Source organism: Diplotaxodon limnothrissa, linkage group LG20, assembly GCF_057381915.1.
Source record: "Diplotaxodon limnothrissa isolate DT_005_m linkage group LG20, D_limnothrissa_male_GT1.1, whole genome shotgun sequence".
Taxonomy (NCBI): Eukaryota; Metazoa; Chordata; class Actinopteri; order Cichliformes; family Cichlidae; genus Diplotaxodon; species Diplotaxodon limnothrissa.
Window position 1 is genome coordinate 2,652,760 of NC_140615.1, and position 68,700 is coordinate 2,721,459.

Consider the following 68,700-nt stretch of genomic DNA (forward strand, 5'->3'; position numbering starts at 1 on the left):
AAATTCTGTTCAGTTTTATTTATATAGTGCAACAGTGCATCTTATATCATCTGTATCATGAAGAACTGACGATGTTCTGCAAGCAAAAGAGCAGTCCAAGTACTTTGTACTAGCAAGGTGTAACTAATGAAGTGGCCACCGAGTATACATGGCCTGGTGAAATTTAATCATTATAATCAGGCTCTAATAAACTGGATAAATCAAAAGACTGATATATACAAATGTTTTTTTAAAGATAGGTTATGGTTGTTATTCCCAGGTTTGATATGAACCGAGGTTTATTTTAGTTTGACATGACATAACGGGATTTTCTGTGTTATACAGACACCTTGTGGTGAGTAGGGTGAGTGAAGTCCTCGCTTACACAGGAACTGAAATGTGATGCATCTCGGTGCAAAACACCCAGCCTTACAGGAAGTCACCAGAGAGAGAAAGATTCATTCGACACGTAATAATTAAAACTGATGTGCTCGTTAAGGCTGTTTTGAATATTACATATAATGTAGTTACATGTGTGCTCTAAAAGGTGTTTTCAGTCAAAATGAAACTGTTAAGAAATTTCCTTTCTTGTTTTTCGAGAGCAACTTTCAGCTGAAGACAAAAGGAAGTCACAGTTTGTGGTTAGACGCTAGTTTCATATAAGTTTATAAAAAAAGTATAATTTAAATAACCTGCAGTTTCCGTTCATCCCCTCAAATCACGCCTCAGCTACAGTTTCCAAATGGCCTGCACCATAGTAAAAGGATAACTTTGATTTTAGGAATGCATTTGTTGATGTTGGTAGTTTTTTAAAATTATTTCTTTTGTTTAGTTTTTTTCTGCACAATGAAATATCCCAGCTACGACATGCTGGCTAAGTCATAGACGACTTTAGGTCTAAAATCGTCAAATTGAGCACAATATCGAGCTTTGTCAACAGTTTAGCATCTTGCACATTCTTTCAATTCCCTAAACCCTCCTTTTATTTCACACAAATCAGCAGTTCAACTTTGTATCAACAACAAACATCTGAGTGTGGTTCACCAACACATTTCCTGTTGCCTTAACAAAAAAAGGCAGTTGTCAGAGAGCGACAGGAAAGCTGCTGTCCTGAGGTGAGTTCAGAAATGAAGCTGTCACATACGCCCATTTATACTGCAACTGCGCTCTATTTCCTTTACTGAATGTCACAGCGAAGCAGATAAATGAGTCAACTGAGACACCCAGTCTCTACATGTGCTACACGTGCAGCTCAATGGAAAATGTGGCTGTTCAAGGTCTTCAGTGTAATATGTAAGTTTTTAAGCGTTTATGTTCAATTCTGTAGTTTATAAAGAATATTTTCACTTACATGCAAATCTTAATGCAACTGAACATTGTTTGGTTCTTTGACAGATGCGGTTGCTGTTTGTGCTTCTGAGGATAACGATGGTAGGAAAAACTGTCTTTCATGCCGAGAGCAGATTTTCACACATTTGAGCAGATTGCACTGTTTTAGAAGTTGAAGATGATTTTTGGAAAAAGATTTTTTAAAACATTTTCATGTTGAGCAAAAACACCAGATTCAGTACAGAAGTTAACTGTTAAGATCATAAAGTGTCTCTTAAACCAACATTTATGCACTGAATGCCTACATGGCTGAGTCTGAGTCGAGCAAGAGCAATGTTTAGGAAGTAGAACTTGGGTAAATTTAACAAGAGGAACATGAAGTACTTTATTGTCATGAGTCTGAAAGTTCCTACAACTAGATACACACACTTATAAACTCATGTGTCCGTATTACCTCACGCCAGCCTAATCTCAATAGTCTCCTGTCATCATGCCGTAGGTTTCACTTGACAGTATTGAGAGTGGATGTATTGTGTAATTGTTTTGTATGTAGGACACAAAGGATGTTTTCCTCCTTTTTCTACATGAGAAGTGTTTTTAAGTCATTGTTTTGTCAAACTAAAAGTTCTTAAAAGTTGTGAAAAATGTATTCATTTCAATCATTCATGTCTACTAAAAAAAGAATTAGGCATCGCAGTTTGAGATTGGAGCTCTGATTTAACTGTTACCAGTGTTTTTATGAAGTCTCACCTTTACATTGTGGATATGACTCAAACCTTGTTTTTTTAAAATCTAAACTTTGCTCTCCACATCTTTTCTCTTCTTCATCCAGCAACCACCTACAGTTATAGAGAAAGTGAATCGACAGCACCTCCTCCTTTTGGTGAGATTATGACCTCAGTTTTTTTGATCATATGTACTCGTCAAACGCCACTTGCACTGTGCCGCTAACATGTCGGGCTCGTTTTTGGCTTCAGAGCTACCTTAACTGGCATGCCGAGCATCATGCACAGCCTGCACATTAGTGGGCAGCAGTACCTGCATGATGGATTTGTTTTATTTAACCACATCCGATAGGTGACGTATTTCACTGACATCTAGTCAGATCTGAATTCAGTGAACACTTCGTTGTGTTCAAGAATACAGCGCGAGTGTTTGAGCTTTGGCATGCCGTCCTGTTGAATAGATGGGTACAATTTATCAGTAAAGGAATGGGCAGGGCCAGCAACAACGGGCTACTTGAGTAAGCTTTTTAGGTGATGTCTGATTGATGCTGTAGAGTATCTAAAGACTTCCTACTGACCCATAAAACACCCCATTCAACGCAACAATTCTGAGGTTGTGTCATTACAGAAATCTAACCAATCAAAATGTTTTTTCCGGTCTTTAATTGTCAAGTTTTGGTAACTTTGGTTTCCTGTTCTTACCTGACACGATTAGCATCTGGTGTTTTTGTGCTCACATCTACTTCAGCTTTTACTGCGTTCTACATTCACAGATGCTCCTCTGTGTACTTCGTTTGTGATTATTCTTTTAGATTTACTGATATTTTTATATTACGTCTGTAGCCATCATTAGGGGGGTTTTGCTCAGATTCTGGATATACGAATGGAATCTAAACTCCCAGTTGTTTTTCTTTTAGGAGTGTAAACCCTCATTCATTCCCATTCTTTCACTTTTTTTAATCAATTTTCAGAGCCTCCGGTACCAGTTCTGGAGCGAACTTCCTCCTGGTCAGACGTCTTCTCTTCTGAGAAAGTAGTGCTAGAATGTAAAGCCACTAGCAGCTCGGAGCTGATCTTCACATGGAAGAAAAATGGAAGTCCTCTAGGTTCTGGTCCAAATCTGTCTCCGTCCCCAGATAAGTCAGTGCTTACAATCACAGCGTCATCAACACAAGATTCTGGATATTACACCTGTGTGGTTGAGGGCAAAAAGAAGCCCAGTCAAACTAAAGAAAGTGGACCTGTCGAAATTAAAGTTTATGGTAAGGTTCGTTGCAATATTTGTGCTGTGTTTATAGAGAGAGTGTAGACTGCTGAAGCATGCCCTTTTCTTTCTGTGTCCTGAGCAGCAAGCACACCCAAGCCCACACTTGCACGAGATTCAGACTTTGGCGAGATGTTCCCCGGCGAATCCATCGCTTTGACCTGCAGTGTTGATGTGTCGTCTGGATGGGAGTACCTGTGGCACAATGATCAACACCAGATTTCAGGAGTTAATACTAAGTCGTATACCATAAATTCTGTAATGACTCAAAACAGTGGACAGTATTATTGCCAAGGCAAAAGAGATCAGTTTCTTACACATTTAAGTGAGAGCACAACTCTTAAAGTTATTGGTAAGTATCCACTGTGCCACCAGTACATAAACTACAGCATTCATGTTTATTTACATGAGGCTGTGTGTAACTTTGGATGCATGTATAGTACTTGGATGATGTACATAGCAATTTGGCTTTCTTACTGATACTCTTTTAACCTGCAGTTAAAAGTTCTCTTTTTTTGTGTTACAGACCCACCAACACCAGGTCTGCAGCTTCAGACTGCCTGGAAAGATGTGTTTGAAGGTGAGGCGGTGGAATTTCGCTGTCACGTTGTCAGCAGCACCCCTGGCTGGACGTTTACATGGCACAGAAACAAGCAGCAGCTCCAAAATAACCCAGTTGAGATCATTAATGGGGACGGATCATCATTAAAAATCAACCCGGTCCGTCAGACGCATAAAGGATCATATACCTGCAAAGCTCACCTTACATCTAGGGGAGTGAACTCTGGATTCAGCAGCGAGGTTATGATCCAAGTTAGCGGTGAGTTTTCTTGCATGTGCATGGCATTACTTTAACTTGCATTAACAGTTTAAGAAATAACAAAGTAATAAGAGTACGACAGGCTAACAGGGTGATTCTGTCACTGTGGACAGAGCCAAACAGTCTGTTTTGGCCCTTTGCGTTGCTTCATATATACCTCACAGACGAACATGAGATTCTTATCAGTTTTCTCAAACCTCACCACAACAGTAGGTGAACACAAGTAAAATTATTGTTGTAAATAAGCAGTTGGTATTGTGAATATGCAAAATGCTAATCTTGTGTATAAGCAGGTCATATTTTGCGTTGTCCATACTGTTATTAAAACCTCAAAACTTCTTTGTACTCCGTGAAACAGCATTTTGAGAGCATCTTCCTTCCGTTATTTTCTGCATCGTCTGTCGAAACAGGATGTTGTGGCGTAGCATAAAGCACAGAGGGATGCCTCAAAAGCCGTCAGGGTGTTAGAACATAGGTGGAGCTGTGAGGGAAAGAATAAGATCATTTGTGTAAAAGGACACATCCTGTTTTACACACTAAATAATAGAAATCATTGCTAGCTGCAACTGTAAAAGCATGCTATGTTAAATGGTTAATGCGTCTGCTTTCGTCAGAGATTCCAGTTCCAACTTCAACAGACACACTCAAGTGGGCACATGTGTTCCCCACCGAGAGTGTGAAGTTCAAGTGTGGGATGGGGCAGGGCGCCTGTGACTGGATGTATACATGGTAGAGAGATGGGACGCAGGTCCACGCTGATGGTACTGTGTCTTTAGATGTGAATGAGGCTCTGCTTCAGCTGGTCATATAGGAAAATATAAGTGTAGTGGAAAAATCCAGAACAGGGCTGTCACCAGCCAAACCAGTTCTGAAGTTTCTCTCCCAGTGTGGTGAGTTTTAGAAATTTACACAACATCACAAACGCTTTTGTGTATTTTTACAAGGGAATTTTTTCAAGTTCAGGTATAAAACATATCAAATATTATATTAAAATACAAGAGTAATTGTTTGAGGCACATCACTAGCTACACATTAGCTCCCACGTAATTTTTGATTGTCATGTTCATATCCCCTCAGCTGAGAAACCCACTCTCACACTGACACGAGATCCAGACTACGATGTGATGTTTGCTGGAGAAGCGGTCACCTTCAGCTGTGCCATCAGTGTCCAGTCTGCATGGACCTACCTGTGGTACATAAATGGCAGTAAGGTTACTGGATCATCAGACAAACTTGAAGTTCAAATTCGTGGAACAGCAGATCAGGGATTGTATACATGCAAAGCAACAAGAGGTCAAAATTCAGCCTTCATCACTGATTTAAGTGGAGCTAAACAACTTAAAGTGCAAGGTAAGTTTCTATTGACTCTTCTTCAGAATATCTGTTTGTAGTCCAGCAGCTTTGTTCCTGCTTTCATTTCAGAACCTTTTTCATGAACACTTCAGTTGCTTCTGTCTAAAATTAAAAAAAAAACACTACTTCCTCTTTGTCTGTTCAGAAAACAAGCCTAAGCCTACAATAACTCAACAGCCAGACGCTGAAAAGCTTTACGTTGGAGAAAACGTGTCCTTTGAATGCAAAGTTGAAAACTCAGATGGATGGAGCTATGACTGGTACAAAGATGAAGCATCAATTCCCAACAACAGCAACAGTTTAAAAAGGAAAGGACTCTCTTTGTTAAACGGGGGAGTTTATAAGTGCAAGGCCAAAAGAGACAAAACAGGATTCATCACAGAATTCAGTGACCAGCGGACCGTACAAATCTCTGGTGAGCTAAAGAAAGACACTTTGAAATCATGTGATTTGAGATACTTTGGGGCATTATTATGGTGAGAATCAAAACAGAAAATCTCTAATGATTTGTAAAATGATTAACAAGTCTCTTATATTTTATTTTTTAGAAATTCCTGTTCCAACTCTGAAGCTAGTAACCAAATGGCCAGATGTGTTCCCCACTGAGAGTGTAAATATGATCTGTGAGATGCAGACGGACAGCGCTGACTGGACATACGCGTTTTACAGAGATGTCACTGAGGTCCAGCATTATAATTCAGATAAGGGCAGAAATCTTTCCATCACCTCTGCTTCAACCTCAGACGGGGGAAGCTACAGCTGCTCAGGAAAACTGAAGAGCAGGGACGTCTACAGCACCAAAGGTTCTCCACTAAATCTTCATGTCGATGGTGAGATTTGTTTTCTTCTTCTGATTTTTGACACGGTTCTTCATTGAAACTTGTCTTTTTCAGTTTTGCTGTGTTAGCTGTAATTTTAAAGTAAAGGTTTAAAAGATTGCAAATGTAAGGCTGTTGACTCTCCTGCTAACAGTTAGAGAATGACAGTGATAACTCATTTACAAATGTGCAAGGTATGTTTATATAAACTCTTCTTCAGAATATTTATTTGTAGTCTAGCAGGTTTGTTTCTGCTTCCATTTATAAAAACTGTTCTGAAGTTTCTCTCACTGTGTGGTGAGTGTTAGAAATTTACACAACATCACAAATGCTTTTGTGTATTTTTACAAAGGAACTTTTTCAAGTTCAGGTATAAAACATATCAAATATTATATCAAAATACAAGAGTAATTGTTTGAGGCACGTCACAATGTCCACATTAAATACTGCATAATTTTTGATTGTCATGTTCATATCCCCTCAGCTAAGAAACCCACTCTCACACTGACACGAGATCCAAACTACGATGTGATGTTTGCTGGAGAAGCGGTCACCTTCAGCTGTGCCATCAGTGTCCAGTCTGAATGGACCTACCTGTGGTACATAAATGGCAGTAAGGTTACTGGATCATCAGACAAACTTAAAGTTCAAATTCGTGGAACAGCAGATCAGGGATCGTATACATGCAAAGCAACAAGAGGTCAAAATTCAGCCTTCATCATTGATTCAAGTGCAGCTAAACAACTTAAAGTGCAACGTAAGTTTCTATTGACTCTTCTTCAGAATATTTATTTTTAGATTATCAGGTTTGTTTCTGCTTTCATTTATAAAAACTGTTCTGAAGTTTCTCTCCCAGTGTGGTGAGTTTTAGAAATTTACACAACATCACAAACGCTTTTGTGTATTTTTACAAAGGAATTTTTTCAAGTTCAGGTATAAAACATATTAAATATTATATTAAAATACAAGAGTAATTGTTTGAGGCACGTCACAATGTCCACATTAAATACTGCATAATTTTTGATTGTCATGTTCATTTCCCCTCAGCTGAGAAACCCACTCTCACACTGACACGAGATCCAGAATACGATGTGATGTTTGCTGGAGAAGCGGTCAACTTCAGCTGTGCCATCAGTGTCCAGTCTGAATGGACCTACCTGTGGTACAAAGATGGCAGTAAGGTTACTGGATCATCAGACAAACTTATAGTTCAAATTAGGGGAACAGCAGATCAGGGATCGTATACATGCAAAGCAACAAGAGGTCAAAATCCAGCCTTCATCACTGATTTAAGTGGAGCTAAACAACTTGAAGTGCAACGTAAGTTTCTATTGACTCTTCTTCAGAATATCTCTTTGTAGTCCAGCAGGTTTGTTCCTGCTTTCATTTCAGAACCTTTTTCATGAACACTTCAGTTGCTTCTGTCTAAAGATAAACACTCAGACACTACTTCTTTGTTTTGCTGTTTTAAAATGTTAAAAATGTTTAAAAGATTGCAAATGTAAGGCTGTTTACTCTCCTGCTAACAGTTAGACTGTGAGAGTGTTGACCCGTTTACAAATGCAATGTTCACACCAGAGGGGGAAGGTTGGCTTGAAAATTAGAGAAGCCATAAAAACATAAACACCCATGTTAACCTCATTCAATGCAAAGGTGATAAAGTCTTCAGGAAGTCAGCGGTTAATTCACATGAAGTCTAGTAAAGTTATTATTGTATTTACACACTAAAAAATACATTAAAAATGTTGTTGTGTTTACTGTAGCATCATAGGGATGGAGCAGCATCATTGTGTAACTCTGTAACTACCTCAAATAAAAAAGTTTTTTCATCCTGGCAGAGAAGTGTTCTCGTTATGAAAATGGATATTTAAAGCAGTGCAGACTAGTTAATGGTCGTCTTACCTTTAGATCAGGTACGCCGTCTGACTTGTATTTCAGTGCTCTTGTACAACTCTCATTGTTGATTCTTATCAACCCTCAGATGCACCGACAGTCACACTGGAGCAGAATCCGGCACATAATTTGATGCACTCTGAGGACTCAGTGTCCTTTAACTGTCACGTTAATGTTTCCTCTGGATGGATGTATCTGTGGTACAAAGATGGCAGCAAGTTAGACTTATCTGGAAGCAAACACAACATCACTTCTGTGGCAACAAAAGACTCTGGTTCATATAACTGCAAAGTTAAAAGAGGAAAGGTCTTCGATTCAGACAACAAAATAAAGCTCGACGTTGAAGGTACGTTTTTTGATTTCCTCCTTTCATTCTTCTGGTTTTGAATGTTCGTTATTCACTTCTTGGTTGCGTTTATTACAGAGCGCCCAAAGGCTTCTATAGTCCTGCTAACTGGCTGGTCAGACGTCTTCTCCACTGATAGCTTGAGTCTAAAATGTGAAGTAAAGGAGAGCACGCACAACTGGATGCATTACACATGGTAATATAACAATGTTCATAATTATTAGTGCCCTGTGTAGATTCTGCTCTTTAGGAAAATTCAGCAGTAATGCAGATTTTCAATAAACTGAATTTTAATAGGTTCAAAGAGGGGGAACGAATCGATTCATTCAATGTGACACATACAGTAACTCCCAGCAATGACCCCGACCAGAGTACTTACACCTGCTGTGCACATGCTGATGAGAGACCCTTATACTCAAAATCCAGTGACTCCTTCAAGACCAAGAACCTTCGTAAGTACAACTGAGCTCTGCTAGTTATGAATCTTCTCTCAAAATAATATTCTGTCATTAATCTTGTGCTTTGTTTTGTTTTAATGTTTAGTGTTAAAGAGGCGGGTGCTTCTTTCCATCTCTGGCTGCATCGTCTTTGGTATCGCTGCGGTCTTGATAGGATGCGTGGTCCTGAGAGTCTTCCGCAAACCAAGTATGCTTTCTTATCTTTTTGACTGTGCAAATTCTAAAACTCTGTAAGAACCAACATCATAACTTTTAGAATGAATGAAAGTGGGCAAACTGAAGAGTGAAATAAAAAACCTTTAGAAAAACGATTTGCACCTAAATCTGCAGCTGCATTTGGTTGGACAGGTGCAGAAATTTTATCTATTCAGCCTGCACTTTTACCCTCGCACTGCTCTCAAAGTGTCTTTCTTGGGCATCTCTCCCACTCGACATTATTAAACAGACTACGTACCAGTAAGTTAGTGAATCATTTTGTAGCTAAAGATAAACTATTATCTTAAAGGGTTAATGGAATCCAAAATCAGCACAGTATTAAGGTGACACCCAACTTATATAAATGTCCAAATCAATACAAGTATCACAAAAACTTGAGCTGTTAATTTTCACACAGATGGTCGTGATGACAAAATGGAAGAGGTCAACCTGTTTCCGACAATGGCCGAGCTAAAGATAACTGGTAAGTTAGCACCATGTCAGTGACGTGGTTTTGGTCGCCCTTTCCAAGTATGCTGTAGATAGAGGCCGCCACAAAAAACAAAAAAAAAAAGAAAGGCTGGGAAACTACCGACTTGCACATAAAAGTTTAGGTGTGACTTCCTGTATTTAACTTCTTTATTCCTCTTACTGCAGATGTGCCGTGTCCACTGGTTGAGTACATCACTGATGCCTCTCTGAATGCACCAGCTAAAGGTAAAAATAAATAAATCTAGTAATGAGTGAGCACATAAGTCCTTTTTCGAAGAAGTCGTTATCATGATTGATTCATCTGCTGCTTTTGTAACTATGTAATATGAGGAAACTGAGAATACATCACTTCCTTGGGAGAAACAAAATACTTCCTTTAAATGTCATATTTTGCAGTAAGTCTGAAACTGAAAAGTAAGAAAATCGCTGTAAGCAGAGAAGATTTGATTGACATACTTAAATAAGCGCTCAGCTGTCGTAAAAGATGCTGATTCTTTTCTTTCTTAATCCGTCTGAACAGAAGAAGAGGAGGAGAATGGCACAGTCTGCAGTGAAACAACACCCTTACCAATAACCAAGCAGGAGGACCAAGGTAATAAAGTTTAAATCACAAATGCACTTTGCTAATGCGCTTATTTTTTTAATCTGCGGTGATGATGATGATGATCCTGTGTCAGCGTTTCTAAAACATAAAACACAATTTCTCTGTTTTTCCACAAACCTGGTCTTTAGCTGCAACGACTGACAACCAGGAAACAACAGAAACCAACGGTGGGCTGAGTTCTTTTCTAAAATGAATGACGAAGTCTTTGCATCAACAACAGGCCTATCAATGAGTCAGCAGACGTACTTCAGCTCTGTGAGGCTTTAATGGTCAGTGCACACCAGAAAACAACATCTTTGTGCGATCTAGTGATGTGGCAGTCACAGGACATCTGAAACTCAGCTGAAGATCATTACAATTGATGTGAAAGGTTTTCGTTTTAGACGTACTCTGTCATGGCCCGACAGCTGGAAACTCTTCAGGGCGAGATAGTTTTAAAAAACCAGCTACTGAAAAAAATAAACATATCATAAAATATGCATGAACAGATATTTTATACACACATTTCCAAACAGCACAAAACTGTTGAGGATTTATGCATCGTTTAATTCACATTGTTTGAATGAATTTGGATTTTAAGGCACTGTTAAATAGAAAAAACATTATTTATGAGCTGAACATCATTTATAACCACTGTTCATTTTGAGTTGCTGTATATATTTTACATGTACGATGACGTGGAGGAGAATTTATTCGTTGTTCTTCAGTTAGATCTTCAGTTCTCCGAGCAAGCAGCAGATGTCAGCAGATGTAACACAGGCTGTGGTGTTGTCCAAACTTTATTTTTACCGTAACGATGAATGTCACTTTTGTTCTTTGCTTCTTGCTTCGTTTTCTAACCACTTGGATGTTGATTAGTTGATGTATTTATGTAAAAATTCAAGCATTTTAAGTTTCCACATGAATTGTGTTAATAAAAAGTATAAAATGTTGCCAAGAGTGCATAAACTAACAACATTCTGCACCGTGTGACTGCAAGAAGCACGCATTCAGCCAGTGGGAATTTCACAAGTAGTGCGATTTGTGGATCAGTCGGTGGGGAGGTCCGTGCATCTGTAGCAGTGACAAGAAAGAGGACAGAATCCACATGGAAAACCAAGTTACCATCTATAAATAAACCTGTGATGAACCAAAAACAGCATGGTGGCTCACTGCATGCACAACACACACACTGACTCACATCTACTTGAGGATATCTGCCAGTTTTTCCATATAGTAGTTGTAGTTCTCCTGACAATCCTCCCAGGGTGTAAAGCTCTGATCCTCCTTCTCCACGTACGTTTCCCACACATGCAGGAAGTCAGACGGCTTCATCATTCGCAGTTTGCAGCCGGCTCTCACCAGGCCCTTAAGCCCTTCAACTATCTCTGGCTCCTCCCACTCGAAGAGACGGGAACAGAATATACAAAGACGCATCTTTTTGCGCTGCTGGAGGATGCTGGCCAACTTGGCTGCACAGGCCACACAGGGACTAGATGATACATACCATGTGACATCACACTCTAGAGAGGCATTAGGGAGCACCTACAGATGTGGGAGTCGAGGTTTGAGTCTAGTTTGTATTATGAAGTTAGAAATGAGAAAACTAGAGTTCACATTTGGGCACAATGGCATTACCTGTTCAAAGAAGGCCACCTCAGCGTGAGCGGTGGCATGTTCGTCCTCCATGTAACCTTTCAGAGGCTCTGCGCTGCCTCCTGCTGTATCCACTCTGAAACACAGGAGGGTTTTGTTCCTCCCTGATGAGTACTCCACATTCCTGAACTGAAACTTGAAGTAGAATGGGCTCATCTGTTCCCTGGTAGAGTAAAAGTGTGAGTTTTAACAAAGACGCCCTTTTGCCTTGTGAGTGAATCTAAAAGGAAGTGGTTTACTGGCAGAAACTGCTCTCATTATCAGGGTCAAAAGGTTTGTCCTCTGTCACCTCTCATTGTGGTTCATGACAGTGCAATGTGAGAAAAAGTCACAAATGACTTTCCAGGTGGGCAGACGTGCACTTGCTTGCCTAAGCATGGGTTGCTCATTTTGTGATGATCCAAACTAAAGTAATAAATAAAATGAAACATAAAGAGCCAACGACTGAACGTTATGGCCTAAAGAACCTATACCAGCCAACTCCACCTGCCCGGACTTAATAATCTACTGTTCTACTGCACAAGGAGAGCCAGATGGATCACACAAAATAGATCTCATATAATGTTGATGGCGCTTTGCTTTGACAGCACATAGTCATAGGACAGATACGGGAAACAGATGCTAGGCAGGGGGATATATCTGGGGCCGGCTTCAGTGTTCACTTCGTGACTCATCCCTATTCTTACCACTACGCTAATAACAGCATGTGCAAGTCACCAGTTTCCTGTCTCATTGAAATCAAGTAAAGAACATGCACTTTAGAACAATATGACTTATACATAGAAAGGACTTCATCTATAAGATAAAACATGCTTGTGTTAAAGACTAAAACAGGTTAGTGGGACACACTGTTTTGAACTCCTTTATGGCATACGCAGTAAATTTTACCCACCCTGTGACGATCTCAAACGGAGGCAGTTCTATAGGCTGAAACTCCCCATTTTCATCACTGCTTTTTGCGTCTGCGCCTGCTGCCCCCTCACTTTCCCCATTCCTCTTCTCTTCATCTGTCTTTGGCTGCTCAGGGACCTTCTCTGGTTTCTTCTGGGGTTTTTCTGGCTTTTTTGCCGTATTCTCGTTCACCTTTTCCTTTTCTTTGTCCTTCTCACTATTCGTTTTGCTTTCCGCCTTCTTTTCTTTCCTCTTGACGCTGAACCGGCTGTTTCTGTCCGCCATGATTCTGTGCAAGTAGGTGACGGTGTCGGATGAAGAGCAGGGGTGAAAAGGAGAGAGAGAGACAGATGGGGAGGGGTGGAGGGTATAAGTGGAGTCATGACCCTAGTGCATTACAGAAATAGCACCTATTGTGTGCTAAGGTTGGAGTCAAAACATGTGCATATCTGACCAGGGTAGGGGGTAGGTGGCTCAGTTAACTAAGTCCCCTGCCTACAGTGGCCTGGCTATTAAAAGGCCAAATGACCAAACATGACTGACTGCCAGTGTGTGCGTGTGGTGAAAGGGACAAGACGAGCCTTAAATTTCTTCCATAATTTAGGCAATGTCCAAAAAATGAAAGACAAACCAAACAGCGTGCACAAATGTGCCGCCTCAAGCACGAGTGCTTTTCAATCCATCAGGCTTTCTAACTGTCAGCAGGCCAGCAACAGGCAGGTTATTAATAACACTGCTTGGCTGAGTGTGCGTGTCTGTGTGTACGGGGTAACCAGGGCTTTCAAGATACTAAACACCGCTTCTGTTTGTGCCAACTCCGATGTCCTGCAGCCCATTAGGCATTAGGAAGGCCAGCTAAAGGGCACCTCAAATAGGAGAGTATTTGGAGCAGAGCAGCACAAGCAAATGCAAACTCAGTGTGTAAAAGAGGGTTTGTCTCTGTGCTGTGAATAAGAGTGCGAGAGTGTGCAGTGGCCTAGTGTGCATGTGCCCGTGAACAATCAATCTATGAAATCACCCTGCATCAATATGGTGCTTTGCTGAGGCCATCGTGCAGGGGAGAGGGAAGAATTGGTTTTGTAAGGGTGTGAGCATTTTGTGTGTCTGTGTGCGGATGGAAAATGTCCTTCTGCACTGCAGATGTAATAACTTGAGGTATAAGGACCAGGGAGGGAGTGAGGGGGCAGTTCAATTACAATTTCCTCCCCCTCCCCCGGTCTCACTGTCTGCCAAGTAATTCATTTCAGAGGCAATTACCAACAGGGCTGCATCCCAGCCCAGTCGTCTAACTCAAATGGATGAGCTGTCACAGCTGGGGAGGGGCAGGTGGGTGCCTCAAGCTGCTCCACATATACTAACAAAGAACAACAACAACACACCCATGGAAAGCTGGGAAAACACGCGCTTCAAAGATGAACACAGTGGCACGTCCACACAGATATCTAGTTCCATATCTAAATCCAGAGACGTCCCGGGGTGATAACCATTAAGATCACAGCAATCTTTGATAATTATGATCTATGAGGGGGATCTCTTTGTATCGCCCACAGATTAGCACATTGATTTTCAAAAACAAAAACTGTTACACTGGGTTTTTTTCTCTTTTTTTTGCAGGTAATAATAATAAATAGATGTAAGCCTTGTGAGAGCACTATCAGGGGTTCATCTTCAGACTGACTGATGCTGTTGTTTATGGTCACTTTATTGATCATAGCTCCTTAATTGAGGCACTGAAGCGCTTCATCCCTTTAATGTGGTATTATAGAACAAATGTACAGTAGCTGCATGCAGTCCTGACATTTATTTCTCAGGTCTTTAGAAATAAGATTTTGTGAGGCTTGTTGCCTGTGATAAGGGAAGAGGGAGGGGGTGCAGGATGTGACTGCTGCCTGCCTGCTGACTCAAATTTAACTGTAATGGAATTATTGCAATTACCCAGCCTCCCTGCAGGCCCAGCCCAGAGTAAGAAAGCAAAAAAAGGCTAACACACACTACTTTATTCCCTGTTTTCCTTCGTAAGGATGCTCTGCAAAATTATTTCAAAATATCTATGTGAAGTTCAACAAAGAAAAATCTTTGTCGTGGCACAAACAGTCATTCCTTGCTAGTCTTCTGTGACAGACACAGGGTCAAACCCATTTCACTTCCTCAAAGTTCACATGAAATTGAAAAAAGGAGGGTGGGGGGGGTGCTGATAATAAAAATGAAATGAAATTCACCTCTCCTCTGAAGGATTGACAGAGGACGATATAAATAAGGGTCAAAATGATACACATGAAGCACAATCCATGTCTTCTTCAAAATAAATACGAAGAATTTTGGCTTACGAAAGACCTTCTGGAACAAATTCATTTCATAAGTCGGGGGTCCACCGTATATAACAAACAGCGTGTCACATGAGGACATGTGCATTCACTGACATCTGCAAACTGCACACACCCGCAGCGTTAAAGTAAGTGAAACTAATTTATTATCATCTCCCAGTGATGAGGCACACACACACACACATAGTTAAAACAAAGATTGAACAGCGCATTAACATACTGTTGAGCAGTTGATGACTTCCTTTAAAAATCGAAATAATGAATCACAACCTAAAGCTAAAAAAAACACAAGTTGCTACAGTGTGCAAAACTTGACTAGCTGGTTATTGTTGGTTTGTCAGTGTTGACTGATGGATACATGAGAAAGAGGGAGATCTGTGGTTGTCTGGAGACCCTGATCAGGCAAAATAATGTCAAAGTAAATGCTTTAGTATGGATCTGCTTCCAGCAAACTCAGTCCACAGCATGTGGTGCGATAGTCTGTAGGCTACGAGGGGAAGCAGACAGCCATCCACGCCCGCTGTAGCCGGGAAAACCGATCTTGAGGATTAAAATGAGCTGCAGCTCTGAAATTCTTCTTGGTGATTCGTTCTATCTGATATGAAATCATGTGCAGTATGAGGATTATGTTATGGTGCTAGCTCAGGTTCCCTTAGAATGGTATGGAGGTTAGAATCCAAGAAGTTACTTAACTGCAAGTGTAAAGAGCTCTAAGTCCATAATAATCTGTAGTTGGCTTTGAGGTAGATGAGCGTCTCCAGGTTCTTTGGTAAGACACAGCCTCTCTCTGGCAGCAGGAAGCGTCCAGCTGTAGTGAAAATGCTCTCCACCACAGTACCACAAACAGGTATGGTAAAAGCTCTCTTGGCCACCTGGGCAAGCAGAGGGAAGTCAATAGCTTTACGTCGCCAGTAATGCAAAGCCTCCTCGTCTGTGGGTTCCTCACGTAGGTAGATAGCCAATTCCTGTTCTAGGCTCTTGGCCTGTGTCGTGGGTCTCTGCTTGATGAAAGAGAACAACTTGCAGGGCCGAGAAAGTGAGGAGATCGGTGATGGAGCTGGGGCAGGAGGAGTGTGGGACTGTGGATGAAGGTCTGTGTTGAGATTTACGGGGCTGGAGGCTGTGGAGTGTTTGGATACCTCCTCTATGATAACTTGTCTGTGCCAGTCAGGGTTACTGCTCCAAGTAAGTTTGAACTGGGGGTCCAGGGTGGTGGCAGTGATGTAGAGGGGGTTCTCCAGGATAGGCGCAAGGAGACGCTCTACAGCCTGGCTGAGGCCCACAACCAGGGAGGGGCAGTGGGGGGTGGACGTCTCGGACAGATGCTTGCGGAGGCCGAGAACACAAGGCAGAGCGAGACTGATAGACACATGTCTGTCCGTCTGTGCGTCTGCTTGTCTGTCTCCGTGCACCATATCCCAGGCCTCAGTGAAGGGCTCCAGAGTGTCCGTGAACTCCCTCAGCAGGGCTCTCTCTGTACCACCCAGCCCCAGTTCCCCTGGACCGCTCATCTCCTCCAGGAAATCCACAGAGTCCAGCAGCCGCCGAAGGACCTTTATCAAAGCAGACAAATACATAAAGATTATTAACGATGCCAACCAAGACTGTGGTCATATCTCAGTGTCATAATGTAAACCTTGAATTAATGGTATTATGCATTTATTTTGCTAGCCACACTTTCTTTGTGCACCTTCTGCTTAACATACTGCTCATGTTAAATGTTTGAAGCTGATGCAATCTGTTTATTTGGTGACATTACTAATATGTAACCCTAACGTTAACTTGCCTTAAGCTGAGCAGCCCAGTCTTGTGCTGCCTCTGGGAAATTTCCTTGTCCCCCCATCATCAACCCTGGACCATCGAACACTTGGCTGAGCTTCTCAGGTGGGACGGCAGAGGTAATGTAGTTGTAGAAACAGGCTGCCTTTGCCAGTGTGGACGAGAGCTGTGGACAAGAGCGCAGCCCTTCCCTGACACACTGTTCAAGAGAGCGAGAGAAACAGTCCACCCGAGAAACGCCCAAACCCTGCTCCCATGTGTATTCCCATTCTCCTTCTTCTCCAGCGTCGCCGTGGCCATTCCTGATCTCTTCTCGCTCCACATTGTTACTACCGTCCACCTCTTCTTCATCATTTCCATCTTGGCCGTTACCGAGAGGAGGTGAAAGCAGAAAACCGGGAAGGCAGCATGGCTTTCCGCTTGTTCTCGTCGGCAGGAGAGGGTCTGCCACAACACGAAATGCTCTGCCTGACACGCCATGAGAGTGACATACTTCATCAAATTCGGAAAGTATGCGATTCCCAGAGCTGCCACCAGTCAGTGGAAGGCACGCCAGGAGAGCTGAGCGCATTTGCCACTCAGATGTAAGAAAATGGCAGGTGACACCAAGGTACCTATAGAGAGAGAGAAGTGGAGTCTTCAGTAAAGGGATTCAAACCAAGTTCCCATTTTGTAGTTTCTGGCTTGTTTTACCTCCTTACCCTGAAGTGACTCCAGATAATCCTCCCCAGAGATCCAGGCTGAGGCTAAGGGCGTGTGCTGAGGCCAAGGCCTGACGGGTGGCCAGCTGGGCCTGGTAGGCGTAGGCTGGAAGAAGTTGGCTTTGGATGTAATGCTGGGGCTCAGGGGTGTAACGTGGCTCCAGGAGCTGAAGCAACTCTCTGAAGCCTTGATTTTCCACTATGGACACTGGCTGGAGATCACGCACGATCATCTTAGCTATAGCCTCAGAAATCAGAACCTGTAGTTTAAAAAGAAACACCACAAATTGCACTTTTTAAAAATAGCTAATGATTCTACTGCAATGTCTCAATAAATCATCTGTTACATTTGCAACATTGCAAGCTCCAGCGCTAACGGGCTACAACACACCTGACGTGGATCATGTCTGTCAAATTTGGTCACCCCTCCTCCAGAGCCTCCTCCTACTCCTCCCTCAAGAGTTCCCATTCCTCCAACAACTCCACTTGCTACTCCTCCACCCACTCCAGCACTAATAGGGAGTGTGTAGCGGGTATTCCCTCCATTGGCGTTGAAACTGTGCAGGGAAGCAGAGGAGTAGCCCTCTCTCTTCATATCCTTCCTTTTGACAAAGTCATCATACATAGCCTGGTGCTTACGCTGAATGGAGAGAGACAGAGGAGCATGAGGTTGTTATAGTTCATTTCTATACCTCTACACAGCATGCTGAGTACATTTCTGCAGGAGATGATAAGGTATAGGTAACCCCCATCCCTCCCCTCCACTCTGTTTCCCCTTGCAGAGAAGCAACAGACTGCCTGTACAGTCAGGTTTTTACAGCTAATCCTCCAGAGCTGTCGTAGAGCCAGCTGCTTCTGCTGCTCCTGACAAGAACAAGATGAGCCAGATGTTAACAGCCACATGTACAATTTTATTCGGTTACCTTAAGGTGCGTTACGAAGTTGGACGTGACGCTCCGTTTCGCCTGGATCCTGGTGCCACAAGCCTTACAGTTGGACTCGATTTTCCCATTTTCCCCTTCGAACACAATGTTAAAGTAATCCAGAATAGAGACCTTGGAAACTGACGCCATTGGAGCAGACAGTTCCTCCGCTCCGGAGTGAAATCAACTTGCAATCAAGGGCAATCTGAGTCCGAGGTATCAATCTCACCTCGCCTCTGATCATGAGCGCAGGCCTGAGTGTTTACTTCTCAGTCCCTTATCACACATCACAAATGTTGCTCCCAGTTCCCAGTTACGCAGACAAAAGAAAAATTGTATTTCGAGCAGGAGTTGCGTCGCTCGCACGTCCAAAATCGGACACGATCAGGCTGCACAGTCTGCTGCGGATGTCTGGACACATCAATAATAACACTGAGGCCACATCCGTTGTTTCTGCGCTCCCATCCGTCGTTCGGACGCAAAGCGCTGCGTTTCACGGAGGCATATAGGGAGTATTATAATTGGACCAGGAAGTACACACAATAAACGGGACTTTCGGTTCCCATTTCGGTAGTTCCCGGTAATGTTCGGCTGTCCCCAGTGAAACTGCTGGCGTCGGAGGGTGGTGGCGCTCGGTCAAATGTTTTCAATTATGCTCATGTCGGTATGATAACAGCCAGAGTTTCTCCGGATGTACAGCATCATTTCCCAAAAATGTAAATTAGGTCTGCGTCTCTGGCTTGGTAATAATATAAATAGAAAACATATAAATAGAAAACACTCATACTGACTTGCACATAGCATCGTGTCGTGTTTTACATATGAAACATGGTGGGTGTGAAAATTCTGAGCGCATTTTAAAGACAATAAATCACGGTGACTTTTACTTTCCATAATATTTAGTAAACACAACAAAACACATCTTTCAGCTTTTCGTGTGTTTTTAAACGAGGTTTTGCGGAGACGTGGGATGTAAATGTGTGTTGACTTGTTGTTAGGCTATAAATACAAGACACAAAGAGGTTCAGACATTTTTAATAGTGCATGATTGAGGTATATTTTTTAATTTAATGTGATTTCATTTTCAAAAATTGTTGGTTCATTTGTATATTTCATGTATATAATTACTCGATATATTTTTACATTTTAGTATTCAGCATTTTTGGGCTCCACGAGCAATACGTCTGGAAAGAAAATGCAGAGAATATACTATTTCTAATGTATTTCATCAAAATGAAAACAACATCTATGAAACATTTCCACAAGCTGCCAACCCTGAACTTTTTTTAATTAATGGATTGTGTTTGATAAAATAAAGTTACACTTTTATTAACAATTAATAAAGTAATTAGTTACAGCACACACACAAAAACAGGCAGCCTTATGCCAAAGCACTGCTTGCCATTTATTGAAAACATTTAAACAGGTTCTGCTAACATTTTATGATTTTACAACATGTGTAATAAGACCATTTTCACAAACACATCCATCTCAATTAAAAGGAAAAAAAGAGATGAAATAAATAAATTACCAATGATTTCCACAGAAAGCTTGAACTGCTGGGATCTGCTCGTCCAGCTCCACCAGGAAGCTCTCTTTTTAGTTAACGAGCCCCTGAAGCATCATCTACTGACTGTCCTTGGCTGAAAGCTGTTTTTTAGCCTCCTCCTGCTTTGACTCAGCAGAAGTATTATGTCTGCTACCTTGTCCAGCTGAGTTGCTGAGCCTTTCCCCTGGAGTGTGCTTGTTTTGCAAGCTGTGTTTCAGCTCCTGTCTGGCGCTCAAAACTGCAGCCTGGAGTGCTGCGATCTCAGCAGACAGTTCTATTACTGTAATGACAGAAAACAACAATTAAATTGGTGAGTGGTGGAGCAGCAGAACAGCAGGAGCTTTCTCCTACCTTCAAGAAATATCTTTGCCCATATCCAAATTTACTTATGCAACAGAAGCTGTAGCCATCGTGCTGTGAGTATACACAGGACTCTGGAAACCTCTATTCATATCTAACAAGCTGCACAAAGCAAACCTTGATTCATATGCATATGAGTTAAGGTTTGCATATCTAGAGTCTTGCATTACATGGTAATAGACACAATAATAAAAAAGGCGTTTTATGTGCTGCAGATTATATTGCACGTGTTCTCTTTATGTTTTTCAGTTTTCCTGTGTTTGATTTCTCTGTAGCATATTTTTTTTCCTAAAAGCTATTCATGCATATCGTCAGTTTTGTAGATTTGTTTATTTTTTGTGTTTGTGGCTGCGATCTCTCTAGCTGCATTGTTTTGAGATGGCAATACTGGCACATATGGATCAAATTCAAAGACTGGTTCATCTGATATATGTCCAGAAGTAGTCACATGTTACTCCACATGGTTCCTGTTATACTTCTGTGAAGTCAACCAGCTGGGACACATGTGTAGTATAAGGTAATTTCTCTGCATTCGCACGGACCCTCGTGCTCACCATCCGATCATGAAATTTCCATCTCAGATGACAGCAGACCCTAGCCTATTTGCAGACATTGAAAGTATAATCTCATCCATAGTTGAGGCAGAGTAGGTTTCACCTGAAACCATAACACTAAGATGTCCTTTGGCATGTAACATACCTTGCTTGAAAGATGATTGTGCATGTTTTAGAGACTGTGGCACCAAAACTCCAAACCACTTCAGTGGGTCTTGCTGAGGATTCTGGTCACGTTTTCCAGCTGGAGCTTTCTCGCTACCAGTGCTCTCGCTTTCCTCTTTTTCTCCAATCTCTCTTTTTGGTCTGTTTCTTCTCCTGACACCTTGTAAATCAAATAGTGTCATCAATAACAGAGTTAATAGTAGACATCAACGACACACATCTTTAATACTGCATCACCTTCTTCTTGAGGTCCTATATCCTCTATAGCTCTCTGATCTTTTCCAGACTCTTTACGACACGTTTGTGTACATCTTTCAGTGGTGAATTCCACCTCACCATTGTCCAGTGTCCTGTTACATACAAATATACGTTTTAAAAGAGCCTTTTAAACAAATTAAAGTGATCAACAGACTTTTCGTTTTTCATAAAAATTACTGCTTCCTCACCTAGTTTGAACACAGACTAGTGGCTCAATCTCACTTGCATACTGAAGTGCAGAGACTTGTTTGTTTCCCATCGTATATCGTGCCTTGCTCATAGAAAACCACCCCTGAGGGGAAAATGGTAAAGTCAAATTATACAGGCAGAATGTAAAAAAAGAGCATTTTTATTACAAACCTTTTTTGCGTAAATTTATTTTTGAAAATCCTTATATGGCTTTTTATGGAATTTAAACACAGTCAACATAGCCCTAAAGTCTGTTAATATACCACACTAAGATATTTCCCATTATATAACACCTACAGCCCAAAATGCCATATACATTTTGATTTATTTTCTATATTTTTACCTACAGATTCTTAGGGAGCAAAAATTGAACTTAAATGTCTGATGTTGGCTATTTATCAACAAGGACACTACAGGTACCTGCTCTATGAGAGAGTTGAAAGTGGCTCGCTTCTCCTCCAGTAACTCCAGCTGCTCCATGAAACGAAGCAGCTTTTCGTCCAGTAACAAAGAAGATTCCTCTGATTCTGACACACCCATACTCACTCTCTGCGCCAATTTAAGCCTCCTTCGCGGGTAGTCTTTACCGCTATTTTGATGTACAACGTTTGAGTAAACCGAACAGAATCTGTTGAGTGCTTCCGTGTACCGTCACGTGACACGTAACCACGTGGTATACATCACGTGTTCATATATCAAACGTACAGAAAATACTAATACCAAACATATCGCTAATACACTTTGTGAAGTGTGACTTTGAATCATTTATGAGTCCTGGAATCCTATGTACTGTTATGGAAATGGACTCGAAGAAACGCTGTACGAAAGCAATAATATTGAGATATTGTTAAGATTACCCTTCCCATAATTTTTTGTTGCTGTTTTACAGTCACTGACTTTCTAAGTCATTAAGTAAATTGTCGAATCTCATTAAAGTATGAATACAAAACATTTTGTTCCAAATTTGATAAAACCATAAAACCAACATAAAAAAAAAAAACGAAGTTCCCATACCGGGAGTCGAACCCGGGCCGCCTGGGTGAAAACCAGGAATCCTAACCGCTAGACCATATGGGAGCAATAACGGCCCTGACTACATATCTATAGATGAAGGATATATATGGAACTGTGACTTATTTGTACATATATTTAGTATTTAAGTGACATTTAATATTTACTACTGTTCCTCCTTTTTGTAGCTTTGACAGGTACCATCTGAAGAACTGATTAAAAAAAACAGCTTAAAAAAACTTCAGCTAAGATGAAAACGACTCTCAGTATTAAAAAAGAAACTATTTATGCAGGACTCACATTAGAATATTAATTAATTAAACTATTTTTAACGGAAAGCAGATCCGCACACGGTCACAACGTCACTTTAAACAGCAGTCGTCTGCCGCGAGACGTCAAACCACTCTTCGACGACGCAGCTCACACAGTTACATATACGCTTCTGCTTCACTGTTGAGCATGTCTCCCAGTAGCGCGCCGTGATCGTATAGTGGTTAGTACTCTGCGTTGTGGCCGCAGCAACCCCGGTTCGAATCCGGGTCACGGCAGGGATAAAACCCTGGCACGGCTTGGGACGACTCTTTTCTTACTATGCCGTAAAGAGCAAATTTTGTTTCGTATACTTTAAAGTAAAAATGTAAGGTTTTTAGGGTAATTACAAGTCTTTCCTTTAACCTATTTAGACCAAATGATCATCGGAAATCACATGGGTGCACTCCACGTTAGGTTTGTATATTTAAGAGGGCTTTACTTCAGCTACATTTTGTTTCTCGTCATTTTCAGTCCATGCGAGTGAAAGGTTAACTGTAAATATTTCCTTACTAAATCATTATCAGATGGAGCATCTTCCGATTGAAGGCCATTTTCTACCCTACCCTAAAACATTGCATGACTTTCGCCTTGAAAAAGAGGGCTGATCCCTTTTCATTGGTAGATGTCATAGACAACGTCCATGTTCCGAGAGGAAGAGCCAATCAGTGAGCCAGTAGATCTCATGTGCAATAGCTCTATGCTTAAAGATGTTTGATTGGCTGTTGTGATCCACGGGTAACGTCCCCCAGGCACGGAGTTCCTCGTTTGAGTTTATGTGCGCGGGTATGTTAGATAGCAGTGAATCTTTGACCTGCTGTGTATTAGGTCAAATTACCTGTGGAGCTGAACACCCATTTGGTGGCATCTACGGTAAGGATAAAAGCACACCGATGAACTTCTCACATAAAACGCTACACTTTTAACTCTGTGAATTAACTAGAACAGAATGTAATATAATGTAATACAGAGAATGTTTAACTCTACACTTTTAAGTCTAGTGCTGATTATGTTTCTGTATTCAAACAGATAATGGACTCCTCTGAAGCATCTCATCACCCTTACTGGCCTCGGGACCTTTCAATTCCCACTTATGTGGCCAACGATCGGTCGATGTCAGAGATTCTGGTGTTTCTGTTTTCTGTGTCTGGGCTGTTTATGCTGGTGACCTGGCTGATCACCGGCCAGGCCACCAGCAGCCTGGGCGCATGGAGGCGCCTGGCTGTGTGCTGGTTTGCTGTTTGTGGCTTCATCCATTGTGTAATCGAGGGCTGGTTCTCGCTATATTATGATATAATTCCAGGAGATCAGCGCTTTCTGTCACAGCTGTGTGAGTACTAACGGAGAACATGTGTTTAGAAAAATGCATAACCTACCTGTCGTGTGTGCGTGTGTGTGCGTGTGTGTAAAATCTGGTCAATGTGTTTTATGTTTTTCTCTCACAGGGAAAGAGTACTGCAAGGGAGACAGTCGATATGCAATGTAAGCTCATTTCTGCTCTCAATTTTGTGCATAAAAATGATTTTAAAAAGTTGCGATTGATGTTTCTTTTCTCTCTAGTGCTGATAACTTTACTGTTTGTATGGAGACTGTGACTGCTTGGTTGTGGGGTCCATTCAGCTTTTGGGCTGTTTATGCCTTTTTAACCAATAAGCCCTACAGATTTCTCCTGCAGCTCATCATTTCAGTAGGTAAGACGGGACAGAAGCTATCTTCATGCCAACCTCAGGTGGAAATAAATTGTTGCTTAATTGTAGCTTTATTTTGTCTTCTCACGTAATCTGACTCAGGCCAGGCATATGGAGCGGTACTCTACTTCTTCACAGAGCACAGAGATGGCTACGCCCACAGCGAGCTGGGACATCCAATCTACTTCTGGTTCTACTTTGTGTTTATGAACACCCTGTGGATCGTCATACCGCTGGCGCTCATTTTGGATGCATGGAAACATCTGTCAGCAGCCCAGAGGCAAACGGACAGCACAAAGTCTCAGAAGAATAAGAAGAACTGAGTGTGTGCGTGTATGGGAGGGGGGGCATTTAATACTGCAACAGTACATCTCTATCATTATGAGACTTTGCTGACATTCATATTGATAAAGTAATAGTTCCTTGATTTTTTTCTTTTTTTTTACTTTGCAACTTCTTTTCTGAGAAGAGCAAAATAAGCGTGAGTGTGCTGGGTGAGTGGGGTCCTTCATGATACAGGTGTCCCTGTAGAGCTCAGTCCAAGAGTCAGTCATTTATCAACAAGTGTCTGTAGGATCATTGTGTTGAAAGCAGATGAGAAGTCCACGAAGAGCATACGGATGTAGGAATGTTTCTGCTCTATGAGGGTGAGGGTGGTGTGAACCACAGAAGAAGAAGAGATTTCACATGAACCAAAAATTACCAGTATGAAAATTATTAGCCTGCTCTGATGCTAACAGTGAACTGTGTATCCTTTTTGCTGGAGTCATTTCTTGTAGCCATCCCAACCTCCTTCATATTTGATCGATTTGCAGTTTACAGTGTATTAGCTGGAGGAGTTGTACAGGGAGATGGCCACGGACAGGAATCATTTCCTGTGTGGTTCAGTGGTGCTTTTTGGTAATCTCAGTCTCTCAATGAACATGCTCCTGTGACCAGCCAGCATGTCATGGACTGCGTGGGAGGTATCCAGCATTGTCTTTATCTTGGAGAGCATCCATCTGAGCTCCATCCACACAAATTACTCTCCATGCAGATCAGTCAACCTGCTGCCCAGCACTTGGAAACGCAGTGAACACTTTGTAAGCATCAACGATTGCTTTTCTCACATTTAAACCGATGCTTTCTCAAGTGGCAGCTCAAAACCTTGCTTAGGTTTTTATAACGTATGTAAACTGGAAGATAACCCTCAGTTTTAACTTGATTTTACAAGCTTTGACGTTAACAAAGTTAAAACACATCATTGCTCAGCAGTGGTTTGTGTTGTGGCTAGATGGGTAAAAAAGTTGATCCCAGTATTTTTTTTACCCTGAAATAATTATCTTTCTTAATGTAATTAGTATGTTTAGAAATGCTATTGTGGAGGTAAACACAGACGACACGAGAGCTCTCGATTCTAACTCCTGCTTTATTCCTCATCACAACAGAACTGACTACGTTTCGCTCCAAAACACAGCAACAGACTTTCTTTACACTGGGTGTGAGTGGAGCCCTCTAGTGGTCCACCACACAATGTCTTTGCGAACATTTTGACAAAAACTTTAAATTTCTAATTTTTTCACATGGAATTGTCTGTATTATTTCTTTGTCACGTGGCCAACATTATAGACTTTAGTGGATTACACCATTTCCAGCTCATAATTAACATTTGGGGCTTATGCACGTTTGAACCAAACTGACTTCACATGTGACTGCAGCGATTTACTTATTTAAAGGCATTCGCCTCTGAACTCGGAAGATAATTAAAACCAAGCTGAAATAAGTCCACGTTCTACTTAACGAGAATGCATAATGTAGGTTTGAGTATATTCACGTGGGTGAAACGGAACCATACAACTGAGGGGCTAAATCACGTCACGTATTAAACTCGACGAGTTAAGACAGGCTAAGCTCTTCTCAAACTAATCACGCATCAGGAATGAAAACATCTTTTTTTTGCCTTGTAGCCAATTTAAAAGTTTGTAGACCCTGGTAACCTTCAACACCGTGTGCCGAAATAGCTCAGTTGGGAGAGCGTTAGACTGAAGATCTAAAGGTCCCTGGTTCGATCCCGGGTTTCGGCATTTTGATGCAACCGTGTATTTGGGTGTGTCGGCTTTCCACCCGGCGGGGAGTAAAACGTACAAGAACGTTTTACCGTTTTAACCCTTCACACACGGTTTGTGTCAAATGTGACCTAATTTTACATTTGACAGCAGTAAAAATACCTTAAAAATGTGAATCTATTAGCCTGAAATGTGCTGCAAACTGTGTCGAGGCTGTTTAGGGTCAAATTCAAATTTTATTTGTCACGTACACAGTCATACACAGTACGATATGTAGTGAAATGCTTGGACAACTGCTCGTGACCTAAAGAAAACAAAAAAGGAAAAGGCTATGAATAAGATAGGAAATAAATATGAAAAATTAAAAAGGGTAAATTTAACTAGGAGGGAATAAAATATAAATTAAGGTTAAAAATGAAATAACTGTACAACACAAATTAGAATGAAGGGTAAATTTAACTGGGAAAGAATAAGATAAAATATATAAATTAAAGTTGAAAATAAAATAACTGTACAACAAAATACACAATATAGAACTATATAAGAATGTATGAAGAAATATAAATAAATATATATATACACACACACAATAACAGCAGCTGTACAAGTATTAACCGGAAATGAAGAATGTAGTGACCAGTGTTGTGCAATCCACAGTCTTGTCAAAGTTCACACGGAAGTTTTTCTCAGTGTTGCCAACTCCTCAGTAAGGAAAATCGCTATTGGCTGTCCTAAAAGTCGCTAGAAGTCGCTAAATGACGTCATCGCCTAATTTGCATAATGGGTCATGCTAATATAACTGTTGGAGAGAGAAATAACATCGTGGAAGAGACATAAAGTGAGCAAAAACGTATTAAATGCAGTTAGAATTTATTTATAACTACAAATTAAATTTATTTTAGCAATTATTGTTTTTTAATGTCACAATTCCAACCCTGCTCCTTTACCCGGGCTTGGACCACCGCGGTAAAGTGAGCCGTCATTTGTGAGCCGCGGTCAAGCCAGCCGTCTCCTATCCGCCGCATAAATTTCCTTGCGCTTTTACACCAGTCTTTACGGTAGCGCCTTTTCGCTTTATGTGCCGATTGAAAGCCTATACCCGCGCACACGTGCACTCGCGCGAACAGTCGCACGCACATGCGCGCACACAAATTACAATGAAACAGCCCGATACAGTCAATACAATTATGGAAATGTCAGAAATTCATTAAAAATCATCCTGAGTAGTTGAGGTACAACTTTCAACACATTCCTCCTCCGGGACACCTACTGTACCTGTGTGCCAGGTTTCAGCTAGATTCACTGTAAAATTCCTCAAAAATTAAAGGGTACTTGTATTCAATGCAATACAGCCAATACACTACAATTATGGAAATTTCAGAAATTCATTAAAAATCATCCTGAGTAGTTGAGGTCCAACTTTCAAATTCAAATTCAAATTCAAATTTTATTTGTCACGTACACAGTCATACACAGTACGATATGTAGTGAAATGCTTGGACAACTGCTCGTGACCTAAAGAAAACAAAAAAGGAAAAGGCTATGAATAAGATAGGAAATAAATATGAAAAATTAAAAAGGGTAAATTTAACTAGGAAGGAATAGAATATAAATTAAGGTTAAAAATGAAATAACTGTACAACACAAATTAGAATGAAGGGTAAATTTAACTGGGAAAGAATAAGATAAAATATATAAATTAAAGTTGAAAATAAAATAACTGTACAACAAAATACACAATATAGAACTATATAAGAATGTATGAAGAAATATAAATAAATATATACACAATAACAGCAGCGTGATTTAAGTAATGAAGTGAAAACAATGTCCAGAAAGTCCAGTGTGTGTGTAAGAACCATATGTGTGGGTCAGTACTGTGTGGTGGTGTGATTGAGAGACCGTATCGCCTGCGGGAAGAAGCTCCTCCTCAGTCTCTCTGTGTTGGTCTTCAGGGAGCGGAATCGCTTTCCTGACCTCAGCAGAGAGAACAGTCTGTTGTTGGGATGGCTGAGGTCCTTCACGATCTTCCTGGCCTTGGTCCAGCACCGCCTGCTGTAGATTGAGTGCAGGTCAGGGAGCTCGGAGCGGATGGTGCGCTCAGCTGACCGCACAACCCTCTGTAGAGCTCGTCTGTCCTGCATGGTGCTGTTCCCGAACCAGGTTAAGATGTTTCCCGCCAGGATGCTCTCTATGGTGCACGAGTAAAAGTTCCTGAGCACCTTGGAGGGCAGTTGGAAGTCTCTCAAGCGTCTGAGGTGGTAGAGACGCTGTCGGGCCTTTTTCACCACGGTGTTGATGTGACAGGACCATGACAGGTCCTGCGTGATGTGAACGCCGAGGTATTTGAAGCTGTCCACTCTCTCCACTGGGCACTCGTTGATGACGGGGGTCTGGTAGTTCCTCTCCTGCTTAGTGCTGAAGTCCACTATCAGCTCCTTTGTCTTACTGACGTTTAGAAGGAGGTTGTTCCTCTGGCACCAGTTCTCCAGATTCCTAATCTCCTTCAGGTAGGCCGTCTCGTTGTTATCAGAGATCAGGCCCACCACGACGGTGTCGTCAGCAAACTTGATGATGGTGGTGGAGCTGGTAGTGGCCACACAGTCATATGTGTACAAAGAGTACAGCAGGGGGCTCAGAACACACCCCTCCTCTGGGACACCTACTGTACCTGTGTGCCAAGTTTCAGCCAGATGTACTGTAGAATTCCTCAGAAATTAAAGGAAACTTGTATTCAATCTAATAGAGTCAATACAATAGGATTCTCTCAATTTTCAAAAATTCATGAAAAATCATCCTGAGTAGTTGAGGTACAACTTTCAACACATCCCTCCTCTGGGACACCTACTGTACCTGTGTGCCAAGTTTCAGCCAGATTCACTGTAAAATTCCTCAAAAATTAAAGGACATTTATATGCAATTCAATACAGCCAATATACTACAATTATGGAAATGTCAGAAATTCATTAAAAATCATCCATAGTAGTTGAGGTCCAACTTTCAACACATCCCTCCTCCGGGAAACCTGCTGTACGTCTGGGCCAAGTTTCAGCTCTGGCCCCAGATGTCAGCCTAATGTGTACCTTAGCCATGTAAGCCATGTAATAACAACATGTGCTGGAACATAATAGTGCAAAAGTAACATGACGAAACTCTGTTCAGACAGTGAATGGACTGATTCTTATACAGCACTTTTTTACTCACCCATATTACTCAAAGTGCTCTATACAACATGTCACATTCACCCAATCAGGCCAAATGTGGCATGCCATCACATAAACAGTGCCATCTTACCATGCCAGAAGTCAGCCAGCAGTGCCGGCTTGACACCAGATCCAGGCAAGACCCGTCTGCTATGTGGGATGACTTGTTCTTTTGGCATTTTAGTTGTGGATTATGTTTGGACTGTGTCTCTTGCCCTTTCAGTATTGTTTCCTTGTGCTTCTAAGTGTCCCTTTGTTTCTTTTTAGGTTATGTAGTATGGGTTAGAGATATTTTGTATGTTGTTTTTGTTTAATAAATCCGCCTTTTGGATTATTCCCTGATGTGCCTGAGTTCTGTTATTTAGTGTCACTTTGAAAGGACACACATCCAGCATTGACATATAATTGTTCTTTCAATTTTTGATAAAGATTACAGTGAATTGAGATGTAACTTGGCCCAGAGGTACGGTAGGACGCCCAGAGTAAGAAAGTGTTGAAAGTTGGACCTCAACTACTCAGGATGATTTTTAATGAATTTTTGAAATTTCCATATTTGTAGTGTATTGGCTGTATTGAATTGCATATAAATGTCCTTTAATTTCTGAGGAATTTTACAGTGAATCTGGCTGAAACCTGGCACACAGGTACAGTAGGTGTCCCAGAGGAGGGATGTGTTGAAAGTTGTACCTCAACTACTCAGGATGATTTTTCATGAATTTTTGAAAATTGACATAATTATATTGTATTGGCTGACTGCATTGGATACAAGTACCCTTTAATTTCTGAGGAATTCTACAGTAAATCTGGATGAAACCTGGCACACAGGTACAGTAGGTGTCCCAGAGGAGGGATGTGTTGAAAGTTGTACATCAACTACTCAGGATGACTTTTAATGAATTTTTGAAATAAACATAATTGTAGTGTATTGACTGTATTGCACTGAATATGAGTTTACTGTGATTTCTGAGTAATATTACAGTAAATCTGGGTAAAAACTGGCCCAGAGGTAAAGTAGGTGTCCGAGAAGAGGATTGTGTTGAAAGCTTGGCATCAACTTTTAAGAATGATTTTTAATGAATTTTTGAATATGCAACCAGACTGTCACGATGGCTGTATTGGGCTGTTCCATTGTAATTTGTGTGTGTGCGCGCGAGTCTAGGCTTTCAGTCGAAAGGCGAAAAGGCGCTACCGTAAAGACTGGTGTAAAAGCGCAAGGAAATTTATGCGGCGGATAGGAGGCGGCTGGCTTGACCGCGGCTCACAAATGACGGCTCACTTTACCGCGGTCTTGGACCGGCAAAAGTGACCCGAAACAGGCACTCTGGTGGAGTTACTTTGTGTGTGTGTTTATAAGTAGTTTTAAACCTTGTGATCCACAAAACAGCATAACAGTAAAATAAGAACTGACTGCTCAGTGCGGAGCAGCGGCTTCGCTCATGCGCGATTCATTTGCAGTTTGGACGCATAGGTGTGAACATCTCCTGCAGCTGGGGGAGGACTATCCTCCGCCCGTGAGCGCTTTAGCACGGGTGAGGTGCCCACGGCAGCACCGCTGCTTGTTCAGAGTAAGAGCAACACGCTCTTTCACGTCAAAAAGTCGTCATAAACAAGTCTCCAATAACACCAGAAAAAGTCGCCAGGTTTGTCACTAGTCGCTTTTTAGAAAAAAAAGTTGCTAAGGGGCCTGAAAACTCGCTAAATATAGCGACAAAGTCGCTAAGTTGGCAACACTGGTTTTTCTTTTACAAGAAATAAAACAAAAAATTAGACCACCACCCAGTGTAGGGTTTCTGCCATAGCTGCCCTGGCATGCTTTCCCCAGCCGGTACCAGGCTTTGGCACAGCCGGGTTCCAGCTGAGTGGCTTTAGCAGCATTGGCCTTAGCCCGCTCTGGTTGGTTCAGCACTGGTAACTACCAAAATCATTTCTTATGTTAGCGTGGTTAATCTACCGGTGTGAAGGAGGATTTGTATCAAAATTATATTATAATGCTAAAGTATAATTATTGTTATCCATGCATTTTTAAAGCTGAAAAAAAAAAAAAAAATAGGGGGCAATGAGGGAATTGATGTAGACCATAATATAAAAGATAGGCTACAAAGAAATGTTGTCATGGTGTCATTTGTCTCTTTCTCCTGCAACTACAATTCCAAATAAACCTTCTGACGTGTGATTTCTACCTTCGTGCATCTCTCACAAGAAAGGAAGAACAGAGTTGGAGGAGAAACATGAATCAACATCACAGTGGCTTTATTTTAGATCGAGGCAGTGGTTGTTAATGCACTTACATTTAATGGGGAATCATGAGAACACACATTTCTCTCTACTGATATTTTATCTTGAGCTGAACATTTTGCTTAGTCTCAGTCCCAGCTGTGCATTTGTTGCTTTCTCTCTACTTGCAATATCTTTAAGCGCTTTCAGAGCAGCAGGCATTTCTGGCTGCAGCTCCAGCAGTTTCCTAAATGCCTGTTTGGCCTCTTCCAATTCATTCACAATCTGGCATGCTTTCCCCAGCCGGTACCAGGCTTTGGCACAGCCGGGTTCCAGCTGAGTGGCTTTAGCAGCATTGGCCTTAGCCCGCTCTGGTTGGTTCAGTTTTAGCTGGCACAGGGACAAGTTGGAGTGGAGGTCAGCTTTCATTTTGTTGAGTTCTTCAGCTGAAGGATCAAGTGTTTCCAGAGTTGCTTCTCTCTGCTCCTCAGCTTCATACTCCCATCCCTTTTTCGCCACATCTCTAACGTGATTACAAAAAGTGATGACTAGTTTCATGGCCTTGCTGTAGCTGTCCACGGCCCCCCACAAATCCTCGCTCCTGAATCTCACTCCGCCCGTGTCCTTGTGTGACTTGACCCATTCCCATTTTTCACCAGGAGACATCTCCCAGGCTTCCTTGCCTGGTGTGAAAGCTTGCAATTCCACTGTGGCAAAAAAGGGAAGGCTTTCATCTGAGGGGTGGGGAACAGCAGCATCTGGTCCAGTTTCCAAAGGAGAAAGCTGTATCTGGGTAGCAAAATACAATGTTAAGACCTTTCATCTTTACACGGTTGACAGTTAAAAACAAAACCAAGGATAAACACGACAGAGCATCGGTCATTTAGCCATCACGATTTCATCAAGAAAGATGAAGGGAAAGATCATTTAAACAAAACAGTATTTACACAGGTTGAGAGAAATGTGTGTTTTAGGATGAGCTATCAAATGATGGTCAGCCAGAAATTAGAGATCAATTTGAGAAATTGGAGATATTAATTTAAGTTACAAAGAGTATTTTTAAGGTGTTCGGGGGGAGAAGACAACAGAAGGAAATTTTACTTTAAGCATCAGCTAGCTAGGACAACACAAAGATTATTGAGTCCAACGATTAGGAGTATACGACTGTGGAAGTCTCTTCATTATAATTTAAAGAGTTGTATAAATTTATATTGTTTTAAAAAGTGTTACATGTCTAAAACGATAACTCAATATGAAGAATGTGAATGAAATTGGAGTTAATTGAAAAAGGATCCATTATTTTTTTGCCTCGTTTATTTTATATATATATTATTCTGGTATATTCTGGTATATTCTGATTGGAAATGTGTTGTTAGGACCGGAGATAAATGTTAATGTTAGTTTGTTCCTTGACTTTTGGTGCCCACTTGCAATATAAGTTGGATTGTAGATAGGCAGCAGGGTTTAATAAGAATATTTTCTTCTTCCTGCTGCTTTTCACACGTGGTTGCAGTGCTTTACTGATAGAAAGTGTGGTTGGTTTGTCTGAAAGAACTAACTGTGCAAACTGTTGACCAAGTGTGGAATAAATAAATAAATAAGAAACACTGTGGAGGTCAAGCAGTGCCAAAATTAAAGAAATTAAATACATCTATCAATAAGGGGCAAATGTGTCACAAATTAATTAATGCTGAAATAATTAATTAAATTTCAATTTATTAAAATATCAATTAATTTTATTTTACACATATTTAATTATTTGTCTATTTAATTCATTTTTTCATGGCTCCTTTGCTGCAGGGAATCAAGAAACAATTTAAATCATCACTGCGGCTCGTCAACTGACCCTGACGTCTGATTGGTTATCATTTACTGCAAGCTAAGATTGATCCCAGACTTGATACAGTGGACTTGGAGACAGATATCCCAGAATGCATATAGTACAGAATACAAACTGTAAAGAAAGTTTTCAAATACTCCTGTTTCTGTGACACCAAATACACTTTAAGCTTTTCTTATTTCATGAAGTTTACATTTATTTTTTCTGCCTCATCCATCAAAAAACAGAATACTGAAACAAAGACTTCAATACTCAGTTAAATCTTACCTCACACTTCTCCCCAGCTCTCATTCCCTCCAAACACGCCTCTGTGATATCACACTGACCATCCCCTAGCCTCAGTGTTGTCCAGTCACCCAGTGGGACCTGCAGCACAGAGTCTTTACACCTCACAAAGGGTGTGGTACCAGATTCAGTAAGTTCAGCGGTGAACGGATCAGGCTGGGCTGGCAGCTTCTCACCTGTTTTTTCACATGCTACATTCTCTGCTTCATCATTGTTAGCTTTGAGACGCACTTGGACTCTACACAGCGAACCCAACCTTGGACAATTATTTGATGAAATTGCTGTAAGATACAAAGAAATATTTGTTAGCTGGAGTAAAGAAAACTCATTCATTATAACAAGGAACAAATGAGTATCATACGTGTTACACCTGCTGGATCAGAAGCTGTCTGCTGACTGTTTAGTCGCTTTTGGTGGACCTTCCAGAGGCCTCGGGGACACACAGAGACCCAGGAGGTGTTGCAAACGCTATCATGATCACTTTCAGTATGTAGTGTTTCTGGAGGGTAATCGGGCTCCATCACTGGATAAAATAATAAGAAAGAAAAGTTTACCACATGTTATGTTCATACATTCACTTAAGACAATAAACAGCTTTGTAAGGTCACATGACACGACCATCTTTATTCTTCAACATAGCTCGAAGTCTGTTAGCCAAGCTTTTCTCATTTCTTTACTTTTTCAGGAACATTTGTCCAGGTTTCTTACAGGACATTTAAAGCTCTTCTCTGGATGTTGGCTGCTTTTCAGAATACTTGTGTGTTTTTCCATTCAGGTATGCTTTTAGTGCCTTGCAGTGTGTTTGGGATCATTGCAATTCAGAAAAATGAAGCTGTTGTGAATCAGATCCTTTCAACATGATAGCGCACGATGGATCTAAATCTGACTGTACTTTTTTGCATTTATATTTCCTTCAATTTTGAGAAACTCACAACACATCGTGTCTCAAATGCCGCACAAAACCATTACCGAACCCTCACCGTGTTTTATAGATGGATGTGGACACTTACTGCACCTCTCTCAGGCTCTGTGTCAGCGCTTTGCTGGATACAACCTTTGCATGATTCTTTTTAAGGACACACTGCAAGTCCATTAGATTTAAGCAACCATACTGTTATTACTGCAATGTTACAAAGCTGACTGTTGACAACAATCACCAACAGGTCAGGGACATTCAACTAAGCGTCGCCAATGCTACTACTGATAGATAGCACTGTTTTAGCTAGCACGCACATTAACACGCCCCAGTAACGTTAGAACGATAACTAGCATCAGGTAGCTATCGTGCAAGTCCACAGGACCTGAATTTAACTATTCTACATTATACGAGCGATAGTCAGTTGGTGCCTATAGCTCACAAATGTCCAACTTACCTCATATAAATGCATAAAAGTTGGCATCTGCTATTCCAATAATCTAAAAGAAATAAAGATGGCAGATTACCAGTGATGACACGAAAACAAACACCTTACAGTGATCGCTTTCTTCTTCGCTTTCTGTTAGTGCGGCTTCTTCTTCTTCTTCTTTGTGTGTAGTGGCGGATGAAAGGCAACTGCTATGTTCCGCCCCCTACCGCACTGAAGTATATTTATGTTGGCTGTTTCAGCGATAGCCGAAATGTAGGCCCCTTTACGCGCCCTCGTGGGCCATGAAGGTATTGCAGGTGGGCAAAAACCCAAGCAATCATGTGTTACCTGCAAATATCACCTGCTCATATACTTCAAATGATTACAATGAAATAGTTTTTATTACTTTTTTAAGTTAATAAAATAATGTCAATATTACATGCTTCAGATCATCAGGCAAATTTTAACATTAGACAAAGATAACTGGAGTATTTACAGAATGGAGTTATCATAATTGGAAATGACTATGGCAAATATAAACATGCAAATAGATTTTTTTCACAGGACTGTATGTCTGGCACATTTCTGAAGTTCACATCTCAGAAAGTTGTTCACCCCAATGTTCAGCACAAAGTTACGCCCATGCACTGGTGTCCCTGGGAGGACCAAAACATTTGAATTTTTAATACTACTAATCGGTCAGAAATACAAAACAATGAGGTCATACCATTAAGGAAAAAGTTGATTGGTTAAGTCATAAAAAATTGGATTGATTAACCCCCCCCAAATCATTGATATTTCACAATTGTCATAACAGTAGGATGATGCACAGAATTTGAGAATTGCACCAAAGCAACTCAGAATGTTTGAAAATTGTAAAGACATAACTTTCCAGTAGGGGTCGCTCTCTCACCAGCAATATAACACAGCTGTGATCAGTACAGTATGGGCCACATTGTAGAACCGTGCCCTCTTTATTGACCAGCTGAATGTACTTTAGTTTCAGTTTGTTGCAATGTGATGTTTTTTAAATCGTGCATAAACCCTGTCTGCATGAATTCAGAGTCAAAGAAAGGGAAAAAAAAATGCTTTGTTTCACTGAATACAAAAGGCCAGTCCATTTCATTGTGCTTATAGTACACTTTTTTTTTTACTGTAGAGGTAAAAGTCATGGTGAAAGCATATAAAAGTTACCCCACTTACATAGTGGCGAGCATGTAAAGTCCACACTGAAGGGCTCCAGTGTGCCAGTGAGTTTGAACCGAGGACCTTCTTGCTCAGAGGTGACACCCTGCCCCATCCCACCGCAGTGAGAGGAGATACATATGAAAAGTTCTGGTTGCATTCTGAAGTGAGCTGTTGTCCTGCTGACTGTTGCATGCTTATGAAATGGCTTAAAAACGTGAAAAAATGAAGCTGTCATTATACATTTATGACAACAAAATCAAAAGTATATATTAAATATATATATATATATATATATATATATATATATATTAAATATATATATAAAATTGTAGGTTGTGTATCCTTCAGGTGTTAATAGGGTTATTGAAAATGTGTATATGTGCGTATGTGTATATATACGTAGGTATGGATAGATAGAAACATATGTGTATATATTAAAAAAAAAAAAAAAAAAAAAATTACACATAACATATAATGTAATTACAAGGAGGTATTTCTGTAGTCTATTGATACTAGATAGTGGAAAAGGGGTGGGATTAAATAAGCTTATGCTTCTTCCTGCTCCTTTTTGAACATGGACGTTATTTGGAGTTGTGGTTGCTCGTTTTCCTTTTGTTTGCTTTGTTCATTTGTCTCTTTTAATTCTATTTTTTTTTTTATACTTTTTCAACATGTTCAAAATAAAGATTCAATCAATCAAAAATCAAAAGTGCGTCATCTAACTCACCATCTTTTCTGGTTTTCTCACACACAAACCAGAACCAGAAGCAAAGCTTCTTTAATCTTTCTCCATCCGTTACCCATTCCAATTCTTTCTCTTAACTCTCTTCGGATTCTGGTATTGACCCTCTCCTTCAACCCCCCTCACCTTCCTATTGGCTCCCACTGACTTCCCAGCTGGCCTCTTGTGAAACATCCCTGTGGGTAAGTTCAGAAGCATGTATCCCAGGCCGCTCCACGTTCCCTAGAAGGGCGGTAAAACCGGCTTCGAGTTGGGTTCCAGGGAACAGCTGCAAAATCAGGAGCCAGAGCTGAGCACTGCCAGGAGGGCTGGTACGACTTCGGCTCGCCTCTCCGAGGGGTTCAACATGCGTCATTCAGGGAAAAGGTGGAATATGACAGGTGAACAAAAAAAGACAAATCTGCCGGGAAAGAAGAGATAAAAGAGAAAATCAGAACAAAGGAAACAGAGGATAGATGGTCTCCAGAGAACAAGAGAACACCTGCATTGTTTGTGTATGTGTGTTTATTTTAGAGATGGACCGATCTGATATTACGTATCGGTCCGATACTGACCTAAATTACTGGATCGGATATCGGAGAAAAATAAAAAATGTAATCCGATCCATTAAATATCACGAAAGCACCTCACAAAACTTGCAACACGCCGTAACTCACCTCAGAACGTCGGAGCAGTATGCATCACGTGATAGAGCAGCTGTGGCATGCGGGACCTGTCGGTGGTCTGGATAGCATGTGGAGCTTCGCTAGCAACCTGGCATTTCATCTCCGACAAAGTTATCCCCGAGAGAAGTAAAGCAAGTGTGTAAGTCCATCTCTGAATGTTTGTAAAGCATTCCTGCGTTAAGCTTAACAAGCGACTGCCTCTCGCTCTCCGGCTGCTACTTCAATCATGAAACTGCTAATGATCAGCTGATCGGCTTTTCTGTCGCGAGTCCGTGTCTCTGGTTTGTTTTTGGCCCACTTTGCACCAGAAAGAGGAAACCAGCGGCTGAACAACAGCAGCACGTTTAAGCTTGATAAGCTGTTGTTACAATTTATTTATTATTACTTTCTACACCAGGATCTTTTTCTACGTAGCTGACGCTGGTAACTGTGCAGGGGCGGATCTAGCAAAGTTTAGCCAGGGGGGCCGATAGGGCATTAACTGGGAAAAGGGGGCACAAAGACATACTTTTCTTTCTTATTCTCATTTAAAATGTCGAGCTTTTAATAAATAATTATCTGACACCCAAAGTTTTAATTTGATGTAAAATGAATAGAAGTCAATTACTGTATATAGTGACTATTAAGTCTAATATATATACCCTAGTAAGCTATAGTACATTTTCCTTTGGGAAGGTACCATCTGTGCAGTCTGCAATTTTGTTGAAGAAAGATGTTGAATCTATTTAATATTTCTTGAAAAATAATTGATTTCTGTGCATTTTTTTTCACACTGCATCAAATTAAGGTTGATTACGTTGATTAAGCATCATGAGGTGGAGCGTGAGGGGTGGTTCCCTATTTTTTATTTATTTATTTTTGTTGTTGCTGGGAGTTGGAACCCTATTAGTTAGGTTGCTTAATATTTACGCTAAGTACTCTTTAAAATACCAGAATAGGGAGGATGGTGTAGGTTTAAGTTTATTAGATTGATCAGTATTGCTGAACTATGAAATATTTTTTTTGTATACAGGTATAACAGAATAGCTTTAGTGTAGTTGTTGTTTTAAACTTGAGTATGAACTTGCAGACTTGCAAAATGCAGCAAGATATTTTAAAAAAACAGTTTTGTTGATTAAAAAACACTATATCGGATTCATATCGGTATCGGCAGATATCCAAATTTATGATATCGGTATCGGTATCGGACATAAAAAAGTGGTATCGTGCCATCTCTAGTTTATTTGTTAACTTATTTGTTAACCTCTGATTATTAGCAACAACCCCCCACAGTGGGTGTACACAGGTTACTTTTTGCCCCACATTTTATTTGTTCTGTCTGGTCATCCTAGACTGAAGCTCATCAACACTGTGCATTGATGAGAGAATGAGTCTGCCAAGCCCCAAAACTTAATTTCCCAACCATAAACGCTATGCATGGAGCAGGTCTAGCATTCTGCTTGTGTTTGTTTTTTTCCTCATGAAAGCGACGGCTAGCTCGCCTGTAATCCCTCTATCACACATTCCCCAACACTCTCTCGCACACACACACACACACACACACACACACACACACACACACACACACACACACACACACACACACACACAAAACCTCTGCGACCCTGGCCGGCCAGAGGCGAACTCGTAAACAGATCGGGCCACGACACAGTGTTTATCCCTCACAGGGAGAGGGACTGCTGCACACACTGCCGTCGCTGAGTGTTTAACCGGAGCTAGTTTTGCTCCCTCTGGCCTGTTTGTTGTTCCTATTGAGAAACATTGACAATAGGATCAGATTTTAAAATGTTAGCTCAGTGTGAAGACAGAACTTTATACTAAGTGGTTCCCATGCTTGTTCACGCATGGGAAAGTCTAGCTATGCTAAAGGAAATCTCATGACTCCTCCACACTGTGACTGTGCTCAAAAATGATAAGTCAAAAAAAAAAAAAGATAAGCCACAAACTTATTGGGCCACTGGGAAAAAGTATAGTGTACAAATGTGGTGTCAATCAAAGAGTGCAATTTATTAAGGTTTCCAGGTCAAGTGGAGATCAAGGCTGATCCTATGGCTGATTACAGCCACTGAAATTATAGGTTCAAGAGAGCTGGTGAAAGGGTGAGAGACATTGTTTTGCCACTAACATGATGCATATCTGGTACGCTGTTTCTCTCACTGTCTTAGATGTGCTGCTTTCGGACAGATCAATACAAAGCAAAGGCGGTCTTGGTCCACAGCCTTGTAATTCAGACTGACTGCCAGCAGAATTGCACAAGAAGTAAAATATTGCTTTTCTCTTCCATTAGCAGTTATGGAGCATAGTCTGCCAGGTCAGAGCCATCTATCTACATTATAACGTCATGATGAGATTGCTTCAACTGCAAGGGGAAAGACAGGCTCTCAGTCGAATTCCCATGTAAGACATAGTATTGCTTGTGTGGCAGATGCGAGTGAGGCTGCTCATTAAAGTCAGGCTCCTCTGAAAATGTTACCTATGCTACTTATTACCAACATTAATAATTGTGCCATCAGGAAGTGAATGGTTTATGGCAGTCTTTGGCAGCATAGAGGAAATGCTAATAATGATTCAACACTTTTTCTGTCTTCAGGATGGGAAGTTCTTTTAACTGACTGACACCTCCCCCTTTACTTAATGCAAGATTAGTCTGTGTATAAAAAGGACATGAATTTTCAGATTTGTGTTTCTCTAAGACCAGCTGAGTTACACCTTAATGTTTTATGAGAGACTCTTACTCTCTGTTGTTTGAATGCACATGAATCCCTCTACTTGTCCATTTTTTCCATTACTAAACACATTTAAAACACAGCATGCTAATATATATGTGCCCACAAGCAACATGGGGAATCTGGCATTAAGTATGGGTAAATTTTCTTTATCTGGAGCTTAAAGAGGTTCCTTAACTCCATTATAGTGTTTCCCCCTGGGGGGTGCAGTTATAGACTTGGAGCTGCCCAGCTTGCAGCTTGAGTAGAAACCCAATGAGGGGAGGAGATGGCTATCGGGAGCCACAGGGCAGACTTTTTTTTTTCTAATCAATGCACACACTTTAATGGGGCCTTCCTGTGAGGGAGCCTGAGGAGATTCTTTTGACAGTACTTTTATGTGTTTGTTTGCTGGGCTGTGTGTGTGTGTGTGTGTGTGTGTGTGTGTGTGTGTGTGTGTGTGTGTGTGTGGGGGTGGGTGGTGTGTTCGCTAATCTGAGAGTAACTGAGGGCCATTAGCGTGCACACCAGCACACATCTGGATATACTTCTTCTCAAGCAGTTATACCTTCATAACGTCTGGCAGCCAGTGTGGCCTTTCAGTACCATCTAAGATAAAGCCAGTTAAGCCTCATATCTCACCACCAGTGACTGACTGCCAAGATCTGACCACACACACAAACACACATACACCTGCCACCTGTTCTTGTCTTGCCATAGCTTTTATGCATTATACTTCCACCATTCCCTGTAGATAAAACATTACGTAGTCAGATCAGTCGGTCTTTAAAAGGTGCGCCATTCTTTTTCTTTTTTTATTCCTGGACTCTATTAGAACAGCTCTGAATGATTCAGAGTTCACAGTAATTCCTATTTATCTTAAATTGGGACTTGGTAGAGGTCCTCAGTTGACCCACAATTTGAAAAATGCTCTCCCTTTAACCCATCCTTCTTCTAATTGGCTGCCCTTCACAAACAGAAGGTTTAAACACCAAATGGGTGAGCAAGCTGTTAGCGCATAGTCAAAGCTGTGCGTCTTAGATGACCTGATCTCTTTGTTAGAAACGTTGGTCACAATTAATATGAGCAACCATTTAGCAGTCTTTAAGTGGGTTGAATGTTAAAAATTTATTTGACATATCCATAAAGATTTTGCAGATGTGTTCAGGAAAAGTCTTGTCTGCAGGCCCCCCAAGAGCTAACTCTGTACAGGTGGGATATGCCCATTTGCATCTCCTCTTAACTTAACTCAGTGATGAATATAAGAGAGCATAGAAGAGATAAAGAGCAGAGACCAGCTGACCAACAAGCCAATAAAAAGGCACCGATTCTGGGATTCAGAAATGACCAGTTGAGGTTTATCCAGGTGTTGGGGTTAAATCAGGGTATGCGGTCTGCAGAAGGGATGAGAGGATCTAATTCAGACCAGACCTGAGTCAAAGTAACAGTTAGGAGCTCTGCGGTGTGTTAACTTGTAGACTGGGCATGTTCTGTCATCTGTGTCTGTCAGTTACACTCAGTGGTTTCATATACTGCTGTCCACAAGCTGCCTGTGGCGAGCCAGACCACATTAATAAGATCAGAGCTTTAAGTCTTCAAACCCGAGGGCTGTGATGCGACCAGCAGAATATCAGCAGGATATGTTGTGTGTGTGTGTGTGTGTGTGTTGATTAGACATGGGAAGTTATTGTTAGTGTTTCACAGTTGCTGGTGCTTTAATGCACCATTTGGGAGTTGCACTCCTAAATTTGTTGTATTTCGCAGAGAACAAGGACAGTAAAGGCTTTCTAGAGATCCAATCCAACACTAAGTAGTTGAGTATGTTTGCATGTTTGTGTGGTACTCAAGAGTTGTGATGCATCTGCTGTAGGTTGGAAATCCAAATATTTGTCCTGTTCAGCAAATGGAAAGTGTTGCTTTGAGAATGCCCAGTTTGGTTAATATTTCGCCTCTTAAACACTTTTTTGTGAGTTTTCCTTCAATGACTCAGTATTTCTTTAGTTTAAGCTGTGACGAAACTTTAATAATGAAAGGGGAAATGAGCTTGTTGCAGATGCTGGATAACTTTTGCCTTCCTGATGTTCAGGATCAGCCTTCAGAGTCTATAACTCTAACTAATTGAACAGGGTGCTTCTAATATCTTTGTCCCATATTATGCATTATTATACCTTTATTTCACTATCGGTTTTAATTTCAGAATCAAATTCAATAGGAAGTCATCATTAACTGATTTAAGTCATTTTTAAATCAGAAAAAAAGAATAAATACCCTCCTTGAAAAGACAGTTTCAGCTCTTACACTCTGGAGAAAGAAATAGGGCAGTGTGTGAGTAAAGGGCAGAAAAGGCAGAAAAACCCACCCAGTGCTGTCCAACATGCGGAGGGCAGATGCACAGGCGGGCGCACAGGGCTCCAGAGTACAAAAGGCTGATCTAAATAAGACCCAGCTGAAGTTGCTGTTTTTGCCCCAGAGCCAGCCCTCTCCATCTCTTATCATCTTTGTAGGCATCTATTACTAATCCTATCACACCGTTTGACCTCTGACTCCGTGCACAAACCTTTTCACATCTCCCCCCCCTCTTTTGTTCTGTTCTGACCAGGTGTATGTGTGGCAGATCCCAGGGTAGCAGGTAAAGTATAAATCTGTAGCAGCGCTGACAACTCACAGTCTCTGGTTCCCATTTGGTTGTGTGCCCTGCAATCAGTCACTCCTCTGCTCTTTGCTTTCGATTTCTTTCTTCTTCATTCTTCTCTTAGCAGAGATGGTCCCAACACAGATCGCAAAACCAAAGAAATGCAAAACAATTTATATCATCTGTTTCCAAAACATCCACATCCCAACAAATTACATGTTGTCTGATCATTGCTAGTTACCTTCTTCATGAAAGCAGCATCACACATTGATAGTTTTAATGACAACATGAAAAGACTGAGTAAGTATGGTTCCTGACAGGTTGCAGCAGCACCTCTAGGAGGGGATACGTTCCAGCTCGGTTCTCATAGCTCATATCAGCTTGATCAGTGAAACTGCTTAACGTGGACATGTGTTTCTCTCTGCTACAGCGTCTGTTTTAAATCCCATGCAGAGACTGATAAGGCAGTCTGTTTGATTTAAAAGACCTTTAATTTAATGTTCATGCTACGTCATGCAAATTCTGTTGTAGTCTATCTCTATCAGCCTGCAAAAAACTATCTTGATGCTCAATCTTAGTAGATGAAGCAATGCCCCCTTTAAGAAGTTATCTGGTAGTTTCAGAACTGATATTCCAAGAAACACCTGCGCTTATAATTTGCAAAAGTGGTTTTACAGATGAACTCCTGTAAATACTGGGGTGAGTCAGAATGGACATTCTCACATATAACACATAAAATAAATGTCCATGTCAGCCTCATTCTAACGACATAAAACGTTTTGGTTTAGGTGCAGTTGGTGCCTCAGCAAAAGATCTGAGGCAAAAAAACAGATAACAGCCCACCGCCATAGACAGTATTAAAGATGAATGCAATTCTTCTGGTTCTAAAATGCCTTCTAGTTTTATAGAAGTCTATAGAAAAACAACCCTCAGCCCCAGCACCCTCTGGAGAGGAGGCAGAGTTTGCTCTCCAGTGATTTTGCCCCTTGGAATGATCAGCTCCACCTAATCCTTTAAAGCTCTGGATGTTCTTGGGTTGACATGCATCTGCAACACTGCATGGATGTTGCGGACTGTGCCCTTCAAACTGGGGTGGGTGTCCCCCTACCCATAAATTGGCTTTTGGAGGTGTATTTCAGATTTAGGGGTATCACACTCGGCTCCCTTGGGAAGTGCAGACTACTGGAGAGAAGAGTCCATCTTTGAGATCAACCTCAGATTCTGGACGAACAATGTGGTTTCCTTCTTGGTCATGGAACACCGGACCTCTCTTGAGGATATTTGAGGGTGCATGGGTGTTTACAAAACTTTCTACATGTCTTTCTTGGACTTGTAGGGGGTGTTTGAGGATTATAAAGTATTGGGCAGTAAGTTACTTCGCCAGGGCTTTTGTTCATAAGTTTTTGGACTGCATAGGCTAATGTACTGAGTATATAATAGGGTACTGGTTTTGGTAGCCTGAGTCTTTGAATTTTGGAGTGATGTTGTTCTTCTGACAATGTGGTTCTTCACTGAACAATGACCTTCAGCTTGTACTAGGGCAATGTGCAGCCAAATGCAAAGCAGCTGGAGGAACATTTTGCACTTCCAAGTCTGACCTCATGGTTCACAGTTGGAAAGGAGCAGAGTTTTGAGTAATTCATGTATATCACAAGTGAGGGAAGAAGGGGGCAGAAGATTGGCAGATATTGTTGACAGATATTATTCAGATATTGTAGCAGACTGGCATGATTAAGAGAGACCTGAACCTGAAAGCAAAGCTGTTGATTTACTATAGTCTTCTGTTGGAAGACTCACTCACCTACGGCCACGAGCTGCTGATAGTGACTTAAAGAATGAGATGTTGGATACAAGTTGTGGAAACAATCATCCTCCAAATTGTGTTGGGGTTCTCCACTAGAGTGAGAAGGACTCTCATATTGAAAAGACCCAGTTAAGGTGGTTTAGGCATCTGATCAGGTAGACTCTGTGAGGTGTTGTAGGCATATCCAAATTAGTGGAGACCCTGGGAAAGACACACCGGAGAGATCATGCATCTCAGCTAGCTTGGTAACACCTCACTCTCTGCCCAGAGGAACTGGTGGAGGTCACTGGCCTCCACCAGTTCCTCTGGGCAGCTCTGGGCATCTTGCTGTCCATGCAATCCAGACCTAGATAAGCAGCGGAAACAAACTGATGGATGGATCTATTGCTCTGTGATCTAATTGGACGCTTTCTGGATTACCTTTTTTTTCTTCAGAAAGATGAGTTTGTGTCAGGCACAAGTTTCATTGCCAAGTTAAGGACTTGGGGTGGAAAAACAAGAATGTTACAGTGAAGGAAACTCATTGAGAGAGCGAACTGATGAAACATTAGAGCGACAGATAACCAACAAAGAGGACCATGGAGTTGGCTTAGAAGCACAAGGTTACACAGTCATGCACAGAAACATTGATGAATGATGACCACAGTTGGTAGTGGAGTTCAGATGTGAACTGGAAGAATCCCAGTGGATCAAGGGCTTAAGTATTTGCAGTGACAGCAGTTCATGCAAGGCTAAAGGCCTGCACTAAAACGACACACAAGGCTGCACTTGTGGCAGTATGCTGCTACAAGGAAAGAATAAAAAATCCCAGAAAACTCACTGCATAATTTTCTTCCTGAGGTTTCTTCCTGCTAAAATTGAGTTTTTCCTTCCCACTGTCACCAAGTGCTTGCTCATAGGTGGTCATTTGAATGTTGGTGTTTTCTCTGTATTATTGTCTTTACTTTACAATAGAAAGCACCTGTTATTGTGATTTGACACTATTTAAATAAAATTGAATTGAATTGAATAATGGTTGTTACACCAGCATCTTTCTTTGTTTCTTTCTCTGTTGTAATCATGAGGTTAATGTTGGAAATTCACATTGTAGCAGACTATTGACGTTATAGAACAATCTACCAGCTATTATCTGTATGTGATTGGCCAGCATCAGTCTAGGTTCATTGAGGTTGTGTTGCGTTGAAACAAAAGTTGAGTTGGGTTCCACTTATTTTGCCAGATGACCAGTTTTTGTTGGAACTTTCTGAACTGACCCACCCGTTGGATGGACAGACTGACAGGATTCAAAGGAACAACAGTGCGGGACACAAGCCAGAATTCAGTCTAATTCCAAAATGTAAGTAAGCCAAGAACCAAAAGAAACCAACAACCTTCCAATCTTCACTGATGGAAAGTTTATTTACGTAAGCACTGCTATTTGTACTTTCATTTAATTTGTTTCTCAGTTTGAGTTTTGGCTTTATGGCCATTTCAAGGAAAAAGATTCAGGGCCCATGACATGTATCAGGGATAAAAACTGTTAGTAATGCATTAAAGTCATTCACATTTTTAAAAATATAAAGTCAACAAATAAAACCTTAGATTGGGAATCTCTGACAATACAGTAAACAATAGCTCCCTCTCTACCACTCAGAGGAATAAAAAAGCCTTCCCCCCAATAATACATAGGTGTTAATGCTAACCTAAAACTGTCACATCCCTCTTCTTAATTAGTACCCTTGCTTAAGTAGTACACCAAATAGCTACTTTTTCTCATGTAAAGATATGAGTATTTCTTCCACTGCTGCCTGAAGTACTTTTCAACCAGGCGTCAAACTCTCTGAACTTCACCATTTACTGAAACCTGGCAGCAAGAAGCCAGGAGATGCTTCCAGGATTTTAAAGCACTCCAGAGGCTGATCTAAGCCTCAGTGTATCTTACAGTGTGTTAGATCTCAGGAGACCACGAGAGGGCCCGTCCATCACAGTCAGAGAGTTTACTGAGAGCTGACATAAGGGCAACATTTCACTCTGACAGTCCAGGACAAATGCCAGCTTTTACTGGACTGCTTCAGGTAGCCACAACACATCTATTGTTAAAATATGGCGTGAAGGCCGCTGCTCTTTACCAAGAAGAAAAAAGTTTTGATTTTGATGCCGGTGGTCTCTTACAGTTTGTTTACATCAGCTTGGCATGCACGAAGGCTAATTTATGAGGCTAGCACACTGTTGTCGCTATTCCTTGCAGGGCAGTGTGAGTCTTTAGATAATGCCAGCAGCAGCAGGACTGTCAAGACCCAAAGATGTGCACACTTCTGATGATGACCAGTTCTCTTATTTAACAGCTTTGAACAGGTTTGTTTGTGTCAGAACATAGTGGTGACATTACTCCGGCATCGAATTTCAATATCGTTAATGCAAAAGTTGTTAGGAGAACCCACTTAATTTGAAATCACATCAATAGAACTGTTTTGTCCAGGATTTAAAGCAGCAGGAGGTTAAAGGATAGAGACAGACTCCCAGGGCTTCTGAGTTATTCAGACAGGCCTGCTGGCTCAAGATTAGCTGGCTTTGACGTTAGTAACATTTAGAGACTACCAGAATACTTGCACTACACATAAAAATCAAAGTTCAGTCTCTAATGGGGCGAAAAGATGAAAAACCTTATAAACATCACCATTTTCCAGCTGCTTCTGAGTCTGACTTGTCAAGGGATAAGCATTTCTTGCTAATGATTTTGTCAACATTACACTTACACAATCAGATGCTCATTATACACCCCGGCACATGCTTCAAGTCTGTGTCAGTAGTTTCTCTATCAGCGGCTGTGATAACGAGGACTGATCAGTGAGTCACAATTGTACTGAAGCATCGCACGGCAATGTGTCACCAAGTGTACACAGACTTGTTTGGACTTCTGGGATGTAGAGGTAGTCTGTCTTGAGTTCACTTGCTTGTCTGTGACTGTATGTTTACATCTGTTACATCCTGTTGATCATCTTTGCATTCTTCTTTTGAATGGTGGCATGCTTTCATATTCATTCATTTTACAGGCTTGTAATCCAAAGTTCACCAGGCGTGGGCGTCTAAGTAAAGTTATTATCATTATACTTGAGTATATGGTGAAACATTTTAGCTTCCTTTATCTGTTCAATAGTTAAGAATCAAAAACTTTTGGGGGTTTTGCAACAGGAGCAGCTAAAAGTACATTTTTAATTCAAAATACAAACCCGTTAATTAACTGATGTTAATGTTACAAGCTAAGGAATGGCGACATGTCTAAGATGGACCCCGTCTCTCACCCTATTGCAGCTGGGGGAAGCTCCAGCCTCTCTGTGATCCTGATAGGATAAGCAGAAGAAAATGGATGGATATGACAAAACCCTCACAGAGAAACTTGAAAAAGCTCGTATGCGACTGCAAACAAAACGGTGTCAAACCTGAGAATTTGCTGAGCGTGTCAGGAAAGCGTGCAAGACCTCTGTTGTCTGCTTTTCTCTGCCTGAGGCGACATTAGCTGCGAGAAACACAGCACACAGGAAACTGAGCCTGAACTGTTGGTGGTCAAATTGCATTGTGGGTAGGTGCTCGAGCTTTGGGAACACACACACACAAACCCTCTCCCAAACAAACACAGCGTAGAGCGCGACTGTGTCTTCCCACAAAGTCACTTTTGCATTCTAAGTCTTTTGCTGTGGTTTTGTCCATTATTGCTTCTACAGACAGAGCTGCGTTTTTCAATTATTGACACCGACTCTCATGCAGACATATCAGCAGAAGCCGGCAGGTACAAATATATGGGGGTTTAATATTTCATACACAGGCTGTATATGGGTTATTGTTACTGTTTATGCAGCAATACTAGTCTCTGTCTGAGCCCCTTGTTGTCTGCTGGGTTTGCATAGACTGGGAGTACTGGGGGTGACCACCATGCTGGACTCTTACCTCCCAGTGTGTGTGTCTGTAATACAGAATGCCTGGGACTTAACCGCATTTTTTTTATACGCTTGTGACTAACAGGAGCCAGATGTAGCTGCCTATAGGGAACTTACCATCGAAACAGCCATTTATTTCACTTTTCACTCTTTGTAATGAGAGGGGCATGTAAGCATGTATGCTTCGTGAAAACAGCTTATAAGCCACAACAGCATTTGCTATACTCTTCTTCTTAAGTAGCAGGGTTAGTATAGCTTTTTCCGTTTTGTAGAAGCACTAAATATGGGATGCATTTCATTTAGAAGACAGGGTGTGAGTGTGACCAGAGAAACATGATTTCATTGTATAAAGATGACTGAGGGTTCAGGGTGTCAGAGAACTCGCAGTCCTCTGGACATCCAACCTGGCCCTGAGCTTCACGAGGTGAAGCAAGAGCTGAATGCACATAGGCAGATTACTGCCTTCGTCAGCTCAGTAGGAATAAGTATTTACTTGAATCATGAACACGACCCCACCACAACTTTCATGCTCTTTTTTATTGAACATATATTAGCACAAAAAAATGTGCACAAAGCATAAAAAGCAGGGATTGGGAAAGAAGGGAGAGTGTTAATTGAAAGCGAATGTGTCTGTTCTGGCTGCTGGTCAGAGATGGGCTGGGGTCCCAGTTGGCTTCCACTTCAAAGGCCCAACCCGCCTGTCTTGAGCACACCTGCAGCCGGTTAAACCCTGCTCTCATCACTCAGGGCGTGGAGGGACCTCTCCTACAACTCAGAGCCCTCGCCACATATCCGTGTGCCAAAGGGCCATGATGGCCTCCACTCAAGAATTCAACCTAAAATACCAGGCAACCTGTACAACCTTCAACACAAAAATGAAAACCAATCACACATTTTGATGGATCACAGAAAATTCACAGAGACTCCATCACAGGTCACAAAGAGCTCATTAAGGAGTTAAATCCAGAGAAGGGAACACATTCATGTGTTTTATTCTGTTTAATTATCAATTTTAAAGAAACGAATGTCCAGAACATTCATATTGTGACTTTTTTCAACATGAGTATAAAAATACCTCACCGTCAAGAACAATTGAAAGGAGAAGAGGAAAACGCTAGCTTGCATGTACATATTCAAATATTTTGAAATACTACATATTACATGCATGGATTATGTACACATTCATGCTCTATTAAGAACATTGATTCCTGTATGTACTGTGGTGTGAGTTGGGGGATTAAACTCTCTAGGATCCATTTTTTTAAACTGGTCTGAGCAGAATGAACGGCTCTTAATTCATCATGGAATCTGCTGGAATGACCTCGAAAAGCACAACTGATGTAGCACACACCAACTCCCCTCAGCTTATAGCTTTCTACGTGTAGAAGGAGTTTTTAAGGTAAGACTTATGAGACTAAAACACCAGGGAGGCTTAGTGAACCTAATCCAGATCAGAGTTACTTGTTATATACAGTAATCAAGGCAGAAATATGCACATGATTATTAAACCTCCATTCAGGTTTTTCCCCCTTTTCTCAGACGAAGCAACAGCTTTAAATATGACAGAGACGAGTAATGAAACTCATGCCATGAAGCTCCCTGTGCACAGTTTTTGTGCTGATGTTGATGCCACAGGAGGTTTGGAAATGTATACAGTCTGCTCTGCAGCTGAGCTGCTGTGGTTAATAACTGTTTCTATTCTCCAATAAGACCACTTACAGCTGATCATGGAATTTCTAGACTTGTATTACGTGGTATTCCACTACCACGCTCAAATCCAGCTCTTTAGAACAAATCTTTCCCCAGTGTTTGTAAAGGCAGAGTATCGTTATTTCATGAAGTTCTTAAATTAAATGGCAGGAACAGAATGATATTAAATGTCACTTTCAGTCATGATTCTTTTCAACTTGTGAATTTGCTGTAGGTCTAATACAGCTCTCATTTAATCTGTATTTTCACTTTATACCAAAGTATGAGAGAAATAGTCATCTTAGACACCTATTAACCAGTGAATGGCTCTTTCTTTCAGTCTTAGCCAGAGCTAGGAGTGATATACACTTCAATCTACAATCACCCATTCAGACAAATCATGCAAAATTTCCCAACATTGGTTATATCAAAGGCAGTGCAATAAGAAAAACGCTGCACACAAAACACAATGGAAATAGGAGAAACGACAACGGAAACACCAGAAACACTTCCCTTGTGCTTTTGGAAATCTGTTTTTCCCTATTGCTGTTTTCTTTTTTCCTATTTCCCTTGTCGTTTTTCCCTATTTCCGTTGTGTTTTGTGTGCTTTTGCAGCGTTTTTCTTATTCCTGGTGTTTCCTTAAGTTGCAGTCTGTTTGGCCTCTCTGGGCCACCGTATATCCACCTGTTGCTGCTGAATACTGTCTTGAGACGGTGTAGTCCCAAAAGGACTTGACAGAGAGGCTTAACAGAACTTGAACAGCTTTATAGCTCAGGAAATAAAATAAAAAATGACAAGAAAAGCCACCTAAACTGAAAACTAGAACTGATGACATAACAAAGCAAACAGGGCACAATCGAGGAGGCAATGACGACGAGATGACAACAGAGGAAAACTTAAATACACAGCATAATGAGAGGATGGACACGAACAGGGGAACAGACATGAAAGCAAGCAGGTTTTTAAAACTATATTATCATGAATGCTTTACTGATAGTTTAGGGTGAAGTAATAGTTATCATCAATATCAGTTGTCATGATTCCACTAATAGATGTATTAGAAAAAAGGGAATATTCAGAAAGTGTTATTGCAGAAACCATGTTTTATTAATTACTCAAGCTTATATGAAATGCTTATGAAAAACTGATAATTTAGCTGTCATCTGCATATCCCTACAATCATCTACCCGTACACAACTATGCAAAAGCCTTATTACAACGTACCTGGGTTTTCCTTTTTTTGGACCCAGAATGGCAGATTTCTTAAACTTCAAAATAATAAATGAAAATCACAAACTGCTACATTCTTCTTTCAGTAACAATATCCACTGCACAAGTGTTCAATTCACTGATTCACTCTTCATTGTGCTACCTCAGCCAGCCACCATGTGACCAGCTGCCTATGACCTGCAGCGTACGTCACGCAGACGGTTTCTCACTAAAACAGGAAACTACTCAGCACAAAGTCAGAGTCACTCAGATGGAACAAGGACTCTGTGTATGCTGTAAAGCTGGCCAACATTTATTAAGGTAAATTTCAAATGAGATCATTTTCAAACATCTGACTCTTTAAAAAGTAAACGTTGCGAATAGAAACGCGGTATCTAGGCAGCAAGTTGATCGCTGTGTGTTTTTCTGTGCGTATCAGTCTTTGCATTGCCCGGGGCATACCTGTTTTTTCCAAAGAAGGGCCTGAGATGTATTAAACATCAAAGAGGCCATGCAGACCTGGGCATCTCTTTGATGTCATCTGTGTCACCTGCTCTCTTTTCTGTACATGTTTATGTGAGTGCATGCTTCGGACCTGTTTAGCATGACGGCATCCTCCAGCGACCCAGCAAACGTTCTATTATAGAGTTATCACAAGCACATCTATGGACACTTACGAGTGTTCATGGCAGCTATAAAATCTATTAATGACAGGCTGTCCTGAGGATAAAGAAGGAAAAGCTCACAAGTATACAAGTATGCAGAGCTTAGGGGCCAACCATGATGTAACACGAGGGTGCACAGAGTAGCAGTTACGGATATGTGCGTGCATGCAAAGTTTTTACACCCGTGCAAACACAATTTTTCTCTCAATGGACATGTCTAATATTGCACAGTTTGCACCAAGGGGTGAAGTGGTTCAAAATAAGTTCTGACACCTTCTTTGAGCGCTGGCCAGACATTTCAGAAGCTTCTGGAGTTCCAGTGAAGCTGTGTTTGTTCAAGGTACTTCATCTTTGTCCACAGATCTAAATTTACAAGACTCAGATCTAGTTCTCCGGGTGGCTTGCATGCATGTGTGCCAACGTGCACACACACTTTGTGATTTGTCCGTCCCTTTAGGACTGTATATTTTTAGAGTGTGGGTAGTATTCTGACCTTTCATTAGATCTATACATAATGCTAAAGGATTTCAGGATGATTGTTGTTTACTCAGGTAACTAGGCTAGTTCATCTTATCACCATGCCTACTTTATATTACTTTACTTTACAAGAAATTAAGACAAGTTCCAGTAAAATAATCTAAAATGATCAGTATTATGATTATAAACAGAAGCTTCATGCACTCTGAGCTGAACAATATGGTCCATTTGAATAAAACTCAGCCTATAGAGCGACAACTCAGCCAATGGAGAGGCTACGATGTCCCGTTGACAGGATCCAATAGCAAGTTGCGTGAGATGGTGATTGTTCAAAAGCTATGCTAGAAGAGGAAAGAGGATCACTGTGTAGTTCACAGTTCAATTGTCTGTAATAAATGAAACAACAGAAGTACATGTTGAGATCCCCAAAGGTCATGGATATTCTTTTCTAACTCTTTTCCGTGAAGCATGGACGATGCTCTCTGGATGGGAAACCAGGTTATAACGTATTCAAAGTGCTTTATGAGAAGGCAAACAAGGAAATTGTCTTTAAACGCATCAGCGAGTGCCGTTATGCGTCTGTACAAATTTTACTGGGAGCAAAGGAGGAAGTGAGGTGACGTTCTTGTGTGGAGAAGAGGCTGGCGTGCGTGAATGGATCAACAAACAGAGAAGACTGCTGCTTGTTCCTCATTTCAATTTAACAGTCAACATGACGATGGTTAATCCCTAACTTTATCCAAGTATTTATTACTGTAGCCATGAAGATAACGGCCTCCAAACCTTAGTGAAGACGTCATTTTAACCCAAATCAGATGTCTTCAAAATCAAATTCAAACTATGCTCTTTAACAACACTTGATTAGGCTGCTTTTGTGCCTAAACCCAACCAAACCCTGAAAATCACAAAACGGATTCATTCCAAATACTGTAACACGTGTGTAACGCGCAGACAACAAAGATGTCTGATCAAAAAACTTATCTAGACAAGATGATTAAAAAATTGGACTTGTAGCAAATGAGTCACTTCACTGTTTCGAATGGAGTTCTTGGTATCAGTCTGGAAGATGTCTCAGCTTTTCCGTACGTCTTTGTCTCTCTTCCACCTGTCCCATCAGAATGGGAATCTGCCAAGCCTGACGACAGGCTGTTCTCCCTCCTGCAGCCTGCCAGGGGATGGGAATACACGCTGAGCTCATCCCTGGGCTGCCTGGCTGGTGGCATCCAACAACATACCTCTTCCAGCTTCACTGCATGCCTCTAGGTCTCCCATTCGAGCCAGTCCTTTTTCCAGCAGCAACTTTTCCATCGGAAATTAATCCCAAGCAATTACAATTTATCGAAATATAATTTAACTAGATTAGTCCTAACCTTCAGCCTCTGTAAATCTCACCTTTATCCCCCTTTCACCTCAGCGTTTAAACAAAGCAACCCCCCTTCAGTACTTCTCTTCTGAGGAGATGGTTGCCAGATTGGACCCCGTACATCAGGGCAAACTTTTCTTCCAACTGACAAGGAGGCACTTGACTCTGTTATTGTTTATGAAGAGAAAGCTGGGGTCAAGTTCACAGGCTGGGAGAGGGAAAGAGAGGGAGAAAGTCTGTTCCAGCTCCAGCCCCAGGAGGGAAAGCATAACTCAGCCGTGTTTGTGCTTCCCTAATACCTTTTGATTTTGCAGAAAATTGTGAGCTAAACTGCAGTGCACAAATATTCTCCAGAGCTTAGCTTCTTTGCCTCACCTCGCGGCCTCTCGCAAACCTGTACCCACTCTGCCCTGTCTGGTCGTGCATGTGCTTCTCTCTGAAAACAAAGACAGTAGCTGCCTGTCTGGCCAGCTCTAAGCAGAAATACAAATGTCTACAAAAGTAGCTTAGCTTTAACACCAGCTTTGGCATAAACACGGGGAACTGTTTTCTCAAGCTTTTGAAGAAGTAACACTTTGCAGCAGCTATTGCTAATTCTAATAGTTTCAATTCCGACAGGGATTTTTCCCGATTTGTTTACGCGTTTGCTAGAATTAATGGGGTCAGCTGAAGCAACTGCGGTATTCCTATTTTCCAACGTCAGAGGCCTACAAATGTTCAGCTCCGGCTGATGAAAACTGAATTTGTGCATGTCAAAAAGTCAAGAAGTGGTTCTTGAGCTTGTGAAAGATCTCTGGATGCTTCCGAGGTCTTTTTATCTGTCAGGAGTGATTTGAGAGGATGACAGGACAACGGCCAAAACCTGAAGACAACACGAACGCACAAACAAACATGGGGATGAAGGTGAGAGTGGTAAACTCCAGACACAGTGTGTGTGTGTGTGTGTGTGTGTGTGTGTGTGTGTGTGTGTGTGTGTGTGTGTGTGTGTGTGTGTGTGTATCCAGCGCTGCCTCAGCACTCTCTGACTTACACATGTGGTTCGTATTTAAGCCGTAGTGCTGTTCCACTGGACGATTTGGCTCTGTTCTTCTAATCGCACATTCCCTGTTTTTCTCCTTCTGCTCGGCTTTAAGTGGAGCAGATTTCATAAATATTTAGGCGTAATATAATAATATGTATAATGACTTCTCTCACTGAACTACTTTATTTATTTATCAGCCTACAAATCATTGTAATTTATAACAATATCTGATAAACGTTTTTCTGGGCTGGAGGTTTATTTTAGTCTCTTTTATGATCGATCTTTCAAAATGAAGTTTTTGAAAAGGGCAGGAACAGCATAATAAGCAACAGGATACAGAAGAAACAGCACAATACTGGGTCACTAAAATTATTAATGACTGACACACAATATGTGTGTTTTTTTTAAAAAATATATAGAAAAACATTTAAAAAAATAGTCTTTAAAATCGAAAACTCCTTTAATAAAAAGTAAAATATTTTTAGGATTGAATTATCTGATTTTACAGGGTTGTAAAACAAATCATTAGTTATAATCATTTCTGTCTGTGGTTACGGATCAACGGCGCACAATAGGACCCTCTCCACCTCAGCATCATCACCACCCCTCCACCCAACACGTACGCACACACACGCGCGCACCTTTCTCCATCCTTTTTAATATCTCTTTCCTCGTCAAACTCTGTAACCCCTTCTTCTGTCCAATGAGCGAGAGGAGCTATCAGCGCGAACCCTCCCTCATGTCTCTCTCTCTTTCTCTCTCTCCCCCCTCTCTCTCAGCTCGGACACTGTCCACCGTGCACTAATAAAGGAGAGATCCGGTGCTAGCATCCGACCCAGCACACAGCCGACAGAACCGCAGTCTCTCGTCTGAAAACACTTGGCTCCAGCGCTGATTCGGACCCTACTTTTGCCCCTGAACCAAGTTAAAAACAAAACAAACAAACAAAACGAAAACAAGGATAAGTGTTTGTGCGGGAACTAACTACCGACACTTGTTGCTCGCCTCTCCAGGTAAACCTCCAGTTGGCATCCAGAAGCTCTCAGTGGAGAGTCTGGTGCGCACATGGCACCGACAACGCGCTCCTCTCTTTGCTGACAGCCGCGCTCCATGAAGCCAAACATTGGATAATGAGGCCTCCCTGCTGCACGGCTACTCTCACACCTCACAATATCAAGTGAAGTTTGGAGTTTCTTCTGAGATTTGATTTTTTTTTTTGTGGTCTTTTTTGGTACATTTGGGCTAAAAAAAAAAAAAAGTGAGGAAAAGTCATGTTGGGGTTAAACAGGATTCCCAGTCTCCGTGCAGCTCAGATTCAGCGCTGTGGTTCGCCGGCGGGAGCTAGACTCTCACCCCGATCTTCTTCATGCCAGAACGCCGGTGCCAGTTCGAGGATTTATTGCGCGTGTCTGTTGTTGCTGCTGCTTGTGACGCCTCGGGTGGACTCCTCATGGTGGTGAGTCTGCATCCATCACACATACTGGCCTACCTGCTACACTGATTTATTTACTACATCATCATCATTATTACGCTAATGATAATTCAGCATAACGATTTTAAATAATACAAATGCCCACAAAATATAACGGATTATTCTAACGAAACTGAAGCTTTAACTCAGCTCTATTTTCTTTCCCTAGAAAACTGTTCAGGGATCCAAAGCGAGATCAACTGTAACTTATGAAGATTATTTTAATCGCTTTTTTTCCGAAAGCAAAAAAGAAACAAAAACCCCCAAAAACCTTCATTCCAGCTAATTTTCCAGCAGCGAACAGAAAAGGCGGTTATGAGGGTTTGGATCAGTTAATTTATTATCGCGGACGCACTGCACAGCTGACAGTGCTTCTCTCATCGGAACTGATGGCAACATTTTAATACTCTCTTTTTCCCTTTCTTTTCTTTTTTTGTTTAGAAAATTTTATGCAGAATCTAAATGTGCTGGGTTGTAGTCGCATATCTGCCACCACAGATTGCGCTCACGACTGATTTTACGAGGTAGTGAGTGTAAAGAAAAACTCTTAATGCGCTTTTCTGTCATCGTCCAATTTAATTCCAACTGACTCGAAAATGAGCAAAGAGCACGACAGGACGTTAAAGTAAGAAAAAGAAAATCGTATGAGTTCATGAGTAAGGTTCAAACTTCTAAAATGCCTTTTCTTCGTGTCGGTGTGCTGGAATAATAATAGAGCGATAAACGTAATTTATGTCGGCGCTGTTGGCTGAGCGCGTGTTCGGCTCAGCTGGAGCCCGCATTGGACGAGGCACAGCAGTCATTAATTCACCAGGTACCACTCACAAACACACATGACTTCACTAAAACACCACCCAAACCAGCCGCGCGGAGCGTAGGCGAACGGGTTAAAAAATATCTCAGTGCCTGCGCACTAACATAAGTGAAAATGTCCATGCCTGTGAGTGTGTTTACAGGAGAAGTGTCTGTGTGTGGGCAGGCGTAGCGATGATGGAATGCCTAATAGTTTGTGTAGATTGAAAGCAGTTATGGGTAGAGGCTTTGACTTGGCATTACTGACTTTGGATGGGATTCAGTGTGTAGGAGATATACTGCTTCCTCTAACTGTTCCTTATATTTATTCATAGATTTATTTGTTTGTTTGTTTTTGGTGGATGGCTGCTGAGTGGTGACATGGACAGATCAGGAGCTGTACCACCTTAGGGTGGGAGCAAAAATGTTACGGGCTGTTGTAGCCACTTCAGAAATGAGCAAAATAATATGTTCGATTTAATAAAATTGCTGTATATGTTCATCCGAAATGAAGACTTTGCTGTATTAATTGGGAGGGGACGATAAAACAGAGATGTGAGTGTGTGTTGCTGACATTCATCCTTTGTGCGTGCCTCTATCAGAAGTTTAACTTGGGTTCCTTATATGTAACAGAAAAGAAAAGTAATTTCATATTTACTTGGTCTGTTTTCTTTTTCTTTTGCATTAGTTACAAGTTCTGTCTGTGTCATTTAAAATCAGAGCCCAGCTCGGTGTCACCATGTCTCCCAGTCGTCTTCCTCTGGTGACCCACAGTGCAGCAAGTTGCTTTAGACCTGTGGATAATGATTTACTATCCTATAAAATCCACAAGTCCTCCTTACTCTCAGAAAGAGGGCGAGAGCGAAGAGAGAAAATTAAGTGTGAATTGCTGCTCTGGCACTTTCCTTTGATGAGCACTCTGTTCTTTTTTCCCTCCCCTCTAATCCCTCTCTGGGGAGTGTAGAGTCTCCAGTCTCCATCCTCTTGCCCGGCCTCATAAAACATGGCCACACAGCTACAGGCTCCCTGGCCTCTCCTCACTGAACCGCCAAAGCCTTGTGACTGCGAAGCTGCAAGAGGTCTCGCGCTCACGCACACACACCGAGAGGCCTATCACAATTAGAGTTTATTCTGGGCAATCTCAATGCACCATTTATCTTGATAGGACATTGTAAAAGTCTGTTTTATTATGGCGAGGGAGAGAGACTGCAAGAGGCATGCAGGGGAACAGTGAGCAAGATGAGAGCAATCAGGCAGAGGACAGAGAGGAATAAAGTGAGTAAATGGGTTCTTAGTTTGACAGGGTTATTGGAGGCCCCAGACGTCCTGCTCTGATTTGTGACAGCATGATTTCAACTATGTCTTTGGGAAACATTTAAACACACGTACACACACAGGTCTTGTGGGGAGAGGTTAAGTGCTTATTTATTTGGAGAGCGGAGTAAATGGTTTCCACTCCCCTCCTACTCGCAAACCTTAAACTGTTAAGTGTAGTGAACTCTGACTTACAGAGGACTGGAACTGCTGCTCACCACCTATAGGTGCGTTTTTCCACTTGTGCCTACATGTTCTCATAAGGGCACCAGGGTTTAGCAATCAGTTACAATATATAATCAATCGCTCTTGCCTGCTTGAGTACGCATGGCCAGGGGATGGTGGATTCAGTTTGAAATAGCTCTAAATGTGTTTGTTTGTTTATCGTAGGTATATCGGCGCACTCGGTGCCCGTGTAATCTGTGACAACATCCCTGGCCTGGTGAACAAGCAGCGGCAGCTTTGCCAACGCCACCCTGACATCATGCAGGCAATTGGGGAGGGAACCAAAGAGTGGATCAGAGAGTGCCAGCACCAGTTCAGACACCATCGATGGAACTGCAGCACACTGGACCGTGACCACACTGTCTTTGGACGTGTCCTGCTGAGGAGTAAGTCTGCGTGTGTGTGGAAAGTAAATGTGATGCCAGAGGGAATGGAGGGTGAAGCCAAGCTCTGACTGTGACTATGGGAATCCTCATTTTCACCTTTCTCGTTCAGTTTTTCTTCCTTTTCTTTCACTTCTCTTTGTTCTCTCTTGCTTTTCCTACTTTACGTATGCTAGTACGCCGTGTTTACAGTCAGTAATGGACTGTTGTAATGCTTATGCCTCATCAATAAACACACACACACATCAAGACGTGGAATTGTCGTCATTTGGTTTTTCAGCCCCTGCCAGAAATTTCAACTTTGCTGCACAGTCATGCATACACACAGGCACAGTCCCATACATATTTTTCTAAGGCAGCGGATGTGTAATTCATCCTCTTGAAGACCTTTACAAGTGAGAACAATCACCTGGTGATTTAGCATTGAAGATTAAATGATACGTTATTCATAATGATTTTCTTTCCCAAATGCTTTCTCAGCACTAAATGACTATTGTTGCATTCTGAATGTAGCATGGGTACAGGTACAAGGAGTGTCACTGTGATGCTAATCCTTCAAATTATATGCATGGATTATGCTTTTTGTTTCACTTTGTTGCATAGAAGGAAATCCTCCATTAGCAGCTGCTCACTGTTGTGTCGGGGCGCAGGTTGCACGAAAAGATGTTTGTCTCCGCGAACTCGGTTTCTGACATCACTGACTTTCCGTGGCCTGCTACTGCTATCCCAAGCATGTGTGGGGGCTGATGATGCATGGAACAAAAAGTAGCAGATATGGAGATAAAGGCTGCATGTGTGTGTGGGGTGGAGAGGAATAAACAGTAATGTAGATGTAAATATTTAGAGAGATATTCTCACTGTCAGACAAACATCGCAGGTTTGAAAGATGACCAGCAGTGCCCTCCCCAGCCCTCTCCCACATACAACCCCGCCCCACCCCCACTGCCCCCATCTCCTCACAGACGAAATGGGACACTCCAGTGAATACAGAGCATGCAGGTTGGATCGCACAAACTCTTCAGGAGCAGGGTGAATGTGAAGTGTCCCACCCTTAGTTAGCTAAAGTGCTGGTATTTTCATTTCGTGAAACTTAATCCTTTGACACATTTTGAGAAGAAGGTCTCGCTTCACTAATGCAGCTAGGTGCTAAAAGCTTGAAATGCAAAAGCGCTTCTGATGAATGCAGTCAGCATTACTGTATCCTAGCTTCTTCCAGGTTATCAGACAAATGCAAGCATCTTTAAAAGGAGGGCGCACGCGGTGGTTCAGCTAAAGATATGAAGTGCAAATCAAACATGAACATGAGAAATAAACCTGAGCGCTTTTCTAGCCTGAGTGCGTTGGATCAAAATGCAGATGTCTCAATTACGGTTTATACTTCCAGGAGCTGAATGTTCTAAGATGATGCTCACTGAGTCCATCCAACTAATGATTTTTGGATTTCTGTTAAATGCCACTTGTTTTCTCAGGGCGAGATTGTGAAATCATTAGGGCTTTTATCTTTATCGACTTTCATGGCTAATTTCTGTTTAAATATCCTGACCTGGGCAAACTGACAGACCAAATAGCCAAGTTATTGCTTGTGAAATTCACTAGCAGCCAGTTTTAAAAATAGAGATTAACGACCTCATTTCAGTTTCACTTCAGGTTCTCCCGTTTGCTTTGAACTTTGAGCACAGAGACACCAAATAAAAATGGTTTTTATCCCGTCGATAAACTGTCTAAAAATGAAGAAGCTCCTTGCCTCTTGCTGCCATGTTTTTTGGATTGTTCATTCCCGGAGGTGCTGCAAAAAGCAACTGTGACCAAACACTATATCTAATTCTCTCTGTGTCTTTGGCCAAACAAAAGATGAGTCATATTCTAAAGAACGAAAGAGACCAGAAAAGAACAGATGAGCAGAGCAATGGTAGATAATGCTGTCATGACATCACCCTGGCGCTGATTAATGGGGTATCACTGTGTCTGTATTCAAACAATTTATGTGAGCAGAGGAGAGCCCCACAGCTAGGATTATTTCCATGATAATATTTAAACAGAGCTGGTGTATACTCTACTTCAAGCCTGATATGCCCTGTCAGCTGCACCTTCAGTGTCCTCATACCTAGGCCCTGTCATAGCATTATGTATATTTGTGTATGCATGATAACATGTGGGCTGCAAAGTCTTTGGAACTCAGAGAATCTATTGCATGGCATGGTATGAGTAACTGCAGTTTCCATATTCAGAAACGGATTATGTTATTCTAACCTCTACCCCCATCTAACCTCTGTTTCTCATTTGGCTTTTCTGCTTTTACTCTCAGGCAGCCGTGAAGCAGCATTCGTCTATGCCATCTCCTCAGCAGGAGTAGTCTACGCGCTCACTCGAGCCTGCAGCCAGGGGGAGCTGAGGACGTGCAACTGCGACCCACACAAACGCGGACGAGATAAAGACGATAGAGGAGAATTTGACTGGGGTGGCTGTAGCGATAACATCAACTACGGGATAAAATTTTCCAAAACCTTCATAGATGCCAAAGAGAGAACGGTCCGAGATGCTCGGGCACTCATGAACCTACACAACAACCGCTGTGGCAGAACAGTAAGTGTGTGACTGCTATGCATTGAGACACACTGAACATAAGGAACCCCTGATGTGGATGTTTCAAGCGTACATTTAACAACATTTAAAAGCAAACAGACACTTTCAGTTTTATATTCGCGAACTGGATAATCATCAGTGGCTTTCACAGTTACATTGTTACTGAATCTACATGTGAAAACTATGGTGGCCCTGAAAGGTTAAAAACACTGCTGATTAAGAAAACAGGAGCAAAATAGAAAAATGCTGCAAAAGCACAAATAAACATATTAAAGTTCAATAAAACACAATGGAAAAAAAATCTCACAAAAACAACCCAAAGAGGGAACTCAGAACTTGCATGTCAGAATTCAGGAGTGACTTCACTCCCGAGTTAGCGCGTTACAGCGCTAATGGTAAATGGCCTGTATTTGTATAGAGCTTTTACTAGTCCCCCCTAGGGACCCCAAAGCACACACACATTCACACACTGGTGGAGGCAGCTACAGTTGTAGCCACAGCTGCCCTGGAGCAGACTGACAGAGGCGAGGCTGCCATATCGCGCCATCGGCCCTTCTGGCCAACACCAGTAGGCGATAGGTGAAGCGTCTTGCCCAAGGACACAACGACCGAGACTGAACGAGCCGGGGCTCGAACCGGCGACCTTCCGATTACAAGGCAAACTCCCAACTCTTGAGCCACGAGCGCCCCGTGGTAAAGTCTTAAAAGTGAAAACAGGATTTGTTTTGGTTATTAGCAGGATAGAACCAGTCATGTACAGCCAGCAATGCAGCATATTTGCTCTTTTCCACTTAAAAGCACGGCTGCAGCACCTTCATGCATAGAGCCTGGTCAGTGCTCTGTGTATGGCTTATTTAGCAACTCACAAATACACAACAGTTGCAAGTTTTAGAGTTTTAGTACTGTTTACATTCACTTGGACTGTTGGGACTTAGGGTTGGTGGGGGTGTTCCAGATTAAGATTTTGACATCTTATATAATCTGGAAGAGCACAACAACAAATCAATAATTGTATAACATTTACACACAGTCTTATTAGAGTCTAGTGAATAAAACACACGTTACCCTGCATTTCTTTTTCTCCCTCACTACTCCAAACATTCTGTCTCAGTGCGATCCTTCACATGTTTTGGTTTTTGTCACTTCTGCAGCTGTTTCGTCACATTAATGTCTCTCAAAAACACTTCCATTGTGTTTTGTGTGTTTTTGCTGTTTTTTTCTTAAATTGCAGTGTGGTTGACCTCTCAGGGCCACCGTAGAAACCATCTAGGCAGAGATGAAAACGGTGTTGTCTTTAATTCTAATCCGATGTGAATCGGATTCATTACAAAATTCAGTAGAACATCTCTTTCTGGAAATGGCATCCAGCCCCATGGTAATTTGCTGATGGCAGTGACGTTGGGAAATTCAGTAAAAAACAAGCTAATTAACTCAAAATCTGAGCTAACAAAGCGAAAACTACCCACAAGACATTGGGTGTAGTAAGAGGTGCATTTAATGAGGAAATATGTCATAATTTGCATAAAAGAAAATTATAAATAAAAAATCCTGCAGTGGTGCTGCATTCTGAGAATTTGCAAAATCTCCTTCACTTAGGCGGTGAAGCGCTTCATGAAGCTGGAGTGTAAATGTCACGGAGTGAGCGGCTCTTGTACGCTACGGACATGCTGGAATGCTATGTCAGACTTCAGGAAGACGGGTGACTACCTGAGGAGAAAATACAACGGGGCTATCGAGGTGATGATGAATCAAGATGGGACAGGTCTCACTGTAGCTAACAAGGACTTCAGGAAGCCTACCAAAAATGACCTGGTGTACTTTGAGAGCTCCCCGGATTACTGCCTGCAGGACAAAGCAGCAGGTAAGACGGCAGAACTGAAAGACGGGGAAGCATTTTCTCATGGATGTTGATGGATTGCCCCGACTGTGTTATGTTTTAGTGGTGTTATGTGTATGCTGTGTGTATACTCATGCATGACTAGTGTGTTTGTGTGTGTCCGTGTGTGTGTGTGTGTAATGGTAGTCAGATAACACAGCCTGTGTGATGTCTGTGGAAGCTAATATCCTTGTACCCTGGGGAAACAGCCGTTGACGGCCGTGACCACCTGACCTCTGTCAGTCTCTGTCAACGCACACACACATATACACATGACCCCATGGTCCGGGGATGTCTTCATCAACCTTTGCACAATGCACCTGATCATTTATGTCCGTTTCTGATTGGCTCTTTGATGGATGCATTACTATCAGACAGTTTTTGGGGCACTGACATCAATGCCCGCATCACCGAGAAGCTCTTCCCAGTTCTCCCTCACCCTTGCTCCCTTTGTCTGCCTTTTCCTTTGCCCCTCATCTGTCCTCCCCCTCTTTCTCACCTTCCCAGTGGAATCCACAGCCTAGGGACACAAGCAGCTAATTTAATTTCTGTCTGTCACAGTCTCTCTCCCTCTCTGTCTGTCTGAACTAAGCATAGCTGGAGGCCAAAGTGGGCCTCAGAGTGTGAGAGCCTGTCTGTCTGTCACGCTCCACTGTCCATTTAACCCGCACACACACACCCATACACACACATAGGGTGGCTTCAAAGGGAGCAGTGGCTTGGGAAAGGCAGTGTAACTATAGGCCACTCTACCAACACCGCATAGTTGTGTGTGTGGGTTTGTTGTTCTACGGGCAGCTTGTTGTGATAGGTAGCAGTTCAAACAGGGAGCTTCTCACACCAAACATGAGCGCTAATCTCGTTTGGGGTGACTTTCACATAAGACACAGACGATATGAAACGGCAACGCTACGATACATTCACTATTGGCCAACACGTTGCACTGATCAAACCTCTGACTTCTGTTGCAGAAATTAAAAAAAAGATTATTATTTGTATTACAGTGATTGCAAAGGCAAAGATAAACGTGTTTATGGGACGTACTTAAAGATGGTGAATTTTTAAAAAAAGTAAATTGTTGTACTTACATATTTCTGTTTTTAGCAGCCAGAGTACCTATCTTCTGATCATATCTTATTGTATTTCATTTTTGTTTTATAATTCAGACATGCAGCTCTGCCTCTTTGTTGCGCAGCCACGTTTCTAATAAAGATTTTGGTTGCTTGAAAAACAAGACAAAGATATTTATCAGATGTTCAACACATTGGATCCAGGTGTGCTCCTGCAGGGCTGACGTTACCTGCTTGCCTCCGTGTTTATCCTTGTGCCAGAATCACTTCATACCTTCTATGGCACAATTTTCATCCTCTTTATACTTCCCAAAGACAGTTTGCTTTGGCAGGTGATTGGTCAGCCATCGGGAGACGTGACCTAACTGCTACATGCTCTTCCTAATGTTTTTCCCCGTTGTCTCGGTCTCGTTATGTCTTGCCACCTGATGGAAAGTATCTGGCGAGAGGGCTGCTGGGTGTGCTAAACTGTGTGTGCTTGAGAAATGTCTCTTTTTTTAAAAAAACCAAAAAAAAAACCAAGATGCTAAAGGTTTAATTTTATGTTTGCAATATATTTAAAAACAACCTGGATAAGAGTCATGTTTACCACTGTGTTATTTCACCTCTTCTTCTAGCAACACTGTAAATGTTTGGGAGCTAAGCAGACTGCTGCAGATCTAAAATGTTTTCCCATTCTTGTTAGATATCAAGGCCTCCTTTGCATCATTTTATAATGCGCTGAATGTTTTCTGCACTGCAGGCAGCCTGGTGGGGCCGTGCTGCAGTAATACATGCAGGATGTGGTTTGCTGTTGTCTTCCTGAAATAAGCAAGTCATTGCCTGAAAAAGACTTAATTTGGACAGCAGCCTATGTTACTCAAAAACCTGCAATATTCTTTTATATATATATATATATATTTTATAAGCTCTAAATTATGTATTCATTAAAAAAACATACACAATGTCTTAACTTTTTAGGAAATTAGGTTTTACTTCTGCTGACAGCTACTAACAAAAGGAGCCAATGCGTAAATGCAGCCATGTTGCGACCAGATGAATTTCAGATATGAAAATAGGAGGGGAAGACAAAAAAGAGTGTAGATAAGGATGACTGAATTATGATCAATCTAAATAATTCAGAACACTTTTAGTGTATGGTATTTTATGCACAAGTTGAGACCTGTAAATCATCAGCGTGACTCTATCGATATCAGCCTTGTGTTTAGAGCTGAGTAAGTAGCAGAGAAGTGAAACGGGACCAGTAAATTCTGTTTTGCCATTCTGTTGCAGGTTCCCTGGGCACAGCCGGACGGGTCTGCAATAAGACATCGCGCGGCACAGACGGCTGTGAGGTCATGTGCTGTGGGCGTGGCTACGACACCACGAGAGTCAAGCAAATCACCAAGTGCGAGTGCAAGTTCAAGTGGTGCTGCTCTGTGGAGTGTAAGGACTGTGAGGAAGCTGTAGACATACACACGTGCAAGGCTCCCAAACGAGCTGAATGGCTGGACCAGACCTGAGGACACGCCCCCTACGCTCCCTGCAAAGCAACCCCGCCCCTTTCCCCTGTGCAGGATATCCTGTGGAACACGGCATTCTGGGAAAGTTTGTCCAAAAGTGCTCTGGATCTCCGCCTTCCCCTTTCCCGCAACCTCGACTCAATGCATGGCTTTTCTCCCCGTCTCTGTGAAAGCACTAGAATTCAGTACCCGTCAATATGAATTAATACCCATTAGCCCCTGTTTGTGAAAGGCCCTGAGACTGAACTGCTGGGATCAGATGAACAGTGATACCACCTTTGGGGTTCAGGTGGGTTAGGCTTTCACTGAAGACTCAGTTGTTGGGTTGAAATGGTTTGCTGCTTTCATGATGCTTTAAAGACGAATTTTGACATTAACTGAGCCTTCAGACATATCCAGTATTATTACAACAACATCATATACTCACATAACGTTGCTTCGTTTTGGGGGAAACACACTTTTACCTAAAAAAGAAAACGAAAAAAAGAATACTAGGTTGGACTTGGTAAGTGCAATTTGAGTGGACATCTGAGTGTAAGTTTGGCTGTGTGCGGCCAAGCAGTCCAAACAGAGGACTAACAGACGACGGAGACACAGACATTGTGTTATTGGAACTTTGAATGCGACTGCGAAAACAAAAAAACAGAAGAAGAAGGAAAAAAAGCTGTTTAAAGCGATTTATTTAAGCTGTAAAGTGCTGTTTGGTTTCTCTTTCGAGGAAGACGCTGCACTACATTGGCTGACAAAAGGAGAGAGAAGAGCACTCCCATTACTGTGATTATCTGGTGTGCTCCAGTTTTCAGCTTGCTGCTGAGAAGAAGATGAAGAAAACCGAGGCCTTGATGGCTGTTCAGTCACACCAAACCATAACATCAGACAGATTTCACTTCTTTGCTCTTCATCTTGCTTGTATAACATTGTGTATATTGCCTTATCTAAGCAGATGTTCATATGAAATATATGGTGCATTAGTCTGACACTGGAATCCTGGTTTTTTGTTCAGATGAGCATATTGAGGCTGCAGAGCCAGTCTGTAAACATTACATGCTGTCATAACGTGCCGTGTTATTGCACACACACACACACACACACACACACACACACACACACACACACACACACACACACACACACAATGGAGCACTAATAATGCAATCTATGTCAGTACAAAGGCTGATTCTGTGTGGGTTGGGGAGGGTGTGTGATATCAGTCAAGGGGAGGGAAGTGTTTGATTAAAGGCCCAGCTTAAACCCCAACCCCTGCTGGCCCTATCCCACCCTGCGCTATGTGGAATTCCAGGTGGGTCCCAGGCTAATGACTAGATGGCTGTAATTACCCGGGGCTGTTGATAGCTGGTGATTGGACATGGTTGTGCCACAGAGGACCTAGTGTGGGCTCCTGCTGGGACCACATTTAATCAAAGGCTTCTTGGCCGGCTTATCAAAGGGAATACTTTTCCAGCAATCTTCTTTGCTTCAGCCCCCTCAGCTCCCCAGACTCTGTCCAGTTCAGTCTCAGTTATATTAGAGAGTCCAGAGACTCCCGATAAGATGTACGGGATATCACATACAAGAACAAAAAGACCTGACAGATAAAGCTTTGAACTGCTGCTTCTTCACCACAGCTAAAATTTGTCTTATTACAATTTTTTGATGCAAGGTTGTAATACCTGAAGCTGTTTCAGAAACCATCCGTTCTTCTCCTCAGCCCGGAGAGATCATCTCTGGGCTCTCTGCATCTGCAGGCTGTGGTCTGGAGACCACAGTGGTCTTTTAATAGCCATGGGAGGCCAATATCATTAGATAAGATAAGCTTTATTGTCCCTTAGGGTAATTTTATCAAGCCATTCCAGTCACTGAGACT

At 41.7% G+C, this 68,700-nt stretch overlaps 7 protein-coding genes and 3 non-coding genes across 10 annotated transcripts; 5 read left to right on the forward strand and 5 right to left on the reverse strand.

Moving 5' to 3' along the window:
• Nucleotides 1–1,184: 1,184 nt before the first annotated feature.
• LOC146610225 (basement membrane-specific heparan sulfate proteoglycan core protein) lies at nt 1,185–11,169 on the forward strand. The gene is made up of 19 exons (XM_085344825.1): nt 1,185–1,272; nt 1,375–1,410; nt 2,141–2,191; nt 3,005–3,295; nt 3,383–3,649; nt 3,824–4,117; nt 5,195–5,467; nt 5,616–5,885; nt 6,019–6,300; nt 6,773–7,045; nt 7,336–7,608; nt 8,270–8,527; nt 8,606–8,723; nt 8,825–8,979; nt 9,071–9,172; nt 9,599–9,664; nt 9,838–9,897; nt 10,193–10,264; nt 10,405–11,169. Exons 1-19 carry the CDS (start codon nt 1,185–1,187, stop codon nt 10,467–10,469), a joined length of 3,294 nt encoding a protein of 1,097 aa, XP_085200951.1. The 3' UTR covers nt 10,470–11,169.
• apobec2b (apolipoprotein B mRNA editing enzyme, catalytic polypeptide-like 2b) lies at nt 10,309–13,121 on the reverse strand. Its single transcript, XM_085344826.1, has 4 exons — nt 12,804–13,121; nt 11,894–12,074; nt 11,457–11,800; nt 10,309–11,329 (listed from the first exon to the last, which is right to left on the reverse strand). Exons 1-3 carry the CDS (start codon nt 13,085–13,087, stop codon nt 11,459–11,461), a joined length of 807 nt encoding a protein of 268 aa, XP_085200952.1. The 5' UTR covers nt 13,088–13,121; the 3' UTR covers nt 10,309–11,329; nt 11,457–11,458.
• A 2,002-nt stretch (nt 13,122–15,123) lies between these two features.
• Nucleotides 15,124–19,093, reverse strand: LOC146610227 (zinc finger BED domain-containing protein 4). The gene is made up of 5 exons (XM_085344736.1): nt 18,530–19,093; nt 17,998–18,246; nt 17,607–17,866; nt 16,913–17,519; nt 15,124–16,679 (listed from the first exon to the last, which is right to left on the reverse strand). The coding sequence occupies exons 1-5, from the start codon at nt 18,677–18,679 to the stop codon at nt 15,837–15,839; spliced, it is 2,109 nt and encodes a 702-aa protein (XP_085200862.1). The 5' UTR covers nt 18,680–19,093; the 3' UTR covers nt 15,124–15,836.
• A 938-nt stretch (nt 19,094–20,031) lies between these two features.
• vma22 (vacuolar ATPase assembly factor VMA22) lies at nt 20,032–22,242 on the reverse strand. Its single transcript, XM_085345109.1, has 5 exons — nt 22,025–22,242; nt 21,604–21,707; nt 21,395–21,507; nt 21,138–21,317; nt 20,032–20,358 (listed from the first exon to the last, which is right to left on the reverse strand). Exons 1-5 carry the CDS (start codon nt 22,142–22,144, stop codon nt 20,156–20,158), a joined length of 720 nt encoding a protein of 239 aa, XP_085201235.1. The 5' UTR covers nt 22,145–22,242; the 3' UTR covers nt 20,032–20,155.
• A 367-nt stretch (nt 22,243–22,609) lies between these two features.
• trnae-uuc (transfer RNA glutamic acid (anticodon UUC)) lies at nt 22,610–22,681 on the reverse strand. The gene has a single exon. It is a non-coding gene; the product is annotated as a tRNA-Glu (tRNA).
• Nucleotides 22,682–23,091: 410 nt separating this feature from the next.
• On the forward strand, nt 23,092–23,163 carry trnah-gug (transfer RNA histidin (anticodon GUG)). The gene has a single exon. It is a non-coding gene; the product is annotated as a tRNA-His (tRNA).
• A 590-nt stretch (nt 23,164–23,753) lies between these two features.
• On the forward strand, nt 23,754–24,935 carry ebp (EBP cholestenol delta-isomerase). Its single transcript, XM_085345127.1, has 5 exons — nt 23,754–23,797; nt 23,954–24,254; nt 24,370–24,406; nt 24,485–24,615; nt 24,715–24,935. Exons 2-5 carry the CDS (start codon nt 23,957–23,959, stop codon nt 24,933–24,935), a joined length of 687 nt encoding a protein of 228 aa, XP_085201253.1. The 5' UTR covers nt 23,754–23,797; nt 23,954–23,956.
• A 1,667-nt stretch (nt 24,936–26,602) lies between these two features.
• trnaf-gaa (transfer RNA phenylalanine (anticodon GAA)) lies at nt 26,603–26,675 on the forward strand. The gene has a single exon. It is a non-coding gene; the product is annotated as a tRNA-Phe (tRNA).
• Nucleotides 26,676–32,110: 5,435 nt separating this feature from the next.
• Nucleotides 32,111–35,674, reverse strand: fkbpl (FKBP prolyl isomerase like). Its single transcript, XM_085345185.1, has 4 exons — nt 35,573–35,674; nt 34,570–34,722; nt 34,182–34,480; nt 32,111–32,863 (listed from the first exon to the last, which is right to left on the reverse strand). Exons 2-4 carry the CDS (start codon nt 34,718–34,720, stop codon nt 32,195–32,197), a joined length of 1,119 nt encoding a protein of 372 aa, XP_085201311.1. The 5' UTR covers nt 34,721–34,722; nt 35,573–35,674; the 3' UTR covers nt 32,111–32,194.
• Nucleotides 35,675–56,891: 21,217 nt separating this feature from the next.
• On the forward strand, nt 56,892–66,836 carry LOC146610234 (protein Wnt-2b-A). Its single transcript, XM_085344674.1, has 5 exons — nt 56,892–57,076; nt 59,588–59,808; nt 62,111–62,388; nt 63,985–64,249; nt 66,607–66,836. The coding sequence occupies exons 1-5, from the start codon at nt 56,892–56,894 to the stop codon at nt 66,834–66,836; spliced, it is 1,179 nt and encodes a 392-aa protein (XP_085200800.1).
• Nucleotides 66,837–68,700: the final 1,864 nt, after the last annotated feature.

What these genes read in the sequence shown, in the direction of transcription:
- vma22 (XM_085345109.1), bottom strand. Translation starts at nt 22,144, where the DNA reads ATGGGTGTGTCAGAATCAGAGGAATCTTCTTTGTTACTGGACGAAAAG. An exon ending in CTAGTCTGTGTTCAAACTAG is followed by an intron (nt 21,508 to 21,603) that starts GTGAGGAAGCAG and finishes TGTATGTAACAG; the next exon opens with GACACTGGACAATGGTGAGG. An exon ending in TATAGGACCTCAAGAAGAAG is followed by an intron (nt 21,318 to 21,394) that starts GTGATGCAGTAT and finishes TTGATTTACAAG; the next exon opens with GTGTCAGGAGAAGAAACAGA.
- fkbpl (XM_085345185.1), bottom strand. Translation starts at nt 34,720, where the DNA reads ATGGAGCCCGATTACCCTCCAGAAACACTACATACTGAAAGTGATCAT. An exon ending in GACAGCTTCTGATCCAGCAG is followed by an intron (nt 34,481 to 34,569) that starts GTGTAACACGTA and finishes TGTATCTTACAG; the next exon opens with CAATTTCATCAAATAATTGT. An exon ending in GAGCTGGGGAGAAGTGTGAG is followed by an intron (nt 32,864 to 34,181) that starts GTAAGATTTAAC and finishes TTTGCTACCCAG; the next exon opens with ATACAGCTTTCTCCTTTGGA.
- LOC146610234 (XM_085344674.1), top strand. Translation starts at nt 56,892, where the DNA reads ATGTTGGGGTTAAACAGGATTCCCAGTCTCCGTGCAGCTCAGATTCAG. An exon ending in ACAACCGCTGTGGCAGAACA is followed by an intron (nt 62,389 to 63,984) that starts GTAAGTGTGTGA and finishes TCCTTCACTTAG; the next exon opens with GCGGTGAAGCGCTTCATGAA. An exon ending in CCTGCAGGACAAAGCAGCAG is followed by an intron (nt 64,250 to 66,606) that starts GTAAGACGGCAG and finishes ATTCTGTTGCAG; the next exon opens with GTTCCCTGGGCACAGCCGGA.
- LOC146610227 (XM_085344736.1), bottom strand. Translation starts at nt 18,679, where the DNA reads ATGGCGTCAGTTTCCAAGGTCTCTATTCTGGATTACTTTAACATTGTG. An exon ending in ACAGACATGATCCACGTCAG is followed by an intron (nt 17,867 to 17,997) that starts GTGTGTTGTAGC and finishes TTTAAACTACAG; the next exon opens with GTTCTGATTTCTGAGGCTAT. An exon ending in ACTGGGCTGCTCAGCTTAAG is followed by an intron (nt 16,680 to 16,912) that starts GCAAGTTAACGT and finishes GCTTTGATAAAG; the next exon opens with GTCCTTCGGCGGCTGCTGGA.
- apobec2b (XM_085344826.1), bottom strand. Translation starts at nt 13,087, where the DNA reads ATGGCGGACAGAAACAGCCGGTTCAGCGTCAAGAGGAAAGAAAAGAAG. An exon ending in CCGTTTGAGATCGTCACAGG is followed by an intron (nt 12,075 to 12,803) that starts GTGGGTAAAATT and finishes TTACTCTACCAG; the next exon opens with GGAACAGATGAGCCCATTCT. An exon ending in AGGTGGCCTTCTTTGAACAG is followed by an intron (nt 11,801 to 11,893) that starts GTAATGCCATTG and finishes CCACATCTGTAG; the next exon opens with GTGCTCCCTAATGCCTCTCT.
- ebp (XM_085345127.1), top strand. Translation starts at nt 23,957, where the DNA reads ATGGACTCCTCTGAAGCATCTCATCACCCTTACTGGCCTCGGGACCTT. An exon ending in GCGCTTTCTGTCACAGCTGT is followed by an intron (nt 24,255 to 24,369) that starts GTGAGTACTAAC and finishes TTTCTCTCACAG; the next exon opens with GGAAAGAGTACTGCAAGGGA. An exon ending in GCAGCTCATCATTTCAGTAG is followed by an intron (nt 24,616 to 24,714) that starts GTAAGACGGGAC and finishes AATCTGACTCAG; the next exon opens with GCCAGGCATATGGAGCGGTA.
- LOC146610225 (XM_085344825.1), top strand. Translation starts at nt 1,185, where the DNA reads ATGAGTCAACTGAGACACCCAGTCTCTACATGTGCTACACGTGCAGCT. An exon ending in TGTCGAAATTAAAGTTTATG is followed by an intron (nt 3,296 to 3,382) that starts GTAAGGTTCGTT and finishes TGTCCTGAGCAG; the next exon opens with CAAGCACACCCAAGCCCACA. An exon ending in GCGGACCGTACAAATCTCTG is followed by an intron (nt 5,886 to 6,018) that starts GTGAGCTAAAGA and finishes TTTATTTTTTAG; the next exon opens with AAATTCCTGTTCCAACTCTG.